Below are 72089 nucleotides of genomic sequence, written 5' to 3'. Positions count from 1 at the left end.
ACCCCAGGCTCACACCCAGCCCCGCCAACCACTGCACTGCACCCCAGCCAGACCCCCACACCGGGGCCAGACCCCCACACCGGGGCCAGACCCCCATACCGGGGCCAGACCCCCACACCGGGGCCAGACCCCCACACCGGGGCCAGACCCCCATACCGGGGCCAGACCCCCACACCGGAGCCAGACCCCCACACCGGGGCCAGACCCCCACACCGGGGCCAGACCCCCATACCGGGGCCAGACCCCCACACCGGGGCCAGACCCCCACACCGGGGCCAGACCCCCACACCGGGGCCAGACCCCCATACCGGGGCCAGACCCCCACACCGGAGCCAGACCCCCACACCGGGGCCAGACCCCCACACCGGGGCCAGACCCCCATACCGGGGCCAGACCCCCACACCGGGGCCAGACCCCCACACCGGGGCCAGACCCCCATACCGGGGCCAGACCCCCACACCGGAGCCAGACCCCCACACCGGGGCCAGACCCCCACACCGGGGCCAGACCCCCATACCGGGGCCAGACCCCCACACCGGGGCCAGACCCCCACACCGGGGCCAGACCCCCACACCGGGGCCAGACCCCCACACCGGGGCCAGACCCCCATACCGGGGCCAGACCCCCACACCGGGGCCAGACCCCCACACCGGGGCCAGACCCCCATACCGGGGCCAGACCCCCACACCGGGGCCAGACCCTCACACCGGGGCCAGACCCTCACACCGGGGCCAGACCCCCACACCGGGGCCAGACCCCCATACCGGGGCCAGACCCCCATACCGGGGTACTTAGGCTTAGGCCAATTCTACGAGCTGATGGAGCTCTCCATGGTTCTGATGGAGCTCCAGGACTCTGATGGAGCTCTACATGCCCAGGCCCAGGTCCGCCTGCACTCCTCCAGGACCGGACCCCCAATCCGGGAGCCAGACCCCAACACCCGACGCTCCGGCCGAGCCCGGGGACCCGCTCTTAAGCACCCCTCCGACCAGCCACCCCTGAGTGATAGAGCCCAGCCCACGGGCCTGGAGGAGAGGCCCCTGGTACCCCCCGGGGACCTCGTGCCCGTGGTACTGCGGACAGCGCTCTGCAGCCCGTGTAGGGACTTAGAAACTTTTCCAACACATGCCTCGTGTATGTGGTACCATGGACAGCGCTCCGCAGCCCGAGAGGGACTGTGAACGTGCATCCTGCCCGTGGGCAGCACTCTGCTGCCCACGGGGGGGGGGGGGGGTCACACTGGAACCCTCGGAGCCGAGGACGAGCTCTGGGGAGCGGACACGTGTGGATGGAGGCACTCTGGAAGCTCTGGAGGGGCTGCACTGAAAACCGGCCATTCTGCCTTAAAATCCAGCAAAGTGTTTGAAAATATCTCAAAGTGGTTGAAAATATTTTAAAGTGTCTCAACACTTAGTCATTTTTCATCTCAGAGTCGCTCTGCAACCTTTCCCTATCATAGATCTGGTAGTGGGAAGTCGACACTGCACTTTTTGGCACCGGGGATCACACGGACCTGGAACATTTCCAGCTTTTCTGTGATCCTCAGTCGAATAATTAAAACACTTAGAAAAATTTCTGAAATTTTTCCGTGGATGTGGTACCCCAGTGGGACTTAGAAAATGTTCAGGTGCCCCAGGGGGACCCAGATCCCCAGGGGGACCCACAGAGACCCTAGGTCCCCGGGGGTACTTGGGCCTGCCCAGGCCGTCTACAGGGCCCAGGGGGGGCCGGGACCTCCTGGACTGGAGATAGATGATTCTATAAATGTTAATTAAAATAAAGTTGGAGTTTTGAGTGTCCATAACCTGACATACACCATTCTCATCAAGGGTCAGTATGTAGTATACCCCCAGTAAAAGTATTTTTAAGAGCATAAACTCCGGTAGAACATTGTGTTGCGTGTGAAGAAAAGCCTCATTTCCCCACTGAGATTGCCAAAAGTGCACATCAAGTTTTTAAATGATTCACATATCTGAAAAATGTGATCATAAAAAATTTGCAAGCACCAAATTTATAAAGAAATTTACTTTTAAGGAATACTTTAAAAGACTTTTAGTTTAAGGAAAACAAAAGTTTCCTTTGATGACCACAGCGTGGTTTACTGATTATCCAATATGCGTTCCATGATGTCACACAGACTCTCACAATGCTTCTCTAAATCAATCATTTGAATAATAAAATAATAGAATTAGGATCCAAACTGAAGGGGAGCAAAGGTTTTGCTGAAAAGCTGACAGCTTTTTTTTAATGCTTATGACCTGTGTTGCCTCATATGTGTGGGCGCAGAGACACAATTGTGCAGAAACTGGACAGAAATTTAACCACAATCACAGCGAAACACTTTAACATAGAAAGAAAAGTCCTCAAAACAGGCAAATTAAATGATGAAATACATTTTAGATTTATTTATTTTGTGGAATGGATGCTACATTTTTAGAAATGCACTAGGCCTGTACAGAAAACTGAACTACAAGTTTCTGAGCTCAAACACTCACACTCTCCAACTCTCTCCGACTCTCTCTGAGACTCCTTGTGGCAGTAAGTTGTCAAAAACAGTGACAGCTTAATTCGATGGACATAAAATCCACCTTCTTACAAGCACTGGAACTGTTGACAGACATTTTCATTAAACCTCCTCCAGAGACCAACAGCACAGAGAAACGTTTTCAACGCACATCAACTCCATGGCTCCTGACACAGAGGACCCCTACAAGTTGGCCCACCGCACCAACAGATCAGTGGACGACGCAATGGCTGCAGCACTTCACTTCACCTTCCAACACCTGGACAGTAAGAACACCGACGCACGGCTTCTGTTCCTGGATTACAGTCCCGCCTTCATCAGGCTGTTGAAGCTAACAGCCAAACCGGCCGACCCATGAGTACCAACACCCACCCGTTACTGGATACTGGACTTCCTCACAGACAGACTACAGGTGGTGATGATGGTGAAAGACCTGAAGGTCTTTAATCTGGGGCACCATAAGAAAAAACAGAGAAAACCATCAAGGGATAAATCAAACTTTATTATATCATGCACACTATTTTCCTATTTGAAACCACAGAGGTAGGAGAGAAACGCACACTCAGCACTACAGTCTTTTATCCCCCAAAAGGAGGAGTTCTTGTTTTTCTATGAGTGGGGGTCTCCAGCCCCATCTGTCTGAGCCAGACACCAAGAAAGACACCTACACATGTCAGTTTTAAGTTATCTCTTCCTGTTGAATAAATAATGCTTAAATAATGCTCAACTCTCATTCTGATATGTGTATTTTAATGTACAGTGATGATACGATGCTGACATCTAGTGTTTTCAATTCAATTCAATTCAATTTTATTTATATAGCGTCTAATACAACAGAGTTGTCTCTAGACGCTTTACAGAGACCCATACCCAGAACATGACCCCCGAGCAGTTATTACATAAACAATGGCAGGTAAAAACTCCCCTAGTGGGAGAAAAACCTTAAGCCAAACAGTGGCAAGGAAAAACTCCCCTTTAGGAGGGAAGAAACCTTGAGCAGGACCAGGCTCATAAGGGGGGACCCTCCTGCCGAGGGCCAGACTGGTGGGTCAGGGACGGCAACAGCACAGCAGGCAGGTGGAAGCAGCAACGGGATGACCAGGGGTGGGGACCGCAGGCCAGCACGCAGCTCCCGAAGCTCCGGCCCAATCAGCAAGTCCCAGGTTGGGGTGCAGGGTCAGGGAAAGACTTGTGCTCCGTAATGCAAGCTACAAGCCACCCACGACCACCTGCAGGACAAAAGAGAGAAAAAGGAGGAGAAGGGGGGGCCAGCAACGGGATGACCAGGGGTGGGGACCGCAGGCCAGCACGCAGCTCCCGAAGCTCCGGCCCAATCAGCAAGTCCCAGTTTGGGGTGCAGGGTCAGGGAAAGACTTGTGCTCCGTAATGCAAGCTACAAGCCACCCACGACCACCTGCAGGTTCCGGTGTCCGGCAAAGGATGCTGCAACATGGACAAAAGAGAGAAAAGGGAGGAGAAGGGGGGGCCAGCACAAGAAACCACAGGAGCGACTCTGACACACTAAAGTTTACACTACCTAGAGATTTACCAACACCAGCTAGAGGTTTACTAAACACTAACTATAGGCTTTACTAAACAGAAATGTTTTAAGTTTACACATGTTTCATGTGTACATAACTGATGATAAAAAAAAAAATGATAACAGTGACTGAAAATATATTATTAATGTATGGTATTATTAGTGCTATTAAAGTGTATTAGTATAATGATAGTGTTATTATATTATGATATCATGCATATATAACTGATGTACGTGTGTGTGTGTGTGCGTGTGCGTGTGTGTGTATTATTGTTGTTGTTATTGTTGTTTTTATTATAAGTGTAGTTATGCTAGGAATGTATGACTGTATGTATTTATGTCTTAGATGTTATTGTATTGAAGCCCAGCCAGAGTCAGACCCTGTACAACCTTATTTTTATATTATTCGTTTATTTGTTATATTTGGTTTATGTTTTCTGCATGGAAAGGTTATGTTAATGCATTACATACGTTTTATGTTGCATTTTATGTTATGCTGCGGTACTGTGTTGTGTGGGGATGTAAAGAACGTGACAGCATGTACTTAATTGACTGTGTGTGAGTGTGCACGCGGGGAGAGCGTCAACGGTCCGTTAGTACCAACGGGAGCCCGCGGGAGCGCGCATCGGCGGTTGAGAGTGAGAACAGCTGAGAGTGAGAGCGGACGAGAGGAGTCGACATCGTTTTGTGCGGAGAACTGTTGGTCCTTTAAAGCAGCACTATGTAACTTTTCCACCTTAATATCATATTTCATCATCATCATTGTGATAGAACATCAACTTCCAACAGGTTTAATGAACCTCTGTCATGGTCTGAGGGGTCTGTATCGCCTTCACTGGCACTATGTAACTTTGAGGTGCATGGTAGGAACCCTGCCACACTACTGGTAAAGCACTACCGCTTTTGTCCAAAGGAGCCGCCAAACTCAACAAAAGCTGAAAGTTACATTGTGGTGCTTTAAGTTGTGACTTAAGTTGATAAGTAACGTTACTTAAATAGGAGGACACTTCCTAAAGATTGTACTGTCTCATATACAGTAGTTTCGCCGGGGCTTTCTGACTAGTAAGTTGGGCTAGTCAGCCAGTTAGCTGCGTTAGCTCATGCTAAAGCATCCTTCCCCCGGCTGAAACTCCGACGTCGGACAATCTGGAAAAGTCCCCCTGTCCTGAGGACGAGCCCACCGCCCCCCTGCCTGCCGACTGCCTTCATCAGCCCGTCACGCCCCCCTTCTCATCCCGCACGGACCGCGGACCTCTCCACCCTCCCCTCCGTCTGAACAGCAGCAGGGCTCGGACGCCCCTCTTGCTCACCCCTCCCGTCTGTGTTCGGGACTCTGTCACCTCCATCACACAGAGCTCCACCCCCGGGCAACATGTTACCATTAGAATAGGATTAAATAGGGTTAATTCGGCATAGGATATTTTCACAAGGTTTAGATTAGATAAATCAATTTGTGTGTTGTTTCTGTTGTACTAATAATAAGAAATTATTTATTTGGAATTTGTAGATATTTTGTGTGAGATTAAATTGGTGACTATCAGAATTAGAATCAGAATCAGCTTTATTGGCCAGGTTCGAACATTATCCAACAAGGAATTTGACTCCGGTAATTTCCCTCTTTGGTAATAAAAATAAACAATAAACAAATGTGGTATTTCTATGTACAGTATAAACATTTTAAAGGTGCAGCAGTTTGAGGAAGTGAGGACAGTTCTGAATAAAAATAAGAATAATTATAACCTATTTACAATTTTAACAGACAAATTATACAAAAAATACAAGAAAAAAAAAATTATACAAAAGAAATACAAAGTGAGAGGTGCAGCAGAGTGAGGCCGACATGATTATTAAAGAGGGTGCTGGATGATTTATTTATTTGTTTTGCACGTGTTTGGTTACTCTGAGACTGTTATTTGTGAGAGTTCATCAGAGCAACCGCTTGCGGGAAGAAACTGTCCCTGTGTCTGGAGGTTTTAGCGTACAGAGCTCTGTAGCGCCATCCAGAGGGAGGAGTTGGAACAGACTGTGTGCCGGGTGTGAGGGGTCTGGTCCTGATCCTGGTCCTGGTCCTGGTCCTGGGTGTGAGGGGCCAGCAGAGATTTGACCTGCCCGTTTCCTGGTCCTGGACCGGTACAGGTCGTCGATAGATGGGAGGTTAGTCCCAACTATCCTCTCTGCAGTCCTGACTGTCCGCTGCAGTCTGTGCCTGTCTAGTTTGGTGCCTGATCCAAACCAGACAGTGATGGAAGAGCAGAGAACAGACTGAATGATGGCAGAGTAAAAGGTGATCAGCAGCTGCTGTGGCAGGTTGAACTTCCTGAGCTGCCGCAGGAAGTACAACCTTTGCTGAGCTTCTTCCTGACAGAGTTGATGTGGGTGGACCACTTCAGGTCCCTGGAGATGGTGGACCCCAGGAACTTGAAGGAGTCTGTGGAGGAGACAGTGCTGTTGAGGATGGTGAGGGGGGTAGCGGTGGGTTTTTCCTGAAGTCCACTGTCATCTCCACAGTCTTGAGCGGGTTCAGCTCCAGGTGGTTCCGACTGCACCAGTGGACCAGCTGATCCACCTCCCTTCTGTACGCGGACTCGTCACCTTCCCGGATCAGGCCGATGACGGTGGTGTCGTCTGCGTACTTCAGGAGCTTCACAGACGAGTCCCCTGAGGTGCAGTCGTTGGTGTAGAGGGAGAAGAGCAGTGGTGAGAGGACGCACCCCTGGGGGGCGCCAGTGCTGATGGTCCGGGTGCTGGATGTGATGCTCCCCAGCCTCACCTGCTGCCTCCTGTCACTCAGGAAGCTGGTAATCCACTGACAGGTGGGGGCAGGCACGGTGAGCTGGGTGAGCTTCTGGTGGAGGATTTCAGGAGTGATCGTGTTGAACGCCGAGCTGAAGTCCATAAACAGGATCCTCGCATACGTCCCTGAGGTGTCGAGATGACGCAGGATGTGGTGCAGTCCTATGTTGACTGCGTCATCCACCGACCTGTTTGCCCGGTAGGCAAACTGCAGGGGGTCGAGCAGGGAGCCTGTGGTGTCCTTCAGGTGGCTCAACACCAGCCGCTCAAAGGTCTTCATGACCACAGACGTCAGGGCGACGGGTCTGTAGTCATTTAGACCTGTGATGGTGGGTTTCTTGGGGACTGGGATGATGGTGGAGCGTTTGAGGCATGACGGCACCTCACACAGCTCCAGGGACCGGTTGAAGATCCGTGTGAAGGTGGGAGCCAGCTGCTCGGCGCAGGCTCTCAGGCAGGAGGGGGACACGCCGTCCGGGCCTGGAGCCTTCCTGATCTTCTGCCGCTGGAACAGCCGACACGTCCTCCTCACAGATCCTGAGTGCAGGCAGGGTGTCGGGTGGGGGGAGGGGGGTAGACGGAGGTGGGGGGGGGTTGGCTGAGGTGAAGTGTGGAGTGTGGGGCAGCAGGGGGGGAGGAGGGGGATGTGGAGGTGGAGCCGCAGGGGAGTAGGGGGGGGATGGTGGAGGTGGAGCAGCGGGGGGGGTGGGGGGTGGTTTGCCTGCAGGGCGTGAAGCTGGTCTTTTGAGCCCTGTGATGTTCTGCAGGCCTCTCCACACAGAAGAGGGGTCAGGGTCGGCAGAGAGGCGATTCTGCAGCCGCTCGCCGTAGGATCGCTTCGCTTTCCTGATCTCTCTTGTCAGTGTGTTTTTGGCCTGCTTAAACAGGGCTCGGTCGCCGCTCCTGTAGGCATCCTCCTTGTCTCGGCGCAGCTTCCGGAGGCTCGAAGAGAACCAGGGCTTGTTGTTATTGTATGTGCAGAAGGTCTTGGTCTGCACACACATGTCCTCACAGAAACTGATGTAGGATGTCACAGTGTCAGTCAGTTCATGGAGATCTGAGGCCGCAGCTTCAAACACACTCCAGTCCGTGCAGTCAAAGCAGGCCTGAAGCTCCAGCTTTGACTCCTCTGTCCACTTTTTCACAGTCTTCACTACAGGCTTCAAGGTTTTTAGTTTCTGCCTGTAGGTAGGGATCAGATGTAGCAGACAATGGTCAGAGTGTCCAAGAGCTGCGCAGGGAACAGAGCGGTATGCGTTCTTAATAATGGTGTAACAATGGTCCAGGGTCTGCGTGTCCCTGGTGGGACACGTGACATGTTGCCTGAATTTCAGGAGTTCGTGAGTGAGGTTTGCTCTGTTAAAATCCCCCAAAACAATAAAGAGTGAGTTCAGGGTTTTTTTTCTCCAGGTCTGTTATCTGATCGGCGAGACACTGCGTGGCTTCAGCCACACACGCGTCCGGTGGGATGTAGACGCCGACCAGAACAAAGGATGAAAACTCCCGCGGTGAATAGAAAGGTTTACAGTTCACAAAGAGTGTCTCTAAGTGAGGACTGCAAGAGTCTTTTAGCACTGTGGCATCTGTACACCAACCTTCGTTAATATAGAGGCAGATCCCGCCACCTTTTTTCTTCCCCGATAATTCCCTGCTGCGGTCCACTCGGATGAGTTGGAATCCCGGCAGCCGTAACGCGCTGTCCGGGATCAGATCACTGAGCCAGGTTTCCGTGAAGCAAACGGCGGCAGATCTGCTGAAATCCCGGTTCTTTGTGATGAGCATAAGAAGTCTATCTATTCATCATCTATTTTGTTAGTAAGGGATCGGACGTTCCCCAGGTGAATGGAGGGGAGCGCGGTTCGGAATCCTCTCTCTCTCAGCCGCACGAGGGCTCCAGCGCGTTTCCCCCGCCTGCGTCTCCTGAAGAGCCGGTAAACAGCTGCTGCTGCGCCGACCAAAATCTCCTTAATGCTGTCCGGGTCGGAGAAAATTGGGCAAGATGTGCCGGGAGAAGACTTCCTAATATGAAGTCATTGTTCTCTGCTGAAGGTGACCCGTGAAGGGCAGCAGAAAACAGGAAAAATAAACAACAAACAAAAAGCTGTATATAAAAATAAACAAAAAGCTGAAAAAAAAAAATCTGAAAAAAAAATAATCTGAAAATCAGAGAGTGAAACACCGAGGCGACCATAGGCGGCGCCATCTTGAAAGCATTTTAACTTGATATGGAACACAAGTCACAGACCCAGCAGCACATCTATCATCTCCTCCAGGTTCTACATCTTTAGTGTTGTTGTCTTCTTTGTTTAGATACACAATCAAACACGTCACAGCAGCTTCTCCAACCTCCTACTTCTGGATTGTTATGGAAAAGAAACCAGGCTGAGTTGAGCCGAGCTGAGATGAGTAGAGTAGGTGCTAGTGGAAAAGCACCATGATAAAACACCTCCAGAACATTCTGCTGCAGCCTTTCTGACACCAGGCTGTAGCTCAGACCATCCAAAAGCTCAGTGATTAGTCCGGACCTGGGAGAAGACATACACCCTTCATTTTATTGGGAGTTACTGAAGGTCATCAAGCCCCTCCCCACCAACCTACTGCACCGTTTTGACTGGACATCAATTTAACATGTAGGTATTCAGGGTCTCTTTCAGTTTAAAAGGTAATCATTTTATTTTCCAAACAACATTCTTTCATTCCAAACATTACCCGGTCCATATCAGTGTACAGATCCAGCCCCACTGGTTTCCCTCTTGAGATCTGAAGTGTTATCAGTTTTTCCCCTTTTTTAAAAAAAAATGCAATAAATATGAACAATTTCCCACCTTAAATGCATTTCTGTTGCAAATCATCAAGCGTTCAAGGTTTTACAAGGGACACAAGCTTGGTGCATTTAAAATGATAATAATGTGCATTTCTGAACAAAAAGAGTCAGATTCCAAGAGTGAATTCTGGCCTGCCAGCACAGCACGTGTTCATGTGGGGATGGATTCTACATTCTGACCCTACTTAAATCTGAGGATTCACCATATGTAGCACAACTAATCACATTCCAATAAAACTCCATCAAAAGTCCAATGCTTATCCTCCTCGTGTTCCAGAACAAAAAAGAGAAAGAGATCCCCAGGGAGAGTAAAACCAGGCCAGGCCAGAGCGTTGTCTGCTGGAGACGTGTCTGCTGGAGAGGTCAGAGCTCGTCGTGGCGCAGCGGCTCCTGGCTGGGCTGGATGAACACGCCCTCCATGGCGCGCCACCAGTTGTGCTGGTTGGGAGCGCTCATGCCGTGCACTTCCCGCTGGCCCCGGATGGGGTGGCCGAACTGTTCGCCCGTGATGCTGAGGAAGATGTCGGTGCCCACGTGTTTGAAGCGCACGTCCTCGTCACGCTCCCAGTGATCGCCGTCGCACTGAACCGTCCACACGTCCAGATCATCGCCCTCGCCGTTCTCTCCGAAGGCACTGACCTCCTGTAGGAAGAAAACTGTTGTTTTAGAGCACATGATATCGGGGGGGGGGGGGGGGGGGACCAGCCCCCTTACTGCACTGAGTGGTAAAAACAGCTGCAACTAGTGGAGAAGACGGGATAACAGCTGATTATTCTCTTGCTTTAACATATATAAAGTGGTCTCCCCTCAGCCTGCCAACTCAGAGAAGGAGGAAACAACTAAATTCTGCAGTGTCTGTACAGCCGCCCGGATGATCCGTCCAGTGTCATGCGGATCTACGAGCCAATAAGATTCTGCTCCCGTCGTTACGTAACCAAAATGTGATTTACATAGTTTGGCCTCCGATGCGTGAAACCACTAACAACTAACTCCGCCGGTCATTCAGGCAGCCAATCAGCACAGAGCCTCATTATCATAGCCCCGCCCACTCAGAATCCCTCATAGATAATGAGGTTAGAGAATGGGAAGATAAAGACATGGCTCAGAGGCTGAATTTCTAATTTATTTAGCAAAAACAAACAAAAGCTTGGCCTGTTTAAAATAGGTTTAAGATGCCATAATAGGTCCCCTTTAAATTAGCGTCAGTTGGACTTGACAGTGACCCGTACAGTTTCCCCAAGAACCAGTGGTCCATGGACATTAATATTTGGTACAGTTACCAAGAACCAGTGGTCCATGGACATTAATATTTGGTACAGTTACCAAGAACCAGTGGTCCATGGACATTAATATTTGGTACAGTTACCAAGAACCAGTGGTCCATGGACATTAATATTTGGTCATGAATCCAGTTTCCTGATATTTATATGTACTTAATTTCTACGCCGGGGAAATACACGAAGCAAAGCTTGAAGCCTTACAAAAGTCTTGATGCTTGGTCCGACTTCAAGACAGGATTTGTTGGTGAAATTAAAGTGATGAGGACACCGAACTTTATGATTTGACCGTTTAACGTTAGCTACCCAAAAATCCAACATTACCTGATACAAAATGGGAACCACAAATCCACGTTTCGGTGTCTGGAATCCAGTTGTTTCTGTGAATTGCAGCGATCCATTTGTCTCTCTTAAGCTTATTTTTCGGCAGTCTGTAAAACGATAACTTCTTGCTAAATCTATGAGTACAGTCGATCGCACAACAGCTCTTTCCTATTTTAGATGTTTTCCAGTTGCTCAAACTGAAAGTTTATGCTGCCACTCAGTCTTTCTGCCACTCAGTCTTTCTGCCACTCAGTCTTTCTGACACTCAGTGGGCGAAACCCGCTGTGAGTTGCATCTGTGACGTCATGCGTTCCCTCTACAGTGTGTGTGCTGCGGTCCTACCTGGTTGCTGGACAGGGGGGAGCTGAAGTGGTGTGTGTGCAGGTTCCGGCCGGTCTTCATGTGCGTGATGCGGATGGCCTGCCCACACTTGATGGCCAGACCGCGCTGGCAGGGCTGGTGGGGCTTCCCCCGGATCTGCCAGTAACTGTTGGCGTCGTCGGCGTTCTCCACTCCGGTTACAGACTGTTGTCCACTACCTATGCACACACACACATACACACACACACACACATACACACAGCTTGAGTTACAGATACACTGAATAAAACTGGTTTTCAAAAGCTTGTCTGTCTGGTTTGATGATCTGGTTTAAATCTCACCTAAAAGTTGCTGAGAAAAGCTCTCAACTTGAGGTGTTTTCCTTTAAATTCATTACATTATTGTAGCAAAATATTGATATATAAAAACAAAAAAAAGGGGCTTTATAAAAGGCATTTATTTTTTTAACAGTCTTGAACAGATGCAGTCCTAGCCGTTTACATGCACTTGGCAAGATCATTCACCAGCCACACACAGGGTCAGCCAATCAACGTCCACTTCAAGGTGGGACTGGCCGTTGTTTTCCGCCCCTAACTACGGTGGCCGACAAGGGCAAAACGCACTGCAACGGCCTAATGCGTCTCAGTTAAGGAAAACGGCTTCAAGTACAGAAACGATTCAAATTCACAAACTCAAAACGAGGTACAAAAAGAGCAACGTGGTGCAAATGAAAAAACGGGCTGCAAAAAACAAAGACAAATGCAGCATCATCAAACGCTGCAAATAGAGAAACGATGCAAAGCACAAAACGATATAAAACAAGAAACCATCTTCAAAAGAAAAACGCTTCATAACCGGTCACTACAACCGGATGTGCTCCAAACCTGCAGGGGGCGCTGCTGACTGAACCACAGTGTTTACATCCATGGTTTAAACATACAGCGGGAACGGTAATGTGATTTTTATCTGACTATATTTATATACGATGTTTATATCCCTGTACAACGCTGTACATTACGCGACGTTTCTTTATTATATTTTAACGTTACAGTCAGCTGTTCAGTCCCTCTCTACATCCCGTGTGTCTGTTAAATGGATGAAGGAGTGAAAATTTTTTTTTTTTTAAATAAATTAAACCCTAGCAGTGGTGTGACAGCTCCTGTGTCCAACTGGACTCTCATTACTCTGACCAGCACTGATCCAGCTGGCCCTCATATGTGGTTTCTTGCTTGTGTTGTTCTCTCATATGTAAGTTGCTTTAGATAAAAGCGTCTGCTAAATTACAGTAATAGTAGTAAAATAGTCTACACCCACATTAGCTTGTCCGGTATGAGGCGGTCTCGTGGGAAATTTGCCACCTGTCCTGCAGGTTTGGCAGAAATCCACATTTTGACGGAACCTTCCTAATAGCCGAGTCTGCTTGTGGAATCCAGAATCTCTGTCTCAATCTGGACAGCGTGTAGTTAGATCTGGACAGCGTGTAGTTAGATCTGGACAGCGTGTAGTTAGATCTGGACAGCGTGCAGTTCCTCCCACTGTGTCCCGTCTCCTTGTGAGCACGTGCATGGATCAACGTGGAGACATGACGACCTTTAGGAAGTGTCATGGGATGTCTAACATCTGTTGGCAATGCAGAATGATGCTATCTTCCTCCGACTCTTAAAATCCCATGCAGACTCAAACGTGAAAGCGTGTACGAAATGAGTGTCATGAAATCATATCTACCTATCTATACACACACACGTGTATATGTATATATATATATATATATATATATATATATATATATATATATATATATATATATATATATATATATATATATATATATATATGCATACACACATATATATATATATATATATATATATATATATATATATATATACACACACATACACATACACACACACACACACACACACACACACACACACACACAGACCGAGGGCAGTCTCAGTGGAGCGCGTTCACGACACCTGAGGGACAGGTGGAGCGCGTTCACGACACCTGAGGGACAGGTGGAGCGCGTTCACGACACCTGAGGGACAGGTGGAGCACGTTCACGACACCTGCCACCAACAGCAGCAGGACCGACTCGTTCTGCCACTAGATGGAGGGTTAACTCTGATTTCTGCATTATTACATTTGAGTAACACTGCTTACAAATTATTGGAGACCTGTGTCTCAGAAACCAACTGCGTTACGGTGTTTTACTGAACTTCTTCCGTGTATTGTGATGATTATTGTCGGCGGGATCCAGCACTGACCTGAGCCGTACTTCACATCATGCGAGTGCAGGCGGACCTTGTGTCTGGTGTTGAGCAGTTTGACCAGCGAGCCGCAGGTCACGTAGTCCAGCTCCGAGTCTCTGGCCTGGCAGCCGGAGCAGAGCAGCAGCAGCAGCAGCGACCTGAGGAACCCGCGGAGACCGGCGACCACCTCCATGTTTGATGCTCTGGTGACAGCAGGGACGCTTTAAGCGGCGCTGCCGCTCTCCACCAATCACGGCGTGACAAGTCCCAAAACACGGAAGTAGCTGTCGTCCTCTGATTGGTCAACGTGCTGCCGTCCTCTGATTGGTCAACGTGCTGCCGTCCTCTGATTGGTCAACGCGCTGCCAGTGAGCAAGAGGAGAGAAGCTGCTTTTTTTTTTTTTTTTAGAGAAGCTGCTCTTTCTACAGTTTTTCACAATTGCTTAAACACATTTCCTGATAGACTACCTCACTTTCTCAACACAAATTACAAAACTCACACACAAAATGCAAAATCCTACACTTCTCTTGCAAAACCACACTCTACCCTCAAAACAGTGTTAACTCTTCACTAAATGGTATTTCCTTCTCAAATGCCAAACACATACAGGACTGTCTCAGAATATTATGATAAAGTTCTTTATTTTCTGTAATGAAATTAAAAAAACAAAAATGTCATACATTCTGGATTCATTACAAATCACCTGAAATATTGCAAGCCTTTTATTATTTTAATATTGCTGATTATGGTTTACAGTTTAAGATTAAGATTCCCAGAATATTCTAATTTTTTGAGATAGGATATTTGAGTTTTCTTAAACTGTAAGCCATGATCAGCAATATTAAAATAATAAAAGGCTTGCAATATTTCAGTTGATGTGTAATGAATCCAGAATGTATGACATTTTTGCATTACAGAAAAAAAAAGGACTTTATCACATATTTTAATTTTCTGAGACAATCCTGTACATCATTCGAGTAGACATTTCTAAGCACCCACTGAACACTGATGTGCAGAATGGAAGACACTATAGTATGAATGGAAAACACTATATGAATGCCTCAGTAGAATCCTGCATTTGTACAGTATGTTCAGTGTTACACCTTCAGCTGTTGGATGTAATATATCACCATATAGTATTCTTATGTATTGGCTACTCAAATAGAAAACAACACACAATTCTTTACTGTAACAACAAATAATATTTTACAGTATTTGGACTCAAAATGTGCAGTCCACTGGACATCACAGCAGCTGCTCACCTCTCTCAATATTGCCACCATCCATTGTTCTCCAAACAAACCAGGAGCTCACCTGTGACCCTTTTACGTAAAGACGGGGTGGATTATCCAAAATCACCCTTGTCATTTACTATGGAGGACCAAAACTGACATCATTAAAAATAAAAGCAGAAATATATATTCTTTGTTTTTCCTTTTCCTTATACATGCATTCCTTGTTTCTACATTCCCTCGTCTCCTCTTTTTACTTTACCTTGTGCATAAAATATTTTGTAAAGTTCAATAAAAAAAAATAACAAACAAACATACACAAAAAACCTTTACCTAATGCATTTCTGCCTCGTTATGCAAATGAGGAAGGCAGTCCGTCTTGGTCCAGCTCCTCTACTATTCCAGTATTCCATAAACGGCAAGGATCCTGCTTCTTTCTGTATATATATTGTAAGAGCCATATTTGTATTGCTTACAATAGTTCATATTTTTCCTTTAAAATGTGGAATTGCTCTTTTAATTATGCTGCCGATGACATCACAGTAGCTTAGCTCAGTCCAGGTTAAGCAGCCTAAGGAGCAAGACAGTTTTTTGACAATACCTCAGAGTGAATCTTGTAACTTTGTTTTTTTGCTTTTCTTTTTTTTTTTATAACCTTGTCTGCACACATATTAATGGTTGATACCTAGTAAAAACCTGAGGCATATATATGTGCATTACTATATTTAATATATATACATATATACGCATACACATACATATATATACATACAAACCCAGTGATTTTTTTTTTGGGGGGGGGGGGTGTACGTGTGTGTATGTATATGTTTGTGTGGCTGTGTATGTGTGTGTGTGTGTGTGGCTATGTGTGTGTATATGTATATGTCTGAGTGGCTGTGTGTGTGTGTGTGTGTGTGTGTGTGTGTGTGTGTGCGTGTATATGTATGTGTGGCTAAGTGTGTGTGTGTGTGTGTGTGTGTGTGTGTGTGTGTGTATATGTGTGGCTATGTGTGTGTATGTGTGCATGTATGAATATATATATATATATGTGTGTGTGTGTGTGTGTGCGTGAGTGTGTGTGTGTGTACATGTCTATATGGCTATGTGTATGTATGTGTGTGGGTATGAGTGTGTGTGTGTGTGTGTGTGTTTTTTTTTGCTTTTAAGTAAAGTTGTTTTTGAACAGAGTTACTGCCTTGGAAGATTATTTTTCTAGTGTCAAGCTTATTGCCAAGAAGACTGCTTAATAGTAGTGGTAAAGTGGAGTAGCCAGAAGAAGAAAGATTGCCGTTACACACACATACTGAGTGACTTAACGTCCATGCAGCCAAGGACATCTTCATCCGTTGAGTTTGGAAGTTGACATGTTCATATAATATACACAAAATACCCTTTTGGTCATGACAGATCATTTGGTCACAGGATGGAAAATCTGCTGAATACTTTTAGTTCATCACATATCATGTATAGTAGGGAATTTATATTTACGTATATTCACATCACACTTGTTTTATTTTCACACAGGCTAAAAAAACAATAGTTTGCATGGAAAAGTTAAATGTAAGTATTACTGACACTGATAAGAACAGGAGAAAAAAGGGGTGAGGTGAACCGCTCAGTGGATCATGTTGGAGTCCCCCTGCAGCGTAGCTCTATAGCAGCGTAGCTCTATAGCAGAGTAGCTCTATAGCAGAGTAGCTCTATAGCAGAATAGCTCTATAGCAGCACTGGTCTTCCAGATTTGAAAACAAAGAAACTATCGCCATGCATGCATCATTCTTGATAAACAACTTAAATGTATGTCTGTTACACTGGATTTACACAGTGGGGGTACCGTTTCCTACCAGAAGGTGGCAGCATCACATTAGTCTGTTGAGATGAGGCAGTTAATCCTAAAGTGTGTCCTGCACAGCAGGGTCAGTGTTGTTGTCTGAGCTGTGTGAACGTCACCATGGCTCTGGGAGCTCATCGTTAGCTCCATCAATCTGTAAAACTTCTGTATGGAAGCTTTAGTGCAACATTCTGCAGAATGCTCAGGTGTTTGCATATTGTACAAGTCTGTGGAGAGTGCCATAACATTTGTAGTCATAGGTTGGGACATAAAGCGTTAGAGCCATAAACTAAACAGTAGAATAGAATAAACTTTATTGGTCCCCCAGAGGAGAAATTCACTTGTGCAGCAGCAAACATACACACGCTTGATTTTTACAAAATATACACGAAAGTATGAAAAGGTATAAAAAAGTACCGGTATATCCTAAAAAATAACCAAGAAATAGCTAAGTAATTTAAAAGAGCAATATAAAAAAATAGCAATGTACAAAAGAAGTACTAAACCTGAAAAACAAATAATATATACATGTGCAAAGAGACAAAAATACCAGTGATGCATTTAGAGAGAGAAGGTTATTGCATTTTAAACTGTATTTGTGGAGTGACGTGAGCCATTACTTGAAGAGAAAGCAGTTTACAAAAATGCTGACCATAAATATATATATATATATATATATATATATATATATATATATATATATATATATATATATATATATATATATATATATATATATATATATATATATATATAATTTAACAGAGCAAATATACAGGTGGTGCTTTCAGAGAAACAGGTTATTGCACTTGAATGGCTAAAGTTGATTGTAGAGTGTGAGGGGGGTGCAGGTTTTCAGCAAGCACACAGCAGACATCTACACAAACAGGTGGAAGCAGCAGTGGGGTGATCAGAGGGGGGACTGCAGGTCAGTATACAGCTCCTGAAGCTCTGGCCTGCAAACATGAACAGAAGAGAAGTGGGGGAGGGGGGGCAGAGCAGCACAACAAACTACAAGAACAATGGAGAACAATGAGGGTTGTGAGAAACTACTAATTACTGTAATATCTGACAAACGAAAGAGAAGGAGGGGTGATGGGCACCGATCAGTGGATCATGGTGGTCCTGCAGCGCACTGTAGCTCTATAGCAGTGTAGCTCTATAGCAGCGTAGCTCTATAGCAGCGTAGCTCTATAGCAGCGTAGCTCTATAGCAGCGTATCTAGGATGAAGCTCTGTTTCAGACCAGCTGCTCTAGTCTGGTCCTGCAGCTGTAACTACGACTACTGACTAACACACTAGAGTTTACACTAACTAGTGGTTTACTAACACTAACTAGAGGTTTACTAACACTAACTACAGGTTTACTAAACACTAACTAGAGGTTTACTAACACTAACTAGAGGTTTACTAAACACTAACTAGAGGTTTACTAACACTAACTAGAGGTTTACTAAACACTAACTAGAGGTTTACTAACACTAACTAGAGGTTTACTAACACTAACTACAGGTTTACTAAACACTAACTAGAGGTTTACTAAACACTAACTAGAGGTTTACTAACACTAACTAGAGGTTTACTAACACTAACTACAGGTTTACTAAACACTAACTAGAGGTTAACTAACACTTAATAGAGGTTTACTAAACACTAACTAGAGGTTTACTAAACACTAACTAGAGGTTTAATAACACTAACTAGAGGTTTACTAAACACTAACTAGAGGTTTACTAAACCCTAACTAGAGGTTTAATAACACTAACTAGAGGTTTACTAAACACTAACTAGAGGTTTACTAACACTAACTAGAGGTTTACTAAACACTAACTATAGGCTTTACTAAACAGAAATGTTTTAAGTTTAGTTTTAAAGGTGGAGGTGGTGTCAGCCTCCTTAACCCAGATTGGAAGTTGGTTCCATAGTAACAGTGCCTGATAGCAGAACGCCCGCCCTCCAAATCTACATTTAGATACTCTAGGAACTACGAGTAAACCTGCACTCTGAGAACAGAGAGCTCTGGCAGGAACATAAGGCACTATCAGGTCTTACAAATATCAGTAAAGTAATAAAAATATAGTTTTTTTAATTGGATTAGCTGTAAGACAGACCACTGCAGGAAATAACTCCTGTCTACCTGTGATCTTGCTTTAGTCAGTGCTAAATAATAACTCTTTGTAAAGATGATTTGTCCTTGTTTGTTCATTTGGTCTTTTCATTGTTCCCTGTTTATTATTTAGGCTGCAACAGTATCATTTCCCTTCAGGGGTGAATAAGGCGTGTTTCACCTGGTTTTCTCCACATTGTTGCTGGACCAACTTTGTTGCTGTTGGGAGATTGACACGTCTGAATCCTTCAGCACTTCCTCTATCAGCTGAGGTTGTGTCTGCAGCACCTTCTCCAGGTCCTGGAACACAGGAGGAAGAGAGGTGACTGGTCTAGTGTGGGGTGCAAAGATTGCTGTCCATATGTGTTTCCCAGTCACTCATACAGAAATGACCGCATGGCATTTCAGCAGATGCTGTGTCTATAATTATAATATTGACTTCTTCAGGCCAGGAGAGTTGCACTATGTTAGAAGAGTATGGATGCTCCGACATTGAGAATGTAAGGGAGCTTTCTGGAAAGACTATGTACATTGCTAAGGGAAAACGAAAGGACTTTGTTGAACTCTGACTGGGAACCATACTGTATATGAACATTATGACAGATGAAAGTGCAAGATTTAACTAAGATATATATTATACTATAACTTAAATAAAATAAAAATAAATATTGTGGAAAATATAATCTTTTCATTTATTTACAATAAACATATTGTGAAAAAAACAACAAAAAAAACAAACATGCAGACTGCTGTTGACAGTGGATCCTGTATCCAGTGGTAGCATACAGGACTGTCTCAGAAAGTTAGAATATTGTGTTCTTTATTTTCTGTAATACAATTAAAAAAACAAAAATGTAATACATTCTGGATTCATTACAAATCAACTGAAATATTGCAAGCCTTTTATTATTTTAATATTGCTGATTATGGTTTACAGTTTAAGATTACAGTAAGATTCCAATTTTTTTAGATAGGATATTTGAGTAGTTTTCTTAAACTGTAAGCCATAATCAGCAATATTAAAATAATAAAAGGCTTGCAATATTTCAGTTGATTTGTAATGAATCCAGAATGGATGACATTTTTGCATTACAGAAAATAAAGGACTTTATCACAATATTCTAATTTTCTGAGACAGTCCTGTACACAGGGGTGCGGTGTGTGTGTGTGTGTGTGTGTGTGTGTGTGTGTGTGTGTGTGTGTGTGTGTGTGTGTGTGTGTGTGTGTGTGTGTGTGTGTGTGTGTGTGTGTGTGTGTTCTATCTTCAGAAATGTCTCCAGGGTTCTCAGTAAACCAGTCCTGGTCTCAGCTAAATGATTTACGGCCACATTCAAACAGAAGCGTTGGCTCCATGGCGCTGCGTGCGTGGATGTGCAGAAAACTGTTCCTGCCATCACGGTGTCCCTGATTTACGCGTGGACATATTTATGGATCACATCCATAAATATGTCCACAAGAGGGGCGCGCACACGCACACCCGTATCACCACGGAACAGGTGAACGGCGAGATACTGTGGACAGAGGGGGACTCTTCCCCTGCGTCGGCGTGGAGACCCGTTGTCTCCGTGAAACCTGAATGGATGAAGAGCTTCTCCTTTAACCTGTCCGGGCGAGGGGCTGCGCGTGCGCGCTCAGGAGCTGACGCGTGCATGGCAGCAGATGGAGCTGCTCCACAACTCATGCACGCACTTGTTGCAGGAAGCAGCTCGGGCTCCATCACCTGTCCACACCTGACAGTTGGGCTGCAGAGACCAAGGACAGATGTCTGACACCGTGCGCGTTGGAACGAGTTCTGCCCCGGTGAGTACCCCGGTGTCGTGCCAAAGTGATTGCTTGCCAGAATCTGATTTCTCCCCTGAAAATTGGTCTTTGTACCTGCCAAAAATTGAGCTTCATAATATAAACACTAGAGTTCACAGGATTGCTTTTAACTCTTTTAAAGGACCATTACAACACAAAATAGGCATTTTAACCTGCAAATTGATTGATTGGCCAAATACAGTTAATGAATAGTTGTTTCTGCCTAAATATGACTTGATCTCATTCTTGAGCTTCATAATCTGAAAATATGACGTTTCAGCCCTATCTCTCCCGCGCTCCCGCGGCCAGAAATCACATTCTGGCACGCAATCACTTTTTGGGTCGGGATCTGCGCCTCGCAGAAAGGTGGGATAGTCGGTTCAAACTTTCCACGTGGTTCCACGGTGTTTGTGTTGACTGCGCGGGTGGAGCAGCTGCTGATGCTGGTGCTGATGCTGGTGCGCCTGTCTGTCTCCGCAGCGCGGCTCTCCGTGCGTCAGGCTGGAGGCGGTGATGGAGAACCTGCAGCGGCAGCAGGCGGCTCGGCTGGCGCTGGAGGAGGAGGTGCAGCAGGACCAGCAGCTGGACCAGCAGGACCAGCATCAGGACCAGCAGAACCAGCACCTGGACCTCCGCTCCACCGTGGAGTCCCAGATCCAACAGCAGGCTCTGGCTTTCCGCCACTACCAAGCGGCGGTGCGCAGCGCGCTGAGCGCCGGCGTCCTGGTGCCCCGCCGGGGGGACGGCTACTCCAGCCCGGACTGCAGCGAGGAGGAGCGGGGGGACGACCCGCGGGACTCAGGCGAGCGGGAGGTCGTGGATGGAGAGGAAGTTGTGTTGCACCGCTTCCAGCAGCGGCAGTGCGCGCTCACGGCCGCCGGCGCGTCCCCGCAGAGCCCCCCAGCGGGCCGGGTCCTGGCCCGGGTCCCGGGGGCCTCGGTCCCGGGGGCCCCGGTCCCGGGGGCCTTGGTCCCAACTCCTCGCCTGCACTCCCCGTCTGCACAGCCGCAGTCCCAGCACCAGTGGACGTACGAGGAGCAGTTCAAGCAGGTAGGACCGCAGGTACGAACACCTGCATACGTGGATGCGCGGATGTGCAGGGGCGCCTCCAAACATGTTTCATAGGGGGGGCCAGATGGGGCCACTTAAATTGTTGGGGTGGACACCAAAACTAAAAGCCATAATTACAGGACTTTATTATACTGTTGAAGTATACAGGTTTAGACATTTTTTTATTTTTTATTTTTACTTTCTAACTTGTATGCATATATATTAATACCATGTTGGTAAAAACCTAAGGCATATATATATATATATATATATATATATATATATATATATATATATATATATATATATATATATATATATATATATATATATATATATATATATATACATGCATCTTTTATATATAATATATATAATATAATATATTTATCTATTTTATTAATACATATATACTTTTTTACTATTAGGCTCAGAAATACTTAAAGGGGACCTATTATGAAAAACAGGTTTTCTCTTGCTTTAACATATATAAAGTGGTCTCCCCTCAGCCTGCCAACTCAGAGAAGGAGGAAAGCAACCAAATTCTGCAGTGTCTGTACAGCCGCCCGGATGAGCCATCCAGTGTGATGTGGATCTACGAGCCAATAAGATTCTGCTCCCTTTCATTACGTAACCAAAATGCAAACCACGGCCACAACTAAACACCGTGTAACTGCATGAGCGTCCGACTATCGTAGCACTGCGTGACATCGTCTCTCTGTCCATCTCCCTCCAGCAGCTGCCACTTTATTGATGTTTTTGTAGTGAAATGAGGAGGAATCATATAGATAACTTCTCATTTCAACTAACTGGATCAGCCGTTCCTCATCCGTGACCGTTTCCTACAGCGCTTTCAACCGGCTTTCAACGCGAGTGACAGGAAGAAAATAGAAGCAGGGCGTCCGACAAATGTTCAGATCAAAACGGCGCGCCGCGTCGCGCTGCGTCGCGCTGCGTCGCGCTGCGTCGCGCTGCGTCGCTGCAGCCAGTTCGGACAGTCCAATAGAAAATAAAGCAATAAAGTTTAATAAAGTTTAATAAATTGACCGATACAGGACATGTGTCCTTTACATCGGTATCAAAAATAACTTACAATAAATATATAGACTAAAATGTACATTCAAAACATTTCATAAAATCACACACAGATTAATTAAATCCATTTTGCATCACCTATCAGCTCTAAAATCGTACAAAAAGTCTTTGTTTGACCAGAACCTATCCAGTCTGTTCTTAAAAGAGATCACAGACTGGGCCTGCACGACTTCCTCTGGAAGTTCATTCCACTCTTTGACCGCGCGCAGTGTGAAAAAGTTCCTCCTCTTCTCTGAGTGACACTTTTGTGGGAACAACTTCAAAGAGTTTCCTCTCAGTTCATATGTACTGTTCCAGAACTGAACAATAGGTTCGGCTGTGGCATCATATATCTCATGTACAAGCTTGTATACTTCGATCATGTCCCCTCTGTGTCTCCTGTATACAAGGGTTGGCAGTTTCAGAGCTCTTAGTCTCTTTTCATAGGACAACCCTTTCAGACCTGGGACTAGTTTCGTAGCTCTTCTCTGAACACCCTCAATTTTTTCAATGTACTTAACTTTGTAAGGGCTCCAAACAGAGTAAGCATATTCTAAATGAGACCTCACCAGAGCTTTATATAATGGTAACAGCACTTCACTATTAAGATCTAAAAATGTTCTTTTTATTATAGCCAACATGGAATTGGCCTTCTTGACCTTATCTGAGATGTGGGTTTGGAATTCTAATGTACTGTCAATCGTGACCCCCAAGTCCTTTTCCTCCTGTATTTGTTTGACCACTATGTCTCCAATTTTATAGTTTACATTACTGTTACATTTTTTTGTAATATTTAGATGCTTACACTTTTCAGGGTTCAGTCTCAGTAACCAAGTATCACTCCAGGTACTCACCCTGTCAAGATCTGATTGGAGTTCAACTCTGTCGGAGTCATTTGTGATGATTCTGAATACTTTTGTGTCATCTGCAAAAACATATACATCTGATTTCACTGAACTGGGTAGATCATTTATATAAATGACGAAGAGCACAGGGCCTAACACAGAGCCTTGTGGAACTCCTGACGTTACTCGTCTCCACTGTGAGGCTGCTCCATTTACCACTACCCGCTGTCTCCTATCCCTTAAAAAGTCCCTCACCCAGTCTACGACTCTCCCATCAATACCATAAGCCTTCAGTTTCGCTATGAGTCTTCTGTGGGGAACCGTGTCGAAGGCTTTTTGGAAATCCATATATATACAGTCCACTGACTGACCTCCTTCTACAGCTGCTGACCATTTTTCGAGAACTGTAAGGAGTTGATGTGTAGTTGATCTACCAGATATAAACCCGTACTGTTTATTACTAAAAAGCTTATTAGATTTCATATGCTCAACTATGTTCGTCCTTATTAATTTTTCCATCAATTTACATATTACTGACGTCAGGCTGACTGGTCTGTAATTTCTTGCTAATGCCTTACATCCTTTTTTGAAAATTGCACTAATTTCTGCCTCCTTCCACTCTGATGGCAGAGCCGCTGCATCTAGCGAGCTATTAAATAGCGCTGTTAGAGGTTCAGCAATCACTTCAGCTAGTTCCTTCAGTATTCTAGGGTGTACCTTATCCGGCCCCTGTGATTTGTTAGTGTTAATATTCAATAAAAGCTTCTTAGTGTCTTCCACACTTATTATAGGTAGTTCTACTTGTTCAACTTCTATTTTCGGTAGTTCAGGTTCCTGCCCATCCGGTTCTTCCACAAATACACTACTAAAATAGTCCGACAGAATATCAGCTTTTTCTGAATCAATCTCTGTTTTAAGGGATTTGATGTTATTCTGGTCCTTATATAGGTTCCCTAGTGTTGTTCTAATCTTAGTCCTCTTATTAATGTAGTTCCATATTACCTTTGGTTTCAGCTTTGCCTCCTTTGCAAGATCCCCTTCGTGAGTCCTCCTCAAGTAGCGTGTCCTCAGTCTCACTGCATTTCTCACCCTCCTATACTCCTGTTGAACCTCAGGGTTTTTATTTTTAATTGCCTTCCTTGCTAGTTTGTTCTTTTCTTTGATTAAATTTTTTGTAGTATTATGGAATTGATTTTGTCGCTGACGCTCGCTCGCATGCAGTTATGACACGGTGTTAGGACACAGATTAATAGAGTACTTCTGCCCAGAGTGAGGCTTTGTTCCCTCCCCTGCTACATGTCATTCAGGCAGCCAATCAGCACAGAGCCTCATTATCATAGCCCCGCCCACTCAGAATCCCTCATAGATAATGAGATTAGAGAATGGGAAGATAAAGTCATGGCTCAGAGGCTGAATTTCTAATTTATTTAGAAAAAACAATCAAAAGCTTGTTTTTAAGACATTCAAGGCCTGTTTAAAATATATATTACATGCCATAATAGGTCCCCTTTAAAGAAACGCCTATTGATATGCATTTTGCCCAAATGATTTGTGATGCAACGCATAACTGACAATACATTCTAGGGGAATGCAGGGGGGGCCATGGCCACCCCTGGCCACCCCCTGGTGGCGCCACTGATGATGTGGTTCGCGATGTTGGTCAGTCTTTATTCATGAACTCATCCTGCATTAAAGGACTGGTCATTTTAAACAGCAAACACACATTTGTCATGGATGGAATGTTTGTGACATGCTGAAAATACTGCAGATGTCTGTAAACCTGCTCATATCAGCCAATTTGAGGGAGTGGAATGAGGGCGTTGCCTTCACCCCCTACTCTTCCTTAAGCTTTGCATCTTTTGAATTGGGTGTTGCAAGCTTTGGGCTATCAACTGATGTACAGTAAATGCAGCTTGATGTGAAGTAGAGTGGAGATAAATATAGGGCCACTGGATAATTCTACTCTTAGACTTGCTGTGTTTGGATCTGGTATGACCACCCATCCGGAGTATTTACACAGCATCCAGTTACACATTTAAATGCACATAGGATATATTTGAGGATACATTAAGGTCTGACCTTTCAAGGCACGTTCAGAGTTGGTCTGGGACAAATGTGGACACATTATTTTAGCAGTGTAAATGCATCCGTGGAAGGGCCACTAACTAATGTCTTTTGTTTAGGCAGAAGGAAGCAATGATTTATGCAGCAACAGGATCAAAGCAGTACTGTGGTTATTCGGTATAAAAGTGTAAAACACCAGGCGGACGTCATAACAACAAACAACCACAAATATCATGGACTCTTAGAGTTATTTTGATTTGCCAACCTCATCAAAATTATGAAAATTAGATTTCCTCCAGACCCTTTTGGAAGCCTTTTGTTTTTATCCTTGTTTTTGGATATTTTCTCATTTTAGTTATTGTCCATCTGTTGGGTAAAGCTGTAACAACAACAAAACAAAAAAAAGAAACGAGACACAGGAAGGATGTCCTCCCTTTTCCTGGTGAGTCTGCGGTTTAGTTCATTGCTTCCTCTTGTTAGTAAAAACTAACAATGCCTTTATTATTATCATTATTATTATTAACAATAATAATAATATAATAATATGGTGGAAGAAACTTGTGCTTGTGTCCTCCCATGCTCACACACGTGGAGACGCATGTCAGGTGTGAATATGATCACTGATATGATGTTAATACCAGACATGGTCCACGATGCCACAGAATCTTGCAGATCCCACACAATTTGACGGAGCTCTCATATCTGAGTTCTTTGTTTTATTTAACATCAAAATAAACGATTTCAACAGTAGAAAATGTGACTTTTGGTTTTAGATTTAGTTTTATTGTGAATCACGTAGGAATAATATCAAAATACATCCTTATTTAAGAAAATGTATAAGGTGATTAAATCTTTTATTATTATGAAGTTATTTCCACACGAGAACCGTGCAGAAAACAAAGGGAGTGACATTACAAAATCTATATTAAACAAATGAGGATTGTTTTAGTACAATATACATTTTTCCATTTTTACCAGTTTCTTGATTTTTGATTCTTGAAGCCTTAAAGGTTAATTCTTTCGATAATTAAAAAAAATCTTTAATTATATCATTACGCCGCATGGAGCATTTGGACGGAGTCTTTTCTTTTTAACTGCTTTCCCAGCTTAATATCCCAAACACATTTTGTTGTTGTTGTCCAAAGTAATTCTTCCCACTGGAACAATTTGTATCTCAGATATAATTAATAGTATAAATGGCTCTCCTCAAAGATGGGGCTTTTTGAAAGGCCCAAAATAAATGAAAGTGAGAAGAGCCTGAGATGTGACATTTCTGGACTAGAGTGATGGAAAATCTACACAGACTCTTCCAGTCAAATGCTCTCATCGAATTTGTGATTTTTCTTTGAGATAATATTGCGTTCACTTTTCCTCTGAGATGTGACTGATAGATTCCTCCTCATTTACGCTTTATGTAGGTTGTGCTTGTTGCCTATATTCTTAGAGTCTTGTGTAGTGTTGGAACTGCTTTTGACCCAGAATCTGGCTGATAGACTTTCAACATGTTGTTTCAGATTTGATCTGTTTCTTTCATAAAGCTAGAAATATGATGACATACCTGAAGGAGTCTAAAAAAATAACAATAATCTAAGCCAATTTCCTTTTTTTTTTAACATCTGAAAATGTCATAGAATCCCCTGGTTGGAAAAGGTGCATTAAGGCTGGGTTAAAGTCACTGTCACATGGACACAATCTCAGAATCCCTTAAGCAGATCACCCTAATAATAATTAACTACATTTTTATTATATGTTAGGTTGACTGATGATTCTAAATTGTGTGTGTGTATGTGTGTGTGTGTGTGTGTGTGTGTGTGTGTGTGTGTGTGTGTGTGTGTGTTTGTGTGTGTGTGTGTGTGTGTGTGTGTGTGTGTGTGTGTGTGTGTGTGTGTGTGTGTGTGTGTGTGTGTGTGTGTGTGTGTGTGTCAGGGAGAGCACATGTATAGTTGTTTTGTCTCTATATGTAGCCCTGCAATGTATTAGCCCTGCCTTTCATGAGCTGGATAGGCTCCAACAGACCCCCGTGAGCAGTACTCGAGTTGTAAAAGAAAATCAGGGGGGATGGTGGATTTGATCATATGGGGACAGATAATTTGTGCTGATTACAAATAATATAATATATTACAAATAATAGCAGTGACCAAAACACCTGCAGAAATACTGCAGGAATGACATAGCAGCAGTTAAATGCAGCCTTCTGTAAGCTTTAAATATCCACTGGGCTTACATCAAATACATCAAAACACAACAATAAAAAACACTTTTCTGAACTTATCAATATGACTCTGTCCTTCACAGGATAAGTAACATGGATCACTGCAAAAACTCACAATCTTAACAAGAATATTTGTCTTATTTCTAGTTAAAAGGTCTCATTTTAGTAAAAAAATTTTCATTACACTTAAAACAAGACTCACTGGAAAAAACAACAATTTTCACCTTTTTCACATAGATTTTCTCTTGAAATAAGTAGAAAAATCTGCCAGTGGAACAAGATTTTTTTGCTTGTTATGAGAAGATAAATGTTGTCCCACTGTCAGATTTTCCTACTTATTTCAAGTGAAAATGTACTTGAAACAGGTGAAAATTGTCAAATAAGTTATTTTTCTCGTGTTATTTTTCTGGTGATGACTCTAAATGTTGAAATAGCAGTAAAACCACATTCATTGATGAAGTGACATAAGGGATGGAAAGGGGGGGTGGCAGTTTTACAGGGGGGATGATTTGGACCGTTTTTATTTCAGGGGGGATGATTTGGACCGTTTTTATTTTGGGGGGGATGCCATCCCCCCTCATCCCCCCTCAACCCCAGTACTGCCCGTGACCCTGTACAGCAGGGGTTTTCAATTCCGGTCCTCAGGCCCCCCTGCCCTGCATGTTTTAGATGCTACCCTGCTTTCAGCACACCGTGATACAAGGAGCTGTGTCATCAACAGAGTTGTACAGGCCTTGATGACAAGCTAATGATGACCATTAATTAGAATCAGGTGTGTTGACGCAAGGCAACATCTAAAACATGCAGGGCAGGGCCTGAGGACTGGAATTGAAATGGAATTGAATTTTTTGAAGGTAGGTTGATCAACTTGGCTCCATTAGACTTTTAATTAACTTTTTATCCCCCCAGTTGAGCTTTGACTGGAATGTTCTTGGATGCTGTTCTTTTTCTTTGCTTTGTTGCTAAATTCAGTTCAATTCAATTTTAGTTATATAGCATCTATTACAATAGACGCTATATAAATGGGCTAGAGACCCATGGCTTTGGGTCTCTAGGCGCTTTCCAGAGACCCAAAGCCATGACCCCTGAATAATTATTACATCAAAAAGGGCAGGTAAAATCTCCCCTAGTGGGAGAAAAACCATAAAGTCGGACAGTAGGAAAAACTGGAGCATATGCTTATGCGCCAACCCCACCTTTTTTTTGGAGTACTTGGATGATGTGCTGGAGAGTGCCCCTATTGGGCACTCCCTCAGTCTACTGGGGCACTTCAATGCTGGCATTGTCATTTTGGTAAGTGGAGCAAGAACCAAATGCGGGAGATGAGACAGCAGAAGTTTTCAAAATATTTCAGAACAGGAACATCCTAGCAACAGTAAAACATGGTGGTGGTAGTGTGATGGTCTGGGCTGTTCTGCTGCTTCAGGTCCAGGAAGACTTGCTGTGGTAAATGGATCCATGAATTCTGCTGTCTACCAAAACATCCTGAAGGAGAATGTCCAGCCATCTGTTCGTGACCTCAAGCTGAAACCACTTGGGTTCTGCAGCAGGACAATGATCCAAAACACACCAGCAAGTCCAGCTCTGAATGGCTGAAGAACAACTAAATGAAGACTTTGGAGTGGCCTAGACCTGAATCCCATTGAGATGTTTTGACATGGCCTTAAAAAGGAGGTTCATGCTGGAAAACCCTCCAATGTGGCTGAATTACAACAATTCTGCAAAGATGAGCAGGCCAGAATTCCTCCACAGCTGGAAAAGACTCATTGCCAGTTACGGCAAACGCTTGATTGCAGTTGTTGCTGCTGAGGGAACAACCAGTTATTAGGTTTAGGGGGCAATCACTTGCAGGGCTATGTAGGTTTGGGCCCCCCCCCCTTAGTAAAAACGTTAATTTAAAACATGCTTTTTGTGTTTACTCTTATTATCTTTGTTTAATATTTAAATAAGTTTGATGATCTGAAACATTTAAGTGTGACAAACATGCAAAAAAATAAGATCAGGAAGGAGGCTAACACTTTCAGGCAAGTGTGTGTGTGTGTGTGTGTATGTGTGTGTGTGCGTGTGTGTGTGTTATACAGAATAAGAAAATCGATCGAATACACATGTATGTATAACAAAGTGTGTGGTAGTGAGAGAGAACTGCCTGCATTGAAAAAGCACATTGAGTGGTCCTTGGACTTGAAAGGCGATATAACACTGTGTTGTTGTGTGTGTGTGTGTGTGTGTGTGTGTGGGGGGGGCGGGGGGACGACAACCCTTTATACTAATGCAGATTAATGCATAATTTAAATTTACACAGATTCACATTTAGTTATTTTAACAACTTCCACTAGCATTCCACTGTCTGGCCCATATGTTTAAACCTATTCTGGATAATGAAAATCATTCATATACCGACACTAGAGTAAGAGGCAATGGAGGCCTTTGGATGGCAGCCGCTTCAACTCTCTCCTTACCAGACATCCAGGTTCTGAATCAAGGTCAGGAGGGGTTCATGATTGGTGTGTCCGCATTTCAAAATGACCAGTCACATGAGGGCCGTAGCAGCCTCGAGTCCACCTCTAAAGGGACAAAACAGTCCCTCATGCATCAATCAATTCTTTCCGTTTTCAATTGAGAATCAGAAATTTTTCAATGAAAAATTGTTATTTTGTTGTTTGTCTTTGGATCAGATGCCATATTTTTGATACTTTCAAACTTAAACCTCAGGTTAACTATATAAAATGGAGAAAATGGGTACAGGACAAAATTTGTTTTAATAATGAATAGGGCTTGGCTGTCTTGACGTCATCACTTGGCGGAGCCGCCCTGTTGGAAGCTACCTTCGCTGCTTCGGACCACTGAGCACTGTGTACAGACGAGCTCCCTCTTCATTGTGTCTTAGCCTACCTGTACTTGTTATCGTTACTTTCCATTATTCTGTAACCATGGTAACCAGTTGCTGTGTTGTGGCTGCAGCAGCTCCACATAACAGACGTGGGGAAAAGATCCCTAATGGTTTAACTTTTCACCACTTTCCTGCTCGGAGGAAGAACCACGGAGGCCAAGTATCTGAGATAACAGAGTAAAAGAGTCGTCGGCTCGCTTGGATCGCGGCTGTAACGACCAAACATAACCTTCCACAGTAAACCAAACAAACACTCACACAGACCGGGGTCGGATCAAAACACGGGTTTTATTCCCCACTTCTCCAGCTAAACGCAGTTGCTGGCCAGCTCTCTGCGGTGCGATTAACCCCAATCTTCAGATAAAACTAGTTTGTTGAGGAAAAAATATTAACTCTATTTGTAGCTGCAGAGGAAAAAAATAATCCCACGAGGAAAACAAAAATATTGCTCACGCCTCAGAGCCTCTTCAACATAATATAGGAGTCAAAAAAGAAAAAGAAAAAAGTAAGAGTAATACAAAACATGTACTGTATGTTGTACTATTATACTAATTTATTGAAACACATGGCGAGTCAAACATTTACCAAAGCATCTGCCAAACACTCCTAAATAAGCCAAAGCCTTATTTATTTATTTTGCGGCAGTAAGTCCTCATTGGGGCTCCACTCTTTAATAGGGATTTCATATGAACCCAAACCGTTAATAATCATTATTTTCTCCATATACCGCTCCCTGGCTTCCTTGTTTAAGGTATCCCGGTAAATTCCAGTTGCTTTCCGGCATTTTAACACCTTTTTTTGCGTTCCGTCTGTTCATTTGGTGCTACCACACTGCTACTACACTGCGGTTTGTTTACACTCACGAGGCATCCAACACGGCCGCCGCGTCCCAGAATGCACCTTGGTGACCAAGCCCTATTGGTTAGGTTTACGTGAAGAGCAGGTAATGTAGTGACACGCACAGCACAGGTCAATGTATTAATCAATGGAGATGATCATCACAGCTAGAAAAGCTAACTCTGATCATCACAACTAAAAAAACTAACTCTAATCATATATTAACTTTTGGGTAATGTAAACCTGAACACTTCCATATTAAATTCAAATTTGGTCCTGTGGCCATTTTTTGAAAATATGAAAAATAAGCCCTCTCTTTTTTTTATTTTTTTTATTCAAATGATTCAAATACAAAATAAATACATTTAAATAACCAGTCACTTATCAATTTTTGATTGTCAGTTGAAAATGGAGAGAATGAACAGATTAGCCCTACCTCCAAATTGACGAAACTCCAGCTCAGAGCAAGCATGTCTGAGCTTCTATTTCGCTTTGGCTCCTCCCAGTCGCAGTTTTGCGTGCTCATTGGACCCTTTACTGGTCGGCTGTGGTGAAGAAGGAGCTGAGCCAAAAATCGAGGGTTACGCTGCTGCCCCCATGACCCAAATTTGAATATGTGGCCATTGATTGATCGATGAATGATTGAATAATTAAATAATGAAGACATTAACCAGTTCCTGACTTTGTCCTGCTAAAAAAGACATGATTCCATTATCTTTCACCTGCAGGGTGCAGTAATAGTTTTTCTGAAGTGCAGTGGCTTTAAATTTAGTTGATTCCAAACCAAGTATTAATCTGTGGAAAAACTATGAAATGACAAGTATTATTATTGTTTTTAGTGCTTGCTGCACTCGTGATGTATTTGAGACTGCTATTACTTCCATTTTCCTGCTTCCATTCTCTCTTGGTATTTTGTTAAAACAACCTTACGACAGGGAGTACCACACACTGCCCCTTGATGATGAATGAATCATGTGTTTTTAAAGTGACAATGACTTTGAAAGGGTCAATGATCATCATAGATACAAAGAGAAGTTAGAAGTTAGAAGTTCAAGGCACAAATTCTGTTGGGGGAATAAGGAAAAAACCTTGAACTTTGGTTAAGATGGGGTGTAAAAGTGAGTTTGTTTCAATGAAAGAGAAACTGCGTAAAGGTGCTGTGTCGGTGAGCATGCATGGGCACAGCCACTCAAACTTTGTTGTGCACTAAACTAGTGGACCCAAACCTCTTGGACAGCTTGGTCTTGGTCCATTTCCAAAAAGACCAAAGCATCTATCCAAACCACTTCTGAGCTTTTCTAAATTTTTTCTGCTGTCTTTTAATCTGTCAGGTGTTGTGAGGCCAGTGTGAATTCTAATCAAACTAGGATTTTTTTATTTATTTTTATAGTGAACCGCATTACAAGTCTAATTTTTTAAGTTTAAAAAACTACCAAGCTATGAGCGGAAGTATGCCCTAATAAACCAGTTTTTATGATTTAGTAGTAATTTCGTACTTTTTTTTTTCTAAATGCTTAGTATTAGTTTAGTTTTAATTAGTTTTAGTAATAGTTTCAGTTTTTTAATAATTTGGTCTATTTGTCAGATCTGAGTAAGTATTCTATAATAAAACGCAATGAAAGATACAGTTTAAAAAAAATGTATTCACCCACTGCTGAACAACCAACCATCCACAACAACCATAACAGTTCACAGGATAGAAGCCTTATGTGCAAACTTTGTCTAACACTGGTTCTGGGGTTAAATACAGGCAGTGTGCTCGCCTGATACAAATTAAAAAAGCCAACAGACTAAAGGCACATGTGATCAAAAGAATATAAACCATGGCCGCTGACTGGCAGATTGATTTCAGCAAGCAGCCCATGTACTGAGGCTACAGTCCTCCTGCAGTGGTTGCAGGTTCAAGTCCCGGCCTGCGGCCCTTTGCTGCATGTCGTCCCCATTCATTCTCTCCTCCCTGTATACACTTTGAATAAAGGCCACTAGAAAAAAAAAAGAAATATAAACCCATTCTTGAGATGTGTCACAGTTCTTAATAGACAGGAGTCTCAGGGAGTTCAGTCAGACAATAACATGAACAAACTCAAAACCCCAATACACTACAAGTTTGAATCATTTTTTTGACCAAAATTACAAACTCAAAAATAAATTAAAGCTGCAAGCAGCGATGAACGGGCCCTCGCACCCTTGTGCACGTTCAGGCGTGCTGCAGTGGAAGCTTGTATGACTTGCATGTAGATTATTCAGGCTTGGACATTTAGCGGATGACACCACCCACGTCCCTGTATGTCAAACCATTCAAAAGTTATTGCAGAAAATAGGAACTATCACATATCGACCAATCAGAAGAAGGGGCGGGGCTAATTTGCACCAATTATGGTGAAGGAGTCAAAACCGAGTTCGATGACACCACTCATGACTCTGTATGTCGTACATTCAAAAGTTATGGCAGAAAGTAGGAACTATCAAATATCGACCAATCAGATGAAGGGTGGGTGCGCTTTTCGGCATCTATCGTCACCACGGTAACACTTTTGACTGAGAAAAGTAATGCGCATCGTCGCAGGATGGAGACGCACATTTTGATGTATAACACACCTGGGTGCACGTTACGGTTTGGGCCGCATTGACGCCAAAATTACACGATTCATTCAAAATGGCCGACTTCCTGTTCGGTTTCGCCCATGGCACCAAGAGACTTTTCTTTAAGTTACGACATGATTGTGGGGCTTGAGGCACAAAGTTTTCTAGGGGGCGCTGTTGAGCCGTTAGGCCACGCCCATTAATGCAAACCATTAAATATCAAATTTTTCTCCAGGCCTGGCTTGCGTGCAAAATTTGGTGACTTTTGGGGCACGTTTAGGGGGAAAAAAGGCCCTCATTTCATCGGAAGAAAAACGAGGAAAATAAAAACGAGAACAAGGATAACATCTACAGATACAATAGGGCCTTCACACTGTAAGTGCTCGGGCCCTAATTAAGAACAAGGCTTCTCAGCAATGGATGCAGGTACATATCAATGCGGTAGATTAACAAGACGGTACCTCATTGTGTTAATGTCATAAAGAGAGTGATGGATGTACTTCAGTCAATCAACAGTTTGTTGTTGATCTTGAGGAAAACGCATTGCTCTAGAGATGTGGTTGTTCTGTTCCTCAAGCCAGATGACAACCACATACTGAGAAGATGCGCTCCAAAAAGGCTTGGGAGGCAGGGACCATAGTTGGATCTAGTGCCACACGGGCAAGTTTTGGATAAACAACCGCTCTTGATCTCCAGAACTGCAACGTTGTCTCATTAACCACACCTTGTTAGACGTCGTCGCCATACTTCTTCACTTCTTCAGAATGTCATCCGGCTCATTTGTCAATGACACATTGACTTCCATATGGGAGGCAAGGAAACAGTATTTCTGAAGGACAGCAGGAGGGGAGTGTGCTGCTGTTTGAGTGGCAATTACATTACCCTGAGAAGGAGTTGTTGGGTTTTACTGAGCTGCCAAGGTTCTGCAGTAAAGACTGTGCTGCCCTCCTCAATGGCACCATGTCTGGTGTTTGAAGAATCAGTGAAACACTTTGATCCAGTAGGCAGGCTGCTGCTGCTATAGCATCAAACTGTGGGGAATCAGGGCTAAGAACGGCAGCAAAACGTTCTTGCGAGCACTTAAGCAGCACTTGAGCTAACTGCTTCCCAGCAGTAGTCAGCAGGTGTGCCTCAAGGTTGAGCAGATATGGCACTATTGAGAGACTAGCCCAATCACTTGTGAGAAGTGTGTCCATGCCCAGCTCCTCAAGTACTTAGTTAAGTTCAGTTCTGATCTCCAGCAGCCTTCTCAGCATATCAAGAGTGCTGTTTCAACATGTGCTACAATCTCAGACTACTCTACTTTTTATTCTCTGAGTTTTTGCCACACTTATTGATCATTGCTTCATCTGTCACTGATGATTTCCTCACTGTATGTACTGGCTTTCTACTTTCTACTGGCGTGATACGAGCGAATCAGCATTTGGGTTCTTCATAACAGCTTTCAGGGTGAGCTGAAGGGTGTGAGCCAGGCATGGCGTCCTCTGGAACTGGGGGTTCTCTCCATCATCTGGCAGGTCAAGTTCTTAGTGAAGAGAGAACAGCAAGGCTATGAATGGCCTTGAAGGTGTACAGCAGGATTTTGAAGTTGATGTGGAGGTGGACCAGGAGCCAGTGGAGGAGTGATGTGGTTGATGGAGGGAGTTCCGGTGATGATCCTGGCAGAAGAGTTATGGATCAGTTGTAACTTACAGAGGGATTTATGAGGGAGGCGGAAGAGAAGAGAGTTACAGTAATCAATATGGGAGGTGACGAGGCTGTGGACTAAGATGGCAGTGGCATGGGGGGTAAGGATGTATGAAGGTGATTTATGTTACGAGGTGAAAGTAGGCAGACCGAGTGATGTTATTGATGTGTGATCGGAAAGAAAGAGTGCTGTCCAGGATGATACCCAGACCTGAGAGGAATAGAGGAGTTGTTAAGAGATAGTAAAACTATCTATTTTGGATAATGCTGATTTGGAACTAAAGAAGGATATTGTTTTTTACACACATAGAAACCAGTATTTCTAAACAAGTACTAACCCCCCCCAAGAAGAACGACAAGCGCAGGCCTCAGCTTCAGGATGTGTCTGATAGCCCAGTCTATGTGACTCTTGACTATGGAACCCCTTGAAACAGATAATGTAAACTTTGCCTGTATGACATGTGTATCATTGCCTCTATGTTCATCATCGTCATCACAACAATGAAAAGATTGTCTGTGTACAACAAAGATGTCAGCTTACTGACACTCTTTGCGTGAGCTTCTGACAGAGATATGTACGGTGGCCACCAAGGGCCAAACGCACTGCAACGGCCTAATGCGTCTCAGTTACAGTTTTTCACAATTGTTTAAACACATTTCCTGATAGACTACCTCACTTTCTCAAAACTCTAAACACAAATTACAAAACTCACACACAAAATGCAAAATCCTACACTTCTCTTGCAAAAGCACACTCTACCCTGAAAACAGTGTTAACTCTTCACTAAATGGCATTTCTTTCTCAAATGCCAAACACATACATCGTTTGAGTAGACATTTCTAAGCACCCACTGAACACTGAGGTGCAGAATGGAAGACACTATAGTATGAATGGAAAACACTATATGAATGTCTCAGTAGAATCATGCATTTGTATGTTCAGTGTTACACCTTCAGCTGTTGGATGGAATATATCACCATATAGTATTCTTATGTATAGGCTACTCAAATAGAAAACAACACATAATTCTTTACTGTAACAACAAATAATATTTTACAGTATTTGGACTCAAAATGTGCAGTCCACTGGACACAGCAACAGCAAGCTGTGGATGAAAACTTGACAGAAAATAGAAACAGAACAAAAGTATTAGGCTGCATCCTGCCTTTCATCCCTGGCTGGCCACAGAACCTCATCCACGTCGCAGGCGATGTTCTCCCTGGCCAAGCAGCCAGAATCTCCTACAATGCTGCATGAAGCCTGGACAGGTCTCAGCAGTGACATGGCCACATGTGTCCTCCGTGGCCTGCAGCAGTGGGATCCGTGTCTGAGGATTTCTCTCGTATACCTTCCATCTCCAGGCAGAGAAAAACTCCTCAATTGGGTTGAGAAAGGGAGAATATGGAGGGAGATATAGGACATCAACTTCTGGATGGACCCTGAACCAGTCACGGACCAGAGCAGCCCGATGGAAACTGACATTGTCCCAGATAACAACGAACCTGACCACCTCTGTGTCCTCCATCTGGTCTGGCTGGACAATGATATTGTAGAGCTGGTCCAGGAATGCTAGAAGAAGTGCAGGGTTGTAGGGGCCAAGGGTGGCATGGTGATGGAGGACGCCGTGGTGATTGATGGCAGCACACATCGTTATGTTCCCTCCACGTTGGCCAGGGACCTCTGTGACGGCACGCTGGCCGATGATATTCTTTCCTCAGCGCCTTCTTTTTACAAGGTTGAACCCCGCTTCATCAATGAATATGAATTCAATGGCAAATTTCTGATTGCATATTGCACAACAGCCTTTGGAGTTTAGAAATGTGATTGACTGTGTGTTCTGTGTGAACAGCAAGAGAGGGAATTCAGGAAGAGTGTGCAGGATATTGGGAATTGTGTGTAGTGTTGTGAGAAATGTGTGGTATGGAATGGGAATTTGAGTCTAGAGCAGTAAATGTACTTGGAGTTCAGCAGGATTGGTTCAGCCACCTGAAAAATGAGTTTCAGGTTGTGCACATTGTGTCTGATGTTCCAATAAATGTGTTTAAACAATTGTGAAAAACTGTAAGGAAAACGGCTTCAAGTACAGAAACTAATCAAATTCACAAACTCAAAACGAGGTACAAAAAGAGGAACGTGGTGCAAATGAAAAAACGTGCTGCAAAAAACAAAGACAAATGCAGCATCATCAAATGCGCTGCAAATAGAGAATTGATGCAAAGCACAAAACTATATCAAACAAGAAACCATCTTCAAAAGAAAAACGCTTCATAACCGCTTCTACAACCGGAAGTGCTCAAAACCTGCAGGGGGCGCAGCTGACTGAACCACAGTTTTTACATCCATGGTTTAAACATACAGCGGGAACGGTAATGTGATTTTTATCTGACTATATTTATATACGATGTTTATATCTCTGTACAACGCTGTACATTACGAGATGTTTCTTTATTATATTTTAACGTTACAGTCAGCTGTTCGGTCTCTCTCTACCTCCCGTGTGTCTGTCCATTGAGCTGTTACGCCGAGAGCGCCCCCTGCAGGTTTGGAGCACTTCCGGTTGTAGTGACCGGTTATTAAGCGTTTTTCTTTTGAAGATAGTTTCTTGTTTTATATCTGTAGCACGGCGAGTGCTACGGGGGCCCGACCGACAGGATACAGAGGACACAGAGTTTAGTGCAGAACCCTTTTATTGAACCTCACACCCAGGACACACGTGCACAAGCACCACGACCAGACGCAGCAGCTTCTCAGTCCCCCACCACCTTGCTGCTGTCCAGCCCTGCCTTATAAGGCAGGCAGGGTGGAGAGGCTGACGGGACACACCTGTGTCCCATCAGCCTGAGTGGCTGCAGCTCCTTCAACCTGCCACAATATTGTTTTGTGCTTTGCATCGTTTCTCTATTTGCAGCGCGTTTGATGATGCTGCATTTGTCTTTGTTTTTTGCAGCACATTCTTTCATTTGCAGCACGTTCCTCTTTTTGTACCTCGTTTTGAGTTTGTGAATTTGAATCGTTTCTGTACTTGAAGCCGTTTTCCTTAACTGAGAAGCATAAGGCTGTTGCAGTGCGTTTGGCCCTTGTCAGCCACCGTAGATATGAGATATAAATCAAGTAAGATTTGTACTTCAGTATGATTCATTGTTTGGAAATACCAAAGATGGGACCAAAAAAAAAAAAAAAAAAATTGAATTGAAATTCAGCGGTGGTCTTTGGGAATTGAAGTTTATTTTATTTTTTTAGCTCTGCTGTGACTGTTGGCGTGGTGTGTTTTCTTTGTGATCAGGTGCTTTGTTTTTTTGTATGTTTTTTTTTGGGGCAGATATAGTTTTTATAAGCTTCGGTTTATCTCAACTATTTGTTGTGCAGCATGTGTATTGTTTCATGAAGCTGTGGTAGCCACCATCAGCCCAGACAACACTCAGAACACACTAATGCCCCTCTTTTTCAGAGAAAAACATCACAATTTTTCCAGAGCTCTAGATCGTGATGTTGGAATTCCCAGCATGCACCACTCTAGATTGTAAACAACGCCATATTGGCAGTGAGGCTGAAGAAGATGAGAAAGCAATTTCTGTAGCAGTAGTAAAGACACATCGATGGCTGTGTACCGGGACGCCAGAATATTGGACAAAGGGGAACAGATAGAGCTTTTTATCGGATTCTTAAAGATCCAGAGGGTCATTTAATCTTTGTGGATGACTCATCTGAAAAAGCTTTTTTTTTTTTTTTTTTTTTTTTTTTAAAAGGCACCTGCATGATAACTATTTATCATAGGCTGATTAATAAACACATGAGGTGGTGCCTTACATTTTCAATTCAATTCAGTTTTTTGTCCGGTTTATGGTTGTCTAGGTGAAAATCCACGGTAACACTTGATTCTAATTAACATGCCACTTATGTTAGCCTGCACTGACTGTGTTGGTGTTGCACCTTTACTTAGCACCTTTGTTAATTAAATGATCAAATCCAGGCTTTTTATTTTATTTTAAAGAGAATCCCCGGAGTCGGACTGTCACGGTCTGAGGACACGGACGAAGGAAAGTTGATCAGGTAGTTGTAGATGTCGGGATAGTGGAGGTCTGGGAGCTGCTGCTGTTAGATAGATAGATAGAACTTTATTCATCCCCGAAGGGAAATTCAACTGCTCATCAAAACATTAAAAAACACACTTCCACTCAGACAATAAAAGCACATTAATATTAGAATAAACATGAAATATAAGGTTTAAAAAATAGAATATAAAGTGCAAACTAAAATATAGTCCAGTTGTGGCAGAGGTGAGTGTGTGTGTGACTGAGTTCAGGAGGAGTTCAATACGACACAAGCTGACAGTAGAGGGAGAAAAAAGTGTTAACGAAGTGTAGTGAGTGCATGTATACATGCACTGCATGCAGACGTCCCCCCACGTATGAGGTGCACCTGGCAGACCTGATTACGTGATGGGTTTTATGGCATCTACCAGCTGTACCTAATGAAGTGGCTGGCGAGCGAATGTAACAGTCTGAAAAATGGTTTCGCGCACAATAACATGTCAAACATGAATGCAGCTCCATCCAGACCTTCTTCTCCTCCATGAAAACAAATGTTCACATTGACAAGTCTCCAACATGAAGTCTGCGTTGGACCATCGATGGCCAAAAGATATTAAACAGACTGAGGAAAGGTTTCTTTGCAAAAGCATCCACATCCTAAACAAATACAAGATGCAAGATTTACCGTACACTTTTAAAGACTTTAAAGACTAGTCTTATATTATTATTTAGCATATCTGCATTTTCTACTTACTTGTTGTTTTTACTTTAATTGTTTTGCACTGAGTACAGGAGAAGCTCTACAATTCCCTTGTACATTGTACAATGACAATAAAAGACATTTCTTAATTCAATTCTTAGAGGATCTCATATTAAAAGTGTGTATGATAATGTGCTGGGTTTCTGAAAACTCTCAGATGTTAAAAAGCTTCTTTTGGCTGTAAAGTATTCTCTCATATTGACTGAATAATAGTTTGTCCTCATGTGAACATCAATCCTCAGAGCTACTGTGTGATGCATTGGTTGTAAACTCTGATGAAAGTGTTCAGGACATTTGTCGGTGTTTCTTCAGCAGCGATGCTCTCACCGTCCTCCATTCTTTGATTCTGAAATTGTGATTTCTTTCTCTGTCTTTCAGTTGTATGAACTGGATGATGATGAGAAGCGCAAAGAATTTCTTGATGACCTTTTCAGCTTCATGCAAAAACGTGGTAAGTGCCTCCTGTTTCTTGACACAGCTGCCTGTCCGACTGGAAGTGAATGTGTAGCGGGTGTTTGTTGGAGCCAAGGCCAGTCTTTTGGAGATTACACGGCTCATCTCATGTTTTTTTTTCTCTGTTAAAATTCAGTTCAATAAGAAATGATGTGTTGCAGTTTCCTTTGTTTTGCTGTGAATCTGAAGGAACCTTTGACTGAAGACCCTGTGCTGTTGAATTGCTCTCTTTTGAAGAGGAGGCTCGGTGCTGTCCAGCATGTTTTTCATACTATTAAGCATCAGATCTAGAGGCTCCATGACAGTCCCTAGCAGACCCGTCAGGGATATTTGCGAGGCCCTGTGCGAAATGGCCGGAGGGGGCTCTCGTGCCGTGAAATTGTGGGGTTTTTCGGGTCGGATCGGGTGTTTATATGCGCAATTTTAACTCTCCAATTAGCAAAATACTGGATACAAACACATACACACGTTTCATTATAAAGCATTGCATTGACAAGACATGACAAGTCAAGATATTTTTTATAGTAATGCCTGTTTATTACAACATTGTTCACACACTAATAATCTTACATGAATCAAATCAGCCTGTCACTGAGAGCGACTTATATGTTAGTGACATAGGGGCCTAACTCAACTGACATTATATAGTGTGTGATTCATTCCAGTTCTACACAAAACAAAATCGCCCCATAAGTTAACATATTAACAACAGGCTTATGCATATAAGTCGTAATCTTCTCAAATTATAGAGGCTAAATAAATGACAACGAAAAATATGTGCCTGGACTGGCTCAGAGCGGGGCCCCGCGGCTGCTGGAGACCCGGTCGCATCAGTGATTTTTGTAACAAATTTATCAAACGAGCCTTTCAGAGAGGCATTAAACTCTTCCATTTTCTTTAGTTTTTTTCTTTTTTCATTCCCTGATGGAAATTTCCTGAATCTGTCTCGTTCTTTCGACAATGGAACGTGACTGTTGATATTTATAAGGGAAAGAAGGAAAAAAAAGAAAAAAAAAAGAAAAAAATGGCCTATAGTGCGAGGCCCTTGGGGCGCGAGGCCCTTGGGGCGCGAGGCCCTTGGGGCGCGAGGCCCTTGGGGCGCGAGGCCCCGTGCGGTCGCACGGTTCGCACACTCCTTGCGGCGGCCCTGGTCCCTGGCCCTGGTCCTGGCTCCTGGAAGGAGCCGCCCTTCTATATCAGTTTGTTCAAACTGTGGTCTGAATTACTGTCAGATGCTCAGTAAGCCAAGTGATTGTGGAGACATGATCCACCTCTGTCTCCTGGAGTTACATAGTAAACCAGACTGAACTATTAGAAATGCACTGGGAAAACTGAGCCAACTGAGGTGGATCCATGAATCTGCTGGTTCGCATTCTTAGTTTGGCCACTTAATGTCTGCTATGATGTGCAATGATACTGACTCTCAGTTATTTCTGGATTCTCACTAATAATTCCACATCTCTCCCTGAAGAGTCTTTGACTGCGTTTCCATGCATCAATAACCCTTTTAAAACCCGAATATTGGCAAAAACCCGAATTTGCACGGCCATGTAAACACCAATAACCCCTTAGAATAACCAGAATTTGCTCATATTGGGGTTTTTAAAAACCCCAATATGACCCCCGGGTTACTCCTTTTAAAACCCGAATATTGGGTCATGTAAACACCAAACAGAATATCCCCATCAAACGGAACAGGAATTAGTTTTCTGCACATGCTCTGTTCACAAGGAATCCTGGTCTTTTGAGTCCAGGAAGTTCTTATAAACACGGAGAAACCAAGACCAGGAGGAGACTAATCACTTCATAAATGTAATGAAGGATATGAACATTTCTGCATTTGTAGACGGTAGAAAGTACCGGGATAGACAGATTTAAAAGAAGGTGAGAGAAAAGTTGCGCGAAGCAGCATTTGTTTTGAATTTGGATACAGGAAGAAGAAGCAGAAATGACGGGAATTGTGTCATGATGTTCTCCGTGCGTCGCTGGTTTGATCCAGATATCCTGAATGATTAATTACCATGTAAACGGAATATTCCCAATGTTTCAGTAACCAGAATATTAGCCATAACCCGCATTTTGACTGCATGTAAACGTAGTCATTTTTTCTTGTTGCAGCTCTTTCAATTCACTGGTAATCCAGGGTTTGATGTGGGGAAGCAGCTCACTGTTCTGGTAGGGGTGATGTTGTCCACACAGAGGTTTTAGTAGGCAGTCGCACGTTGAGTCATAGCATTGGTCATTTTTCATGTGGTTCACAGAGTACTGGACAGTTTTTAGTCTCAGAGCGGTTTCTTCAGCTTCCTGTCACCAATTTCCCACTGTTCTTTCAGTCACAGGTCGCCTCGGAACAACGCGAATATAGTTGGAGCAAAATATAACCAGATTATCCACTGCCTTGCCAAAAGCAGGCCATGCAGAGGAGCTGTATGCATCTGACTTTTGCACAGAACAAATTCAAACATTTTCTCTTCTTGAGTGGAGCTTTTGACAGACTATTGAAATGTAGCCGAAACAGAGGCGTTATTGAACTCTCCAGAGACGGACATAAATGCACTGGGTGTTTGTAGCTTTGCAACAACAGAGCTGGTTATGTCACGTGCAGTGTAAGCAACAGTTGATGGTGGGATGAACCCTGGTACTGAAATAACATTGGTGAACACTCTAATATGGACAGACTTACTGCTATCAGTGTAATATCTGGGCTGCAGGGATGCTGTTTCACAGCCGTGTGTAATGAATTACATAATTTCTTGCTGACAAGCTCTGCCATTCCATCACCCTCGCTTTTGCTGCAGCTCTTAAATCTTTGTTAGCCTGTAGTGTGAATGCAAGACTTGATACTCGGGCTGGATCCTCATCTGTACTCCAAACCTTTCCATCTTATTTGTAACTGATCTCACATTCCATGTAATGATTAAGGGAAGGGATGGTTGAGATCTCTTCTTTTTCTTTCATGGCTTTTCTCCTGCTCTTCATCGTCCACAATGTTTCCTCGATTCACTGGGGATTTAGGGTCTCAATCTGGGTGTTATTTGGGCTTTTCAGATCTTAAACAGCTGCTCCCACCTTTAAACGATTCTCTCATTATTATATACTCAATACAACAGATTATGAAGAGTCAGAAGTAACAAAAGAAATCCTCCAAGCATCATTGCACCCAAGAAAGTACAAAAAGTGGAAAAAAATATAAAAATCATCCATCTACACATTTTTTTTATATTTACTTGGGAGTCGGCAATTTGTATTGTAATACATTGCTAAAATTAAATTGAAATTGTATTTTCAAACTATGAAGAAAAAATAAAAAAGGAATGAAACACTATATGTTACTAGGGATGGGAATTGGTGAGATCTTTACGATTCCAATTCAATTTCGATTCTCCTTAAAAATTCGGTTCTTTATCGATTCTCATTTGGAAAAAGAGGACAACAATGAGGCAAATAACGCTAATATGATAGGCAGTGTTTGTGAGTTAATTAATTACCTGCAGTATTATTAGCCAAGGACATGCTAACGTTGCTGCTAGGTTGAGAATTACTGACGTTAGTCCGGAGCGGATCAAAAACACGACATTCATTATTATTGCACGCTGTGTGCACAAATGTTTTTGTATATTGGTGGTATTTCCTCCTTTTGACGAAATATTCACTTGGCAAATATTTCAAGTCTTTTTTACTGAAATGTAACCAGGTTTTTGAGGGTTTGGTTGGCTTGGGCGCCATGTTTACTATTGACTGCTGGCTCATGCAATAACAAAATTCGTGCCCACTGGAATCGAAAAAGGAATTGTTTGCAAATTTTGCAAGGAATTTATAGAGGTAGATTTTTGTCTTAATTATTCAATCAAAAAAAAGATTGCTTCAATCAAAAAATATATTTTCAATAAAAAAAAGTCTTTGAATGCAAACAAATATTTGAGACTCAAAAAAATGCATTTCAACACTGTTTTTCTTTGATTGGAAATGTTTTCTTTGATAGAAGTGAAGTTTTTTTGTTTGAAGGAACTTTTTTGATTTAAGGTAGTGTTTTTTTGTGTTTGGGCCATATTATGGGTAGGACATTTGTGTCTTTGTCGTTTAATTTAGAAAAAAATATTTTCAGTAAAAGAAAATCACTTAAATAAAAAAAAACTTTTTCAATCAAAGAAAAAAAGTGTTTGAATGCAAAAAAATATGAGACACAAAAAAATTGCATTTGAACACTTTTTTTTTGGATTTAAAATATTTTTTTTCATTTGAAATCTTTTTTTTTTTTGATTGAATCATTTTGACACAAACATCCCGCAGTGGGCGGATGCTTCCCCATTGGTCAGACCAGGGTCAGACATGTTTGGCAAAAGCAAACTTAAAAGCGTCTGCTAAATTACTATAACATTTTTTGTTCATTCTTCTTTGTATGACACCTCAAGATCAGTCAGATCGGATAGAGAGCGAGAATGTTTAAGCCGATTCTCAATGGGATATAGGTGTGGACTCTGACTGGTGCATTTCTTACACCTGAATGTCTCCTGTCTGAACCATCACATTATGGCACTGGCTGTAGGTTTAATGGTTGTCCTGCTGGAAGGGAAGCGTCCCATAGCGTGACGCTGCCACCACCATGTTTCACAGTAGGATCGTGTGTTCAGGGTGATGTGACGTTGCTGGTTCTCTTGTTTTCTTGTGATTTTGTTTTCTTTCCGCACATATAGCATTTTGCATTTAAGCCAAAATGTTCAACGCTGGTCTCATCTGAGGAGAGCCCTTCTTTGGCACGTTTAATGTGTCCCGTACAATGCTTAAGCCTATGGCTTAATTTTACCAATGGTTTTGTTCTTGCCGCTCTTCCATAAAGGCCAGATAGGTGGAGCACATGACGAGTAGTAGATTCTCCCAGCTAGTCTGGGGTATATTTTTATAACCTAACCCTGGTTTAACCACAATTTTATCCCTGGCTTGTCAAGTGTTTCTTAGATTTTTCATGATGCTGTTTTTTAACTGATATTTTCAACCAACTGCCTGAGGTCCTCACAGAACAGCTGTATTTCTGCTGGAAATACATAACTCAGGGAGCTAAACACAAATGCACAACACTCTTTTCAGATTTTTATTTCTAAAAAAGGTTCAAAACAATGTATCATTTTCTTTCTAATTTACAATCATGTGCTACTTTCTGTTTATTTATCACATTAAGTCCCAGCAACATATATTCAGGTTTGTCGGTGTGACGCAACAAATTCAAAATTAATATTTTTTCACTATTATATATTTTTTTCTGACCTAAGAAGGAAAACACTGCTTAAATATCTTCATCTACAATGGATGTTTGTCAAAGATGTGTTTTCATTCACCAAAAACTGATGTGTAAAAACACTGGCGTAATAACATAAGAAAAAATGGATGAGTCAAAATAACCTTAATGCATAAATGAAGCTTAAGTGTACTCAGACTTTCTATAAAAAATCTTTATTAAAAAAAAAGTTTACTCAGACTTTCTGACCAACAAAGGGGTCAGGGATAATGTGGTATTTATAGGACAGACTCCTGTAACTGCTGCATACCTGATTCTCCTCCCAATCAAGACCCATCAAATCCAACTCTCACTTTGAGAGAGTATTCAGTCCTAAGAATAAAGAGGGGCAATCTTCTCAGAGATTCCATCGGATGCAGAGCAGACAATGGTTGTGATGGCCTCCTTTGTGTGTTGATAAATACCCAGGATAATTTACTGTTGCTCCAAGGATGGGACCATTAACTGGCCATTGCCCCCAAGGCCTACCATCAGCAGTATGTATATGTATATACACTACTACTGATGTATACTGTACATATACATCATATCAACTCATAAATTACTTCCTACAATATCCAACATGGTTCCCAAACTTTTTTTGCCAGGCCCCCCTTTTGTACGTAACAGAATTTTCGAGCCCCCCCCCCCCCCGACCCCAACACAGACACATCTTTTGTATTCAAATGTGACTGCAATTTATTTCATATATTGAACATATGTGCAAAAAAACTGTCCATCTCTGTAAAAATAGATTTTCAACCTGACCAGCTCCCAGAGATTGAAACAACAACAATACAAACAGGAGCCAAAATCTGAACATTTGCTCTACAAACATTACACCTTTAATCCCCACATCTTTCCAGTGACGTGAGTGGGCTTGCTTCATCTGTGCAACACATTTCTTTTTTTCCTTTTTACTGTACAATACAGTATGCATTACTTTCAACATATTTTTTTCCAAAAATAACCAGCTCCCTGAGGAAAAAAAAACAGCAGCAGCAACAGCTAAACAAATAATAACATTTTCAACAATTGCTCTGCAAAAATGTCAGAGATTACCTGCATGCATCTTCCTTCCAGTAGTGCCGGGTAGTTATGGGACCTGAAGCAGCAGGTCCTGGTTAGATTCCCGCTGGCCAGACCATTACTTCACGTCATTCCCCTTCTCTCTTCCCCCTATTTCCTGTCTCTCTCTCACTGCACATATGTATTGAAGGCAAAATCTTAAAGAAATAAAAAATCTTTAAAAAAAAAAAATATATATATATATATTTATATATTTTTTTAATTAATCTACCTTCCAACCTCACCGCGCCCCCCCTACAATAGCGCCGCGACCCCCTAGGGGGCGCTCCCCCCAGTTTGGGAACCACTGCTCTAATCCTTCTGAGGGGAAAAGCACAACCAAGCAACCGTTAATGAAACGCCCCACGACTGCAGAGTCATGGAAGTATTTCCAGAGAGGACAGGACTTGTACTTGTACTGGAAGTGTGAGACATTGTGAATAGGACTGGTTAGAGTACAGTGCCCTGAGGGGTTCCTGTGCTGCTGTCCACCTGCTCAGACACACAGACAATCGCTCTCAGAATACCCACGGGGACTCGTGAAAATACTGCAGCAGTGCCAGCACCACCACAAAAACATTCTTCTTCCCCTCAATGCACCATCAAGGTGTGAATCATCACATCCTCTTTATTCCTGACAAGAAAATATGTCGAAAAACTAGAGTAGAAAAACTGTCCATTAGCTATGCTGTCACAACCACACCCCTTATCACACGCTCACCGTTATTTCTGTGAAACATTACCAACTTTTTTTGTAGTTTCTCAAAAAGTTTGACATGTGTGATCATTCTGAGAGGTAGGAAACATCAAAAACATGCTCATTCTGACATTGGTATATTTCTACTTGGTAGCACTGATGTCATAAAAAAATATGTTTAGTATCCAAAATGTAAAATTGCCACTGTTTGTGTACCGTTGGACCGATCTGAAAGAAACTCACAGGTATTCATCAAGATGGACAATGTTTGTTACAAGTTTAAGGTTTATCCGACAAAGCATGGTAGATATATGATCATCGGTTATGATTTCATATTTTCAAAGATATAAAGTGATGACTTTCTGGATAGACACCATGTTGCAGTGTTTGAAATCTTTGCCGTCTTAATAGGGATCTGAATGTTCCTTCTGAGGGACAAACAGCTGATTGTTAATGAATGTTCTATGTGAGTGATGCAGGGTCTGCTGGACGTCCGTCCAGGGAACACGTGTGAGTTACCACAGTCGTCAGGACAAATTTGAGACTTATCTGATGAAGCACGGGGCCAATGTAGGACATAATGTCACCAAAAATCAGCTTCCTTTACCAGGTGCTATTGAAATAATCCAAGATTATGTTCTCTTGTTCAAAGTGGAAGCCTCGCCAAATGTACACATTTTGGGTCAGATTCAACAATGCACATGCAAGTTAGAACAATTTTTCTATTCATGGTGAAACACTGAACTTTGCCACCCTCTCACGGTGACGCCCTCCCATAGAAAACTAATGAATTCAATCTTCAGTATGTTAACTACCGATTGACCAGATTTGAGGTGTAACAACTCATCTCACTTGCAGCAGGAATGCATACAGGACTGTCTCAGAAAATTAGAATATTGTGATTTCTGTAATGCAATTATAAAAACAAAAATGTCATACATTCTGGATTCATTACAAATCAACTGAAATATTGCAAGCCTTTTATTATTTTAATATTGCTGATCATGGCTTACAGCTTAAGAAAACTCAAATATCCTATCTCAAAAAATTAGAATATTCTGGGAATCTTAATCTTAAACTGTAAACCATAATCAGCAATATTAAAATAATAAAAGGCTTTTACATTTTCTGTTGCCAAGAGGTGGCGCTACAATTGTTCCTGAATATGACACTGTAAATGTGTTCAGATTCAGGCTATAATGCAATACATTTATTTTGGACCATGTTAAACAAAATATGGCTGAGCTACAGGCCATTTGTGTTTCATGGTGAGTCTTTGACCTCAAACCATTCAGTCTGATTCAGAACTGCCGTGGTGAATCATCCAAACACCGCCACAGTGCCAAAGTCGCAACATTGAACGCAGAAAAGTGATTTTCCACGGGAATACTTCATCAAGGTGTGAAGCATCACTTTCTCTGCCATCACGCCAAGAGAAGAAGATGTGTTGGAGCAGCAAATCCCTCCCTGTGGTCAATGAGCCAAGCTGTAACAGCCACGCCCTTAAACACACCATTACTGCTGGGAAGAATCATCTTTATTTAACCTTTGTGCTGTCTTTGGGTCGAGGAAGGAGAGAAGAGAAGAAGGGAGGAAAGAAGGAAGGAAGGAAGAATGAAAAGAAGGAAAGAAGGAAGGAAGGGAGGAAGGAAGGGAGAAAAGAGGAAGGGAAGAAGGAAGGAGAGAGCAGGAGGAATGAAGGAAGGAAGGGAAAAAAGAAGGAAGGAAGGAAGGAAGGAAGGAAGGAAGGAAGGAAGGAAGGAAGGAAGGAAGGAAGGAAGGAAAGAAGAAAGGGAGAAAGGAAGGAATGAAGGAAGGAAGGAAGGAAGAGGAAGGGAAGAAGGAAGGGAAGAAGGAAGGAAGGAAGAGGAAGGGAAGAAGGAAGGAAGGAAGGAAGGAAGGAAGGAAGGAAGGAAGGAAGGAAGGAAGGAAGGAAGGAAGGAAGGAAGGAAGGAGGAACAGGAGAATGAGGTCATTTTGACCCAAAGACAGTACAAGGGTTAAAGTATTTTCTCTACAGGTTTTACATACATGTGATTGTTCTGAGAGGTATAGTAGGTATAGTAGGTATAGTAGGTATAGTAGGTATGTATAGTAGGTATAGTAGGTATAGTAGGTATAGTAGGTATAGTAGGTATAGTAGGTATAGTAGGTATGTATAGTAGGTATAGTAGGTATAGTAGGGCACACCCAAACATGAAGATGGATTTTTCATCTCTTAACAAGGCAGCGCTATGAGCACGAGTTAATATGACCACACGGATCTCTGATAAATACAGAAAATCTGACTCTGACAATGCAAAATGAATACAAAGCATGTTTCCTGTTGCCAACAGGTGATGCTACAATTGTTTTTCCACATCACACTGCAGATGTGTTCAGAGTTGTACTGCAATCATACGCACCAAATTTGGGCCAGATTAAACAATGTATGGCTGAGTTACAGCCAAGGACACAATCCACCCCTGCTTTTCTATATTGATTATAAACACCAAATAATTGTATAATGGTTAAAAGAATTCATAAAACTCAACCGTTCTTACAACTAGCGAGACATCTGCAGACTCTTCAATGCCTGCAGATTGTAGACTCTGGCTTTGGTATAACTGACTGGGAATACTTACTATTACTATAAATTACTATACTTAATATTGATAAACAGCTTGTGTGAAACAGACTGGAGGCAATGCACAAACAAACAACGCCAAGATAAAAAGATGAAGAAAAAAACACATAAAATATATAGTGCTGTCAAGCGATTAAAAAAATTGGAAGATTAATTAATTAAGATCTGTAATGAATTAATCTAATTAATCTGTTTTTTAACCTCAGCCAAAATTTTATTTCTGTTTATTTCCCTTTTATATATATATATATTCATTACATTATTGTGGCAGATCAAAAGATTCATATAAAAAGTGTCTTTATAAAGTAATTGTATTCACAAAAACACAGATTTCAAAATAAAGGCAACTCGCAAACAGAAAAAGTAAAGTTAGAGATTAAAAAATAGATTAAGCGATTAAAAACATGATGCGCTAAATACGCCTCTAATTAATTAATCGCAATTAATGCGCTAATTTGAGAACCCTAAAAATATAAAACTCTTTCTGTCTCCTCAGAATTCCTCTTCCAGACCGGATTCTTCAAATATTAGCAGTGTTTAAGAGTCTATTTGTTATAACTGCTCCTTGTTTTCCTGTATGGGTTGAACAGAAGTAGATAAACAGTTGTTTTTCCTTGTGTCCTTGCATTAATTGTTCATTTCATGGGCTAAAAGAGCAAAGTCAATGAGGAGGAGAAATTCTCATCCCATTATCGGCTCGGAGCTGCAAAGCGGACGCCTCAGCGAAGAAGCCAAGCGTAAAGATGATTACTGCACTAACAGACATCCTGATGCTCCATATTGTTCCAATTGCAAAGTTGTTCTCTCGTAGTAACTGAAGGATTAACTGATGCAAACTATTTGCTCTCTGTCATAATGACACATGGGCTGATGGGAGAGTTGGTGCTGACAAAAGGCCTCCATTCTCCCTCTTTTATTCTTTATATCTCTTTCACAGACGCAGAGAGACAAATACATCCCTCTCGGTATTGAAAGCACATAAATCTTGTTTTAAGAGGCCTGTATCTCCTTACATTCTGTCAGACAAAGGCTGAAGCTTTTATTTATGACCATAATCTGTGTGGCTGTACCTCTTCAACAAAATAGTGGCTTTATGGATTAGCCGTGATAGATGTTTCCATCAGTGATAGGAGAGTCAAGTTGGAGGACCATATTTTCATTTACTTCACTTTCTTTTCAGTTCTGTCTAATTCTATTTTAAGTCATCTTAAACCATTTAAAAGCTGAGAAACTAAACATCTTCCCTTGAGCACCTCATGTATAAACTTCTTCTTGGGTCATATTGCTTGAAATGTGGATATTGCTTTTACTTACTTAGTTTTACAAGCGAACGAGGCTCCATGACAGTTTCTACCCAAAGCCCTCAGACTCCAACACCACACAATCAAATAAACAATGAAATAAATCCTTGTGTAATATCCTGAGAAGACCTCAGCCGGTCCATCTACCGCCACATATCTATTTATCTGTTTACTACGACTCTAATGTACACATACACATTATATTTGTAATTATACTGCCTCCTTTCTTTGACCTGCTTTTTATTCTTTATTCCTTTATTCTTCTGTTCTGGGTCTCTGGAAAGCTCCTGCAGACAACTTGTATTGTAATAGATGCGATATAAATAAAATTGTTTTTTTATTATTTTTTTATTCCCTTCCAGTGTTTATTCCACTGTTTTTATCGTGGCTAAAACATAGTTTCATTCTGCGGTGTATCTCTGATGTCATGTTTGAATCTGAATCTGAAACGGAAAATTCCTCAAAGGAAAGAGGTTTTCTATTTTATTTTACTTGCCACAAGATGCTGATGAGCTATTAAATGTAAATATGTCACCGCCAGTAGTGGCAGCGCACAAGCCAAACCCCCACAGCCAAGACAGAACAAGAACCTCCCCAAATATAAATCAAAATATAAATAAGAACCACCTGAACCAGAACCAGAACCGCCCTGAACACAAACAGAACCAGCTCAGACACGAGCAGCAGCAAGAGAGGACGCATGGGCAGGTGGACATGGACAGATATACATTTCCCAGAATGTTCTAGTTCAGGGCTCGGCAACCCGCGGCTCTAGAGCGCCGCCCTAGTGGCTCCTGGAGCTTTTTCAAAAATGTTTGACCTTTTTTTCCCCTTTTTTTCTTCTTTTTTTTCTTCTTTTTTTTCTTTTTTTCCTTTTTTCTCTTTATTTCTCTTTTTTCCTCCTTTTTTTCTCTTTTTCTTCTTTCTTTCCTTTTTTTCTTCTTTTTTTATTTTTTCTTCCTTTTTTCTTCCCTTTTCCTTTCCTTTTTAATTTCGACATTTCGACTTTTTTCTCGACATTTCGACTTTTTTTTCAACATTTCGACTTTGTGTGTATAATGAAAAAAAAAATCTTCCCCCAGTAATAACTAATATAGATACATGCAGCATGTGTTGCCTTCATTCTAAGGCTTAGACAAGATTTTTTGCGGCTCCAGACATATTTGTTTTTTGTGTTTTTGGTCCAATATGGCCCTTTCAACATTTTGGGTTGCAGACCCCTGGTCTAGTTTAACTTAAGGTTGCCTTAAAGCAACTTCAAAACTGCCAAAGAGTTGTGAGTTGTATATTGAACAAACATGCACATTTTCTTTTTTTTTCAGTAGTTGTTAGTGGGGGGGTCAGGCAGCTGCAGGAAACCCAAAGCAACTACAGAGGGTAACTTTTATAAACCAGATCACTGTTGCAGAGAGTCCCCGTGGCCCGTGTTTAGTCCTGTCTGGAAATATACTGAAGTTAAAGCTTTTTTCCCTTCTTTTTCTTGGTTTTTAGTAGAAGCTTGCTCCGCACCATTCCCCAGAGGGGGAACATTGATGTACGGGGGCTGCAGACTCCTTCCGGTATTGTCCTGGAGTAGAGGAGAACATAACTCTTTAGTTTAATAATGTCTTATTCGTTCACGGGCCATCACGGTAAAATAAAGCTGTAATTACTGGCCTTAATTGATGTGGTTTCACCTGCTCAGACAATTCTTCAGCGCTTTCTTCCCCTTTACTGTAAAGGCTCCATTACTGCTGTTTTCACTATATTTCTGCAGCTATTGATCGCTATTATGGTAAATCCAATGGGCACAATGGAACTCTGTCAGCAAAATGCAGGTTAATTATCTCGGGGTCAACCCCTTTGGAACTGTAACAAAGACCTGGCTGTTCTCTCTTTATGTGCATTAAATTGCAAATACAAATGATTGTGGCTCCTGTTTTTGAGAAAAAAAGTGGGTTTTTGTATTTGTAAAGTTTTAAACAAGCCAGAACTAATGCATCTAAGATCCTTTCCTGCATTAATTTCTCCGTTTTACGATCCAGGTCGCACCTTGTTAAAATCAGATTAAAACACGTAAACAAAATTTGTTTTTAACATCATGTTAGTAAGAATTCAAAGATGAAGCGGGTTCGGATCAGGCTCAGATAAGACATTAGAAATGTCTCCTGAAAGTTGGAGCGTCTGCCTTAAACAGAGCTGTCAGATGTTTGACTGGCTTGAGATAAATTGGCCTCATAAGAAGATGCAGGAGCACATTGATGGGAGGAACCAAAGTTAATGGGATTGATTGTGGATATTGTGTTTGCTTTCTGCAGGGACTCCAGTGAATCGGATTCCTATCATGGCTAAGCAGGTGTTGGATCTCTACATGCTCTACAAGCTTGTCACAGAAAAAGGCGGGTTAGTGGAAGTCATCAATAAAAAGATATGGCGTGAGATAACCAAAGGCCTTAACCTCCCTACCTCCATCACCAGTGCAGCGTTCACCCTGCGAACACAGTGAGTCCCAGCTGAGACACGAGGAACAGAAGGGGGGAAGATTCTGCAGTTTTCAGAGGCTAACTTTACGCTCCTGTTGCTTCCTTCATTTTAGAATAGTAAAAGGCTCATTTATGTTCAGGGAAAAAGCGTTATTTTCTGCAGAAGCATTGTGTCGTCTTTACTAGTCAGTTGTCTGTGATTCAGGATGATAATTGTCTTCTATTTAAATGTGTACATCTACAGGACTGTCTCAGAAAATTAGAATATTGTGATAAAGTCCTTTATTTTCTGTAATGCAAAAATGTCATACATTCTGGATTAATTACAAATCAACTGAAATATTGCAAGCCTTTTATTATTTTAATATTGCTGATCATGGCTTACAGCTTAAGAAAACTCAAATATCCTATCTCAAAAAATTAGAATTTTCTGGGAATCTTAATCTTAAGCTGTAAGCCATAATCGGCAATATTAAAATAATAAAAGGCTTTCAATATTTCAGTTGATTTGTAATGAATCCAGAATGTATGACATTTTTGTTTTTTTAATTGCATTACAGAAAATAAAGAACTTTATCACAATATTCTAATTTTCTGAGACAGTCCTGTAAATTGTCTTCAGGCCTGTTTGGACTTTCTTCAAAGCAGAAAAAACCATCCAGAAACCTGTGTTTGACACAATTAAAACTGTTCTTTGAAGGAATAAGTGATGCATTTTTATTTTCTTCAGAGTAACATTAATAGTACTCTTAACAGATACAAAACCATAGAGTGCTTTACAGAGTGCTGCACTATAGATGAACATGACATTAGGATACAGTAACAAAAAAGAATACCAACAAACAATAATAAATGATAAGAATAAGTCCACCAAGTTGACTGAGAAGTGCTGAAGTCCCTGAGTAAAGCAGAAGTCTTGTCCTGTTTTAGATATATGAAGTACCTGTACCCATACGAATGTGAGAAGCGAGGGCTGAGCTCCCCCGGTGAGCTTCAGGCAGCAATCGACAGCAATCGGCGGGAAGGTCGCCGGCTGAGCTATGGCTCTGTCATCTTCAACTACTCCCCCGTGGCCACCCCTACCCTCCTCCCTTCACCAAAGATGCCATCCCACTTCCCCGTGCTTTATCGCAACAGTGGTCACACGTCCCAGAAGTCTGAAGTCAAGACAGGTGAGACTGACCGGGGCTGTGGGTATGACGGGCCTAAATATCCAACCAGCAATGGAACTTTCCAAACGCAAGAACAGATATTACATCTTTTAAATGATTTACATCAGACTGACACAAAAAAAGGCTAGTTTGTGATTTTTTTTTTTTTTTAATTATTCTATCCTCTCATAAATCTCTGCTCACTCACTCAATATGGCATAGCTTTGCTAGCCTGGCAAAACCAATTACTGTTGCTTCATTAAGTTCCACTACTCTGATTTCAGGCTGTCGGGTCAGCAGTTTAAGCAAAGGGGCCAAGACCCTCCTCCTCATGGCTAATCCCTCTCACTCTTCCAGGGAGATAACAAAGCATTCCCTGCAAATGCCTGAAAACGCCTCAAACAGGCATCTAACCCCCTAAACTGGCATCTCTCGATGCGGGGGAGCAGCTCCTCCAAGTATTCTGGGGGATTATCTCTGGACCACGGCAACTAAAGCCTAGAGACGTAATCTGAGGCCACTGGTCCACACCCCTCTGCCCGTTGGCTGCACTTTATTCTAGCCATAAAAGTTCCAAACAAAACTGGTGTCAAAGGGCAGTCCTGCAGAATCCAACTTTAACTCGGAGTAAATGAATATTTACGTGGACTAAACCTCTCTTTCTAATTGTATCGGTACTGAATCCCCATAGCAACGCAGTCAGTATTGATATTCAGTCCCATTTGATTCAGGTCAATTCAGCACAGATAAGTCATTCAAACAACTTATACGATCATGAAGAAAAATCAAGGAGGGCAGCGTCAGTAATCTTTAATTACATATTAATTATGTTAAAAAGTGCTTTAAATCCATGACCATCAGAAAAAGTGACTGGTGCGTCTGAAATATTCACAAGAACTAAAAAGTTTCTCTGTCCATTTTTGATGCCACATTTGTAGTTGAAACATGACATCTACAGGATTTCTAATGTTGTTGGGGAAAAACCCAGCAGCGTCCCGCAGATTTATAGACGGATGGGAGCATGAACCTGTTCACATAATTCCAGATGAAAAGCCTAATCAATGTTTGTTTCTGCAGAGGAGCCAATGGCAGCCTGCCTCTTGCCCGGCAACGCCGGCCTCTCCGTGTCACCTGGCAGCCAGAATGCAGCAGCAACTCTGCAGTTGCTCCGGGACAAGCTGCAAGCTAGTGAGCCGCCACAGAAGAAGAGGATGATGGGTCAGGAAGAGCAGCAGAGCATGGTGGAGGACGCCCTGCAGGAGAACCTGCTCACCATGGCCAGCCAGCTGCCCCTCAACATCAAACTCAACAATAGGGGTGAGACTTGCTCGGTGTACCCCAGTCAGTTCATGTATTCTGCCGGTGTTCTCTGAGACCTACCTGTTTGCCATAATTCTATCAGGAGTGGTGTGGTCAAGGACCCAAACCCAATGCCATTGCAACATCTTTTCATTCAAGCAAAAGCAAGATATCTAAAAACTCAACATACTGAGATGAGCAGGCAGAATTCTGACACTATTCTGGCCTCAAGAGCAACTTCATCTCCAGTCGTGTTCCCCTTACCGCTAGATTCGTGCAAAACCCATCCATCCATTTTCCGCCGCTTATCTGAAACCGGGTCGCGGGGGCAGCAGCCTCAACAGAGATGCCCAGACTTCCTTCACCCCCGACTCTTCCTCCATCTCTTCCTCCAGCTCTTCCTCCATCTCTTCCTCCAGCTCTTCCTCCAGCTCTTCCTCCATCTCTTCCTCCAACTCTTCCTCCAGCTCTTCCTCCATCTCTTCCTCCAGCACTTCCTCCAGCTCTTCCTCCAGCTCTTCCTCCAGCTCTTCCTCCATCTCTTCCTCCAGCTCTTCCTCCAGCTCTTCCTCCAGCCCTTCCTCCAGCTCTTCCTCCAGCTCTTCCTCCATCTCTTCCTCCATCTCTTCCTCCATCTCTTCCTCCAGCTCTTCCTCCAGCTCTTCCTCCATCTCTTCCTCCAGCTCTTCCTCCAGCTCTTCCTCCATCTCTTCCTCCAGCTCTTCCTCCATCTCTTCCTCCAGCTCTTCCTCCATCTCTTCCTCCAGCTCTTCCTCCATCTCTTCCTCCAGCTCTTCCTCCAGCTCTTCCTCCATCTCTTCCTCCAACTCTTCCTCCAGCTCTTCCTCCATCTCTTCCTCCAGCACTTCCTCCAGCTCTTCCTCCAGCTCTTCCTCCAGCTCTTCCTCCATCTCTTCCTCCAGCTCTTCCTCCAGCTCTTCCTCCAGCCCTTCCTCCAGCTCTTCCTCCAGCTCTTCCTCCATCTCTTCCTCCATCTCTTCCTCCATCTCTTCCTCCAGCTCTTCCTCCAGCTCTTCCTCCATCTCTTCCTCCAGCTCTTCCTCCAGCTCTTCCTCCATCTCTTCCTCCAGCTCTTCCTCCATCTCTTCCTCCAGCTCTTCCTCCAGCTCTTCCTCCATCTCTTCCTCCAACTCTTCCTCCAGCTCTTCCTCCATCTCTTCCTCCAGCACTTCCTCCAGCTCTTCCTCCAGCTCTTCCTCCAGCTCTTCCTCCATCTCTTCCTCCAGCTCTTCCTCCAGCTCTTCCTCCAGCCCTTCCTCCAGCTCTTCCTCCAGCTCTTCCTCCATCTCTTCCTCCATCTCTTCCTCCATCTCTTCCTCCAGCTCTTCCTCCAGCTCTTCCTCCATCTCTTCCTCCAGCTCTTCCTCCAGCTCTTCCTCCAGCTCTTCCTCCAGCTCTTCCTCCAGCACTTCCTCCAGCTCTTCCTCCAGCTCTTCCTACAGCTCTTCCTCCAGCCTTTCCTCCAGCTCTTCCTCAATCTCTTCCTCCAGCTCTTCCTCCATCTCTTCCTCAATCTCTTCCTCCAGCCCTTCCTCCAGCTCTTCCTCCAGCCCTTCCTCCAGCTCCTCCTCCATCTCTTCCTCCAGCTCTTCCTCCAGCTCTTCCTCCAGCTCTTCCTCCAGCCCTTCCTCCAGCTCTTCCTCAATCTCTTTCTCCAGCACTTCCTCCAGCTCTTCCGAGGGGAGACACGTTCCTTCAGCGTGTCCTGGGTCTGCCCCGGGGTCTCCTCCCGGAGGGACATGCCTGGAACACCTCCCTAGGGAGGAGGGACATGCCTGGAACTCCTCCCTAGGGAGGAGGGACATGCCTGGAACACCTCCCTAGGGAGAAGGGACATGCCTGGAACACCTCCCTAGGGAGGAGGGACATGCCTGGAACACCTCCCTAGGGAGGAGGGACATGCCTGGAACACCTCCCTAGGGAGGCGTCCAGGAGGCATCCGATACAGATGCCCAAGCCACCTCAGCTGACTCCTCTCAATGTGAAGGAGCAGCGGCTCGACTCCGAGCTCCTCCCGGTTGACCGAACTCCTCACCTTATCTCTAAGGGAGCGTCCAGTCACCCTGCGGAGGAAACTCATCTCTAAGGGAGCGTCCAGCCACCCTGCGGAGGCAATTCATCTCTAAGGGAGCGTCCAGCCACCCTGCGGAGGAAACTCATCTCTAAGGGAGCGTCCAGCCACCCTGCGGAGGAAACTCATCTGTAAGGGAGCGTCCAGCCACCCTACGGAGGAAACTCATTTCGGCCGCGATCTTATCCTTTCGGTCACTACCCATAAGTGAGGGTAGATGCGTAGATTGACCGGTAAATCGAGAGCTTTGCCTTTCGACTCAGCTCCTTCTTCACCACTACGGTCCAGTACATTGACCGCATAACTGCTGACGCTGCACCGATCCGTCTGTCAATCTCACGCTCCATCTTTCCCTCACTCATGAACAAGACCCCGAGATACTTGAACTCCTCCACCTGAGGCAGGACTTCTCCACCCACCCAGAACCATGGCCTTGGTTTTGGAGGTGCTGATTCTCATCCCTGCCGCGTCGCACTCGGCCTCAAACCGCCCCAGCACATGCTGAAGGTCCCGGTCCGATGAAGCCAACAGGACAACATCATCTGCAAAAAGCAGAGACGAAATCCTGAGGTTCCCAAACCGGATCCCCTCCAGGCCCTTGCTACTTCTAGAAATCCCGTCCATAAAAATTATAAACAGGACCGGTGACAAATGGCAGCCCTGCCGGAGTCCAACATGCACCGGGAACAAGTCTGATCAAGTCTGCAATGCGAACCAGACTCCTGCTCCGATCATACAGAGACCGGACAGCCCTTAATAGAGGGCCCCGGACTCCATACTCACCGAGCACCCCCCACAGGATGGCACGAGGGACACGGTCAAATGCCTTCTCCAGATCCACAAAACACATGTAGACTGGTTGGGCAAATTCCCATGAACCCTCAAGCACCCTGCGGTAGGTGTAGAGCTGGTCCAGTGTTTCACGACCGGGACGAAAACCGCATTGTTCCTCCTGAATCTGAGGTTCAACTATCGGCCCTATTCTCCTCTCCAGTACCCTGGCATACACTTTCCCGGGGAGGCTGAGAAGTGTGATCTCCCTATAGTTGGAACACACTTTCCGGTCCCCCTTTTTAAAAAGAGGGACCACCACCCCGGTTTGCCACTCCAGCGGTACCGTCCCCTTCCTCCATGCAATGTCGCAGAGGCGTGTCAACCAAGACAGCCCTATGACATCTAGAGACTCATAGGTACTCAGGGCGAATCTCATCCACCCCCGGTGCCACTGAGGAGCTTACAAACTACCTCAGTGACCTCAGGTCCCCACCTGGACCATAAACAGTGCCGGCAGAGTACTGCTTCCCCCTTCTGAGGCGCCAAACGGTCCTCCAGAATTTCCTCGAGGCCGACCGAAATTCTTCCTCCATGGCCTCACCGAACTCCTCCCAGACCCGAGTTTTTGCCTCCAGGACCGCCCGAGCCGCGGCCCGCTTGGCCTGCTGGTACCTATCTACTGCGTCAGGAGTCCCACAGGCTAACATAGCCCGGTAGGACTCCTTCTTCAGTCAGAAGTCCAACAACACAACACCGCTCGGGTTCAGATTGGGGAGGCTGTTCCTCCCAATCACGCCTCTCCAGGTATCACTGTCATTGCCCACGTGAGCGTTGAAGTCCCCCAGTAGAACAATGGAGTCCCCAGTTGGAGCACTATCCAGTACTCCTCCCAGGGACCCCAAGAAGGCCAGGTACTCCGCACTGCTGTTCGGCCGCAGGCACAAACAGTGAGACCTTTTCCCGACCCGAATGCGCAAGAAAGCAACGCTCTCATTCACAGGGGTAAACAGGGGTAAACTCCAACACATTGCGACTGAGCTCGGGGGCTATAAACAAGCCCACACCAGCCCGCCGCCTCTCACCCTGGGCAACTCCAGAGTAGTGGAGGGTCCAGCCCCTTTCTTCCAGAGCCCAAGCTATGTGTGGAGGTGAGCCTGACTCTCTCTAGCCGGTATCTCTCAAGTGGACTGCTACCCAGCCCACATGGCACCAGCCTCTCACAGTCCTTCCTGCGGGTGGTGGGCCTACGGGAAGGCGGGCCCACGTCGCCATTTCAGGCTCAGTCCGGCCAGGTCCCATTGGCAAAGACACGGCCACCAGGCGCTCGCCAGCGAGCCCCAACCCCAGGCCTGGCTCCAGGGAGCGGCCCCGGTGACGCCGATCCGGGCGACGTAACTGTCCTTGATCTTTCTTCACCATGATTAGCTCGTGAACCGCTCTTAGTCTGGCCCGTCATCTAGGACCTGTTTGCCATGGGAGTCCCTACCAGGGGCGAAATGCCCCAGACAACATAGCTCCAAGGATCACTCGGGCACACAAACCCCTCCACCACAGTAAGGTGGCGGTTCAAGGAGGGGGTGCAAAACCCAAAACATCAAAAAAAGAAATTCTGTAATAGGAACCGGGTCGCAGGGGCAGCCCGGTTCTGGATAAGCGGTCGAAAATGGATGGATGGATGGAAACACCTTTAATTAAACAAAATAATTAATTAAATTTAAAATGAATTCAATTTAAAGGGGACCTATTATGAAAAACACGTTTTCTCTTGCTTTAACATATATAAAGTGGTCTCCCCTCAGCCTGCCAACTCAGAGAAGGAGGAAAGCAACCAAATTCTGCAGTGTCTGTACAGCCGCCCGGATGATCCGTCCAGTGTGATGTGGATCTACGAGCCGTTCAGATTCTGCTCCCATCGTTACGTAACGAAAATGTGATTTACATCGGTTGGCCTCTGAGCTTCCACCATTTTTTCGTAGCGGTGTATCGCGTCATTCAGGCAGCCAATCAGCACAGAGCCTCATTATCATAGCCCCGCCCACTCAGAATCCTGCATAGATAATGAGGTTTGAGAATGGGAAGATAAAGACATGGTTCAGAGGCTGAATTTCTCATTTATTTAGCAAAAACAATCAAAAGCTTGTTTTTAAGACATTCAAGGCCTGTTTAAAATAGGTAATAGATGCCATAATAGGTCTCCTTTAATTAAATAAAACTGAAAAATATCGCAAAAACATTTCAACGCTTTCACAAGCTTTTGTTTTAAGGCGTTTCAATAATCTAGTTTAGCAGCTAAGTATAATGAAAACGCTTTTTACACATTTGCACGTCTGGCAGGACGGGATGAGGGGCTGCTGGTCCACCTAAAGCCATATCTGGTCTCCAGCTGTTCCGGCCTCATTAATAGCACGTAGTTGTGCTGTAGCACTATGATCGTCCGCCACCGCCATCCTCTAACCATCCTCAGCGGTGTCTAATGACAGCGGTGGCTGCAATCGCGAGGATGAGAGAACCAGGAGAGTTACGCTCCTGCAGAGAACACCGACCCCCTGCAGCGGCACCTTTACTGCAGAAGTCTGGTGGATTTCATCTTAAATGCTTGCAAAAATCCAACACATTCAGATGTTCAAAACTGTGTATCCAACGGGATCCATGCAGGTTTTCTCTGTATGTCACGCTGAACATGAACTTGAAAGTGGATGTGTGAGCACGACCCCCCTCCCTCTCTGGAAAACCACTCATGCCAACAAGGAAGTGGCAAAAGTGGGAAAGAAGGAAAAGCCATGGACTGTGAGCTGAGCTTTATTAGGTGATGTTGTGTCTGCAGGGCTTCATGTGAATGTTCCTAAATGGCTGTGTTGTAGCGTTGCAGCCTAACTGAAGGGGAAGGCAAGTGGTTCTCCTCATCCTAAGCTGCTTTGTGTTTAGTCCATTGTAGTCCGTTGAATAATTCAGTTAACCTGAATTATTCACCGCATCTGTCGTCAACACTCTCATGGGTGGAGCTACACTAATGGTGCTTTTCCACTAGTACCTACTCAGCCCGACTAGACTCGCCTCGGTTTTGCGTTTTTCCACTAGGGGTCTAACGTGCAGAGTAGATACTTTTCTGTATCTATTCTGCCGAGGTTCTAAGCTGCTGAGTCAGCTGTATCTGACATCATCACACTACAGGCCACCGATTGGTCGGGGGGTTGGAGTCAGACGTCTGAGTCAGGATGTGGAAATCAGGGAAAGAGCGATTCGCGGCTTCTGGTTCATTTTATTCAACCAGCAACAGCAGCAGAAGTCTGTTTAATGATCCAACTCTGAGGGTCAGATGTTCATAAACCTGGTGCTGAGGAGAGAATTAAAAAGGGATCTAGACGGAGATAAGGAACGACCAGATCTACCAGGAGCTCTGTCTCTTCATAGCTGCTCACGGCTCCAGCTGACTTTTCAGCAGCGCAGAGACAAACTAAAAAAATTAAACAGCATCGCCGCTTAAAGCTTCTCTTACTCTCATTTTTTAACTTGATATCCAACACAAGCCACAGATCCAGCAGCACATTTATCATCTCCTCCAGGTTCTACATTTATAGTGTTGTCGTCACAGCAGCTTCTCCAACCTCCTACTTCTGCTCCAGGTGCTGAATTGTTATGGAAAAGAAACCAGGCCGAGTTGAGCCGGGCCGAGGTGAGATGAGTAAAGCTGAGTAGGTACTAAAAAAAGTGCCACAAGAATGCAGGTGAGGATCTGGTTTCATCCTGGTTACTCGTCCCACACAGCTGGCGTATCTCTAATAATCCAGTCTTCATCCTGGACCAGCAAGTCAGCGATGTCCCTGGAGACTCACGGAATCACATTTTCACTCCAGGATTGGTGGGGGGCGGTACGCACCAATCCAGCGAGGTTAGGCTTGGAACATCCCAGCGTTTGCATGGGAAATGGCATAGGCATGTTTGTTTGGTCGCTGTCTTCTTGTACATGAGGTGCCAGCACACCAACTTTGAAGCTAAAAACAGCCAAAAACAGTCATGAAAACCAAACCAGAAGAACCAAGAACACAAGTGTGGAAAGACCAAGGCCTACAGAAACCCAGGACCAGTATACGGAGCTTGCTGGTTTTTAACCCGTCTGGCTCCACCTCCCTGGCCTGAGGGGGGATTCAGGACCCGTCTCATATAGAGGGAATGCACATGACGTAACAGATGAGACTTCACAGCGGGTTACGCCCACTGAGTGTCAGAAAGACTGAGTGGTAGAAAGACTGAGTGTCAAAGTAAATTTTCAGTTTGAGCAACTGGAAAACATCTAAAATGGGAAAGAGTTGTTGTGCGATCGACTGTACTCTTAGATTTAGCAAGAAGTTATCGTTTTACAGACTGCCGTAAAATAAGCTTAAGAGAGACAAATGGATCGCTGCAATTCACAGAAACAACTGGATTCCAGACACCGAAACGTGGATTTGTGGTTCCCATTTTGTATCAGGTAATGTTGGATTTTTGGGTAGCTAACGTTTAACGGTCAAATCATAAAGTTTGGTGTCCTCATCACTTTAATTTCTACAACAAATCCTGCCTTGAAGTCGGACCGAGCGTCAAGACTTTTGTAAGCCTTCAAGCTTTGCTTCGTGTATTTCCCCGGCGTAGAAATTAAGTTCATATACATATCTGGAAATTGGATTCGTGGCCAAATATTAATGTCCATGGACCACTGGTTCTTGGTAACTGTACCAAATATTAATGTCCATGGACCACTGGTTCTTGGTAACTGTACCAAATATTAATGTCCATGGACCACTGGTTCTTGGTAACTGTACCAAATATTAATGTCCATGGACCACTGGTTCTTGGTAACTGTACCAAATATTAATGTCCATGGACCACTGGTTCTTGGTAACTGTACCAAATATTAATGTCCATGGACCACTGGTTCTTGGGGTAACTGTACAGGTCACTGTCAAGTCCAACTGCCTTTAATTTAAGCCCATGATCAGCTGTTATCCCATCTTCTCCACTAGTTACAGACATTTTTGCTGATGTTTTACCACTCAGTGCCCACCCAGGGTGTGGGCACTGAAGTCATGGGGGAACTAACACGCACTCCAGCGCCCACAGCGTCCCCGGCGGGAATCGAACCCAGGACCTTCTAGCTGTGAGACGGCTGCACTACCAGCTGCGCCACCGTGCCCCCTACGGGGAATTCTCTCTAATGTTTGATCCACTTCATTTCTTTGAATGTTAAACGCGGTTTGGGATGGGTCAGCTCTTCATTGTCGAGCACGTGGGATCGGGGGCAGTGCTCCTTTGGTGTTTTTAGGGAAGCCAGTCCATCAGGAGCGGAGCAATCTGCCTGGTTCCGGTCCTGATGAAGCCATCATTCCTGTGGTCTAATGATGCAGCCTGGATGAAGAGTGAGTGTGATGTGGTCCGTCTCTGGATAACCGCCCGTCCCACATCAGTCATAATATCAGGCTGTGCATGTGATGAAGACGAGCGAGAATCCGTCTTGGGTTAATGTGCCTCGGGTCGACTCCCAGGACGGTCGTCTGTTTTAAACCCTCCTAAACATACACTGTTTATTAGAGACTTCTGACAACGCTGATGTGTCTCCGGGCCGACGGCGTCTGCAGGTGGAAGTGCCTTAATAACATACCTGCGCATGTGATGGGATTTAATTCTGTTGAAAGTCATATTTATGTTTTCACGTGGGAACACCTACACACCTTCCTCCTTTAATAGCGGCTTGCATCAAGCGGAAGAGACTTCTCTGCTCCTTATTCAGGCAAGGCTTCCAGCTGCGAGCTGTGACAGAATCCATCCATAACTCACATGAGCAGATGGCTGTTGGGCGTCCGTTTCCACCGAACTCTTGAGTAAAGCTCTCCTCATCCTGTCACTCTCCCAGTCATCACCAATACTCTTCTGTTCTCTTTTTAAATGCTCATATTGAGTTTTTCTTTCTCTCTCTGTGCCTCCTCTCCTGACAGATGATAGACAAGAGGCTGCATTGAACCTGTCTACCGACGGCATTAGCAGCATCAACATGTCAATAGAAATAAATGGAGTTGTCTACACAGGTAAATAGAGGGGCCGTTTGCTGGTGTAATTGCAGGCAGGAAATTCAATAAGTTATAGCAGCACCCTGGTGCTTAGTCCTCCACGCAATTTGATGTCTTTGCTATAAAATCCATCATGATGAAGTGGCAGGCCAATAGAGTTTAAAAAGTTAAATATCTCAGAATTGGGCCTGTGGATGTGAGGTCGATGGGAGTTGTTGTTTTGTGTGTGTGTGTGTGTGTGTGTGTGTGTGTGTGTGTGTGTGTGTGTGTGTGTGTGTGTGTGTGTGTGTGTGTGTGTGTGTGTGTGTGTGTGTGTGTGTGTGTGTGTGTGTGTGTGCCATGCCCCTTCCATCTCTCTTTGTCTGTAGATGCGGCAGCTGTCCGTCTGTCTAACGTTACAAGTCACAGAAGAAAAACACAAATGTGACCATGTCCACCATGTTAAAGGCTTTCTCAGACAGGTTAACAAGCTTTCTTCGAACTTGTCTAACAAAACCTTTAATTCAATTCAATTCAATTTTATTAATTTAGCGTCTAATACAACAAAAGAACATAGGTTTTAACCAGATGAACTAATGAACGTCCTCACTGGTTTGGTTGCACTGTAAACTGGGACATTTCTGCTTTAGCTCTACATTCAGTGCATTTACATGCGAAGTTTAATTCCTCTTTAATTCAGAATTAAAATTAAATCCGATTTAAAATGAGTAAAAATTACCATGTAAACACTTAACTCCGAATAAAAATGGCCATTCCGAATTCCGAAGTAAGTGGCTGGTTTATTCCGATTTTAAATCCGAATAGAATGAATTAATCTGAAATTCTGCTTTAAATTAATTCTGGTCTTTCTTTCTGCTCGTTCCCTCGCCCGTCCGTCTCCATTACGCTTATATTCCACACTGGGCTGGTTTTCCAAACAAAGTTTCAAGATGGCAGCACGCAGTAAACGCTGGTCAAGAGCAGAGACCATTTATTTAATAAATAGCTTGGAGGACCTGGAATTAAAAGAACAGAAGAAAATTTGTGAGCTTTTCAAAGTTGTAGTGGCTAAAGCTGGCCATACACTGTGCGATATTTTAAATTGTATGAGACTGCCCCATCTCACACTGCACGACTAGATCGCGTAGTTCAAAAGTTCACAGCCCACGATTTATGTTCTCACACTGTATGACCCGATGCTCTGATGCTCCGTCTGCTCACACTATACGATCATAATCCTCCCGTCTGCTCACACCATACGATCATAATCCTCCCGTCTGCTCACACTATACGATCATAATCCTCACGTCTGCTCACACTATACGATCATAATCCTCACGTCTGCTCACACTATACGATCATAATCCTCACGTCTGCTCACACTATACGATCATAATCCTCCCGTCTGCTCACACTATACGATCATAATCCTCCCGTCGGACCTCTGTTACTGGAACTCTGGCCGGTTCTGGGGCAGGGGTGGGCTGTGTCCACCCAAACCGTGCGTCCTGCCCATCCGATCAAAGGTTATGGGGATCCTTTATTTTTTTATAATTTAATTTTTTTATATACTGTATATATTTAAAAAAATCCCAAAATATCTGTACCGTTTCTGATTGGGCGAGCACTGCGCATCATTTTTAGACATAACAATGAACGCATACCACAAAAGTTGTGTCTCGACGGAGGGACCCGACGTCCCAGCAAAATTAGAAGTGGAAAAAGAGTTGTTCCGAACAGCAGACAGCGCACACACTAAAGGCTGATTTATGGTTCTGCGTTACACCAACGCAGACCTACGGTGTAGGGTACGCGGCGACCGGGTACGTGGAAATGCTGTCTTTTTTTTGCTATTAAAACATTATTTGTAATTTGAATTTGCAACACTTAAACTACAAATAATAGTTTTTTGACGGGACATCAGAGATTGCGCATGCTCTCTGTGAAAGGATGAGTCCAATCGGGTCGTAGCTGCTTCAACTGTGATTCCTTCACGAGGAGCGACCAGGATTTCAAACACGCTTGATTTTCTTGCGACCTCACGATTTGTGATCGGGAGCTCGTCGTGAGGTGTTAATCTCTCGTCGTTACCCCACGTACACTGCACGAGGCACGAGCAACGATTGGGTTAAAATCGGGTCCGATCAAAAAAAAGTTGCACGACTGGAAAATCGGCTCAAAACGAGCCGATAATCGCACAGTGTATGCCCGGCTTAAGTTAAGTTTTTCTTCCAGTAGACGTAACTTCCCAACCCCCAGACCTTAAGAGGAATTGGATAAAGCCGATCAAACGTGTTTTCCATGTAAACCTTAATTCGGAATTACTATTTCCATGTAAACTCAAAGGAAAATAGTTTCATTAGGAATTATTTAATTCGGAATAATTCATTCCGAATTAAAAAACATAATGTAACCGTGGCCACTATTTTGGTAAATTCAACCTCTGAAATCAGAAAGTTTTTAACTCAAACCAAAAACGCTGCTGCTCTGGAGCTGCTGCTCTGGAGCTGCTGCTCTGGAGCGGCTGCTCTGGAGCGGCTGCTCTGGAGCGGCTGCTCTGGAGCGGCTGCTCTGGAGCTGCTGCTCTGGAGCTGCTGCTCTGGAGCTGCTGCTCTGGAGCTGCTGCTCTGGAGCGGCTGCTCTGGAGCTGCTGCTCTGGAGCTGCAGCTCTGGAGCTGTTGCTCCGGAGCTGCTCTGGAACTGCTGCTCTGGAGCTGCTGCTCTGGAACTGCTGTTCTGGAGCTGCTGCTCCGGAGCGGCTGCTCTGGAACTGCTGCTCCGGAGCTGCTCTGGAGCTGCTGCTCTGGAGCGGCTGCTCTGGAGCTGCTGCTCTGGAGCTGCTGCTCTGGAGCTGCTGCTCTGGAGCTGCTGCTCTGGAGCGGCTGTGTGAGTGACCGGCTGCTGCTCTCTGCTCCCCAGGAGTCCTGTTCGCCCGGCAGCTGGCCATGGCAGGGATGGTGGGACCAGCGGGGAAACACAGCAGCTGGAAGTCCAAAGGGAAGAGCACTTCTACAGCTTTCCAGCCGTCTACCTCCACCTCCTCATGCTCCTCCTTCTCCCTCCACGGACACAGAAACACATCCTCTTGAACGCTGCTTCTCCACTCATGTCCTGGTTTATTTGTCTTCAGTGTGGAGTTCAGAGGAAGCTCTGCGGTCACAGGTCCATGTGGTGACGGTGTTCCCTCCATCAGAACAGGTGTAGCTGAACTGCTCAACGGCCTAATGGGCTTCATGACCTCTCAAACTTTGTTTTAAAGCAACAGCAATGAAGATGAACAATATGTGCTGCTTCAACTTTTCCAGCATTCGTAGTGAGCTTAACCTGAACATTGCAGCATGAATGGACATGAAGTCAGTGGTCTGGAGGTTGTTGTCATGAGAAACCTCTGACAAGGATCGCCAGTTTGTATCTCAATGAGGAGAGAAGGAGGTGCGTGTGTGGATATATACAGGACTGTCTCAGAAAATTAGAATATTGTGATAAAGTTCTTAATTTTCTGTAATGCAATTAAAAAAACAAAAATGTCATACATTCTGGATTCATTACAAATCAACTGAAATATTGGAAGCCTTTTATTATTTTAATATTGCTGATTATGGCTTACAGTTTAAGATTAAGATTCCCAGAATATTCTAATTTTTTGAGATAGGATATTTGAGTTTTCTTAAGCTGTAAACCATGATCAGCAATATTAAAATAATAAAAGGCTTGCAATATTTCAGTTGATTTGTAATGAATCCAGAATGTATGACATTTTTGTTTTTGTAATTGCATTACAGAAAATCACAATATTCTAATTTTCGGAGACAGTCCTGTACAAGATGATTTAAAGTGACATGTCTTTAATGTGGATTTGTGTAATTTTCCCCTAACACGCTCAGCTTAGGCCACAGGAAGCTGCAGCTGGCGGTACAACACACTACAGCACCTCCTATGTATATGTATACACATACAGTGTCCTTGGTATTTTAAAGCAAGTACATTCCCATTTTAGTTCCCTCCTCTCATATACCATAGTGTCTCTTAACCCTTCACCTGGCAAATAACCATATTTGCTAACTTCAGTAAACATACATACTATTTTTTTTTTTTTTTTAAGTTTACAAAGTTAAAAAAAAAAGGTCTTTTAATATTCTCAAACACTGGAATTTAAAAAATGCTGGTATTTTATTGGGTTAAGGAACCTAAGCAGTGCAGCAACCCCAGCTTTACTCTTAAATCACGAGGCAGTCACAGATGTCCCACTTGCTCTCTTGACAAAAGTTATGGATTTGCTATATGCTATTTAACATAAAGTAGCAAAAATATAAATTAAATATATGCACTGCTTAAGCCTTAGTGTACTCGGGCATCAACAGCAAGACTTGGATTATGAAATCTGCAAATGATAAACTGGAAGAAAATGTAGGCTCCCTTTAAGGCTTTTTATGGTTTGTAGTGACCAAGTACATCTATGACACTTTCAAATCATCAGCAACATCAAATACATGTCCTATGAGACCTGAAATAAAGTTCATATAGCACAATGTCCCATTAACCGGTAGAAGCAAAGAGCGAAAAGAACAAGTAAAAGCTCAGCCTTCTTGTGGGCCCACCAGAATAAAAGCTCAGTTTACCTGTGGGTCCACCAGAATAAAAGCTCAGTTTACTTGTGGGTCCACCAGAATAAAAGCTCAGCCTTCTTGTGAGCCCACCAGAATAAAAGCTCAGTTTACTTGTGAGCCCACCAGAATAAAAGCTCAGTTTACTTGTGAGCCCACCAGAATAAAAGCTCAGTTTACTGGTGGGCCCACCAGAATAAAAGCTCAGTTTACTTGTGAGCCCACCAGAATAAAAGCTCAGTTTACCTGTGGGTCCACCAGAATAAAAGCTCAGTTTACTTGTGAGCCCACCAGAATAAAAGCTCAGTTTACTTGTGGGCCCACCAAAATAAAAGCTCAGTTTACTTGTGAGCCCACCAGAATAAAAGCTCAGCCTTCTTGTGGGCCCACCAGAATAAAAGCTCAGTTTACTTGTGAGTCCACCAGAATAAAAGCTCAGTTTACTTGTGGGCCCACCAAAATAAAAGCTCAGTTTACTTGTGAGTCCACCAGAATAAAAGCTCAGTTTACTTGTGGGCCCACCAGAATAAAAGCTCAGCCTTCTTGTGGGCCCACCAGAATAAAAGCTGACATTTCCTCGTGAGCCCACCAAAATAAAAGCTCAGTTTACTTGTGGGCCCACCAGAATAAAAGCTCAGTTTACCTGTGGGTCCACCAGAATAAAAGCTCCCCTCAAACCTTTTTTTTTTGAACAATTAAACAACACAAAAAAAAACGCAGTAAAGTACAGGCTCACATGAGATAAAACAAACTACAACCTCTTTTAAACCACAAAACAACAAACCACACTTACAGTGTGATTATTTCAAGTGTCACTGTTTTAATGTATTGTGCAACAGTATTCTTTGCTGCCAGTGTCGTTATTTTCAGTGTTTTTTTTTTTAGCTGTCTAACAACATTCAACATTGCTATCAATACATTTAAAAAAAAATCCTTCTGTGCAAAATGTGTTTCAAAACACAAACAGACAAGTCCCTGTCAAACACTGGCCATTATGCTCGGAGTCGGCTCTAGAGTCTCTAGGGTCCTGGGCTAAACTTCACAGGGCGCACCTCCAACTGTATTATCAACCTTATATAGTGAATACGGTAATCTGACACTGACACTGAAGAAGTGAAAGAAACCATTCATTTTTAAATAGTTCACATTTGTATTGTTTCAAAATAAAATATAAACACCACTGCCAAACAATTATTTTCCCCTTAGTAGCACATTTTCTAAATTTCTTGCCAATTAATCTTATAATTTAGCATTCTTAATGTGACAGTTAAATTTAACTAGACACAGCTTTGATTTGATAGCTAAAGAACAAGTTTAGTCCAAGATAGTTATCTTGTTTTCAGACGCTAGCCGAGTAAACCAGTTGATTGCAGGTGTTTTTACCGCAACGCTCAGCGTTCAGGTCAGAC

At 43.6% G+C, this 72089-nt stretch overlaps 2 protein-coding genes across 2 annotated transcripts; one reads left to right on the top strand and one right to left on the bottom strand.

The window, feature by feature from the left end:
- Positions 1-9505: 9505 nt before the first annotated feature.
- sdf2l1 (stromal cell-derived factor 2-like 1) lies at positions 9506-14086 on the bottom strand. The gene is made up of 3 exons (XM_061730190.1): positions 13874-14086; positions 11625-11821; positions 9506-10323 (listed from the first exon to the last, which is right to left on the bottom strand). Exons 1-3 carry the CDS (start codon positions 14049-14051, stop codon positions 10045-10047), a joined length of 654 nt encoding a protein of 217 aa, XP_061586174.1. The 5' UTR covers positions 14052-14086; the 3' UTR covers positions 9506-10044.
- Positions 14087-21329: 7243 nt separating this feature from the next.
- Positions 21330-69165, top strand: arid3c (AT rich interactive domain 3C (BRIGHT-like)). Its single transcript, XM_061730292.1, has 7 exons — positions 21330-21878; positions 41240-41312; positions 54576-54759; positions 55671-55912; positions 56969-57208; positions 66026-66115; positions 68996-69165. The coding sequence occupies exons 1-7, from the start codon at positions 21342-21344 to the stop codon at positions 69163-69165; spliced, it is 1536 nt and encodes a 511-aa protein (XP_061586276.1). The 5' UTR covers positions 21330-21341.
- The last annotated feature ends 2924 nt before the right edge of the window (positions 69166-72089 follow it).

This window comes from Cololabis saira, chromosome 9 (assembly GCF_033807715.1).
Source record: "Cololabis saira isolate AMF1-May2022 chromosome 9, fColSai1.1, whole genome shotgun sequence".
Classification (NCBI taxonomy): domain Eukaryota; kingdom Metazoa; phylum Chordata; class Actinopteri; order Beloniformes; family Belonidae; genus Cololabis; species Cololabis saira.
This window is presented reverse-complemented; position numbering and strand designations above follow the sequence as displayed.

Coding starts and splice junctions, on each gene's coding strand:
- sdf2l1 (XM_061730190.1), bottom strand. CDS start 14,051: ATGGAGGTGGTCGCCGGTCTCCGCGGGTTCCTCAGGTCGCTGCTGCTG. Junction 11,822..13,873: donor TGATGTGAAGTACGGCTCAG/GTCAGTGCTGGA, acceptor GTGTGTGCATAG/GTAGTGGACAACAGTCTGTA. Junction 10,324..11,624: donor CCCCCCTGTCCAGCAACCAG/GTAGGACCGCAG, acceptor TTCTTCCTACAG/GAGGTCAGTGCCTTCGGAGA.
- arid3c (XM_061730292.1), top strand. CDS start 21,342: ATGGAGAACCTGCAGCGGCAGCAGGCGGCTCGGCTGGCGCTGGAGGAG. Junction 21,879..41,239: donor ACGAGGAGCAGTTCAAGCAG/GTAGGACCGCAG, acceptor TCTGTCTTTCAG/TTGTATGAACTGGATGATGA. Junction 54,760..55,670: donor GCGTTCACCCTGCGAACACA/GTGAGTCCCAGC, acceptor GTCCTGTTTTAG/ATATATGAAGTACCTGTACC.